The 71,863-nt window shown below is 35.2% G+C and overlaps 7 protein-coding genes and 1 long non-coding RNA gene across 15 annotated transcripts in view; 4 read left to right on the top strand and 4 right to left on the bottom strand.

Moving 5' to 3' along the window:
• Window positions 1–891, top strand: part of LOC145008269 (phosphorelay protein) — a 2,229-nt gene extending 1,338 nt beyond the window's left edge. For both annotated transcript variants that reach the window (XM_078966895.1, XM_078966896.1), the window contains 3 exons: window positions 1–57; window positions 189–293; window positions 393–891. The exon at window positions 1–57 is cut by the window's left edge and continues 53 nt beyond it. In XM_078966895.1, coding sequence (XP_078823021.1) covers window positions 1–57; window positions 189–293; window positions 393–755 — 525 coding nt within the window. In that variant the 3' untranslated portion in view covers window positions 756–891. The remainder of the gene's footprint in view (window positions 58–188; window positions 294–392) is intronic.
• Window positions 892–5,242: 4,351 nt separating this feature from the next.
• Window positions 5,243–7,646, top strand: LOC145012862 (protein GAMETE CELL DEFECTIVE 1, mitochondrial-like). 4 transcript variants are annotated; one of them, XM_078971659.1, is made up of 5 exons: window positions 5,243–5,382; window positions 5,680–5,813; window positions 6,143–6,816; window positions 6,889–7,078; window positions 7,167–7,646. In XM_078971659.1, the coding sequence occupies exons 3-5, from the start codon at window positions 6,167–6,169 to the stop codon at window positions 7,389–7,391; spliced, it is 1,065 nt and encodes a 354-aa protein (XP_078827785.1). In that variant the 5' UTR covers window positions 5,243–5,382; window positions 5,680–5,813; window positions 6,143–6,166; the 3' UTR covers window positions 7,392–7,646. The 4 variants fall into 4 exon arrangements, with proteins under 4 accessions (XP_078827785.1, XP_078827786.1, XP_078827788.1 ...); XM_078971660.1 differs by having other exon boundaries at window positions 5,254–5,382; window positions 5,647–5,813; XM_078971662.1 differs by having other exon boundaries at window positions 5,273–5,382; window positions 5,706–5,813.
• Window positions 7,647–21,367: 13,721 nt separating this feature from the next.
• LOC145013032 (pumilio homolog 5-like) lies at window positions 21,368–25,513 on the top strand. 2 transcript variants are annotated; one of them, XM_078971835.1, is made up of 10 exons: window positions 21,368–21,520; window positions 21,950–22,466; window positions 22,560–23,485; window positions 23,588–23,729; window positions 23,827–23,934; window positions 24,022–24,234; window positions 24,356–24,466; window positions 24,647–24,841; window positions 24,953–25,124; window positions 25,190–25,513. In XM_078971835.1, the coding sequence occupies exons 2-10, from the start codon at window positions 22,020–22,022 to the stop codon at window positions 25,210–25,212; spliced, it is 2,337 nt and encodes a 778-aa protein (XP_078827961.1). In that variant the 5' UTR covers window positions 21,368–21,520; window positions 21,950–22,019; the 3' UTR covers window positions 25,213–25,513. The 2 variants fall into 2 exon arrangements, with proteins under 2 accessions (XP_078827961.1, XP_078827960.1); XM_078971834.1 differs by having other exon boundaries at window positions 21,393–21,520; window positions 21,928–22,466.
• Window positions 25,514–25,594: 81 nt separating this feature from the next.
• RID2 (S-adenosyl-L-methionine-dependent methyltransferases superfamily protein) lies at window positions 25,595–27,976 on the bottom strand. The gene is made up of 9 exons (XM_078971836.1): window positions 27,828–27,976; window positions 27,404–27,568; window positions 27,182–27,257; window positions 26,868–26,951; window positions 26,656–26,768; window positions 26,470–26,519; window positions 26,219–26,371; window positions 25,979–26,114; window positions 25,595–25,885 (listed from the first exon to the last, which is right to left on the bottom strand). The coding sequence occupies exons 2-9, from the start codon at window positions 27,500–27,502 to the stop codon at window positions 25,721–25,723; spliced, it is 876 nt and encodes a 291-aa protein (XP_078827962.1). The 5' UTR covers window positions 27,503–27,568; window positions 27,828–27,976; the 3' UTR covers window positions 25,595–25,720.
• A 2,325-nt stretch (window positions 27,977–30,301) lies between these two features.
• LOC145008439 (uncharacterized) lies at window positions 30,302–31,427 on the bottom strand. The gene is made up of 2 exons (XM_078967057.1): window positions 31,103–31,427; window positions 30,302–30,967 (listed from the first exon to the last, which is right to left on the bottom strand). The coding sequence occupies exons 1-2, from the start codon at window positions 31,406–31,408 to the stop codon at window positions 30,302–30,304; spliced, it is 972 nt and encodes a 323-aa protein (XP_078823183.1). The 5' UTR covers window positions 31,409–31,427.
• Window positions 31,428–35,473: 4,046 nt separating this feature from the next.
• Window positions 35,474–37,315, top strand: LOC145012001 (uncharacterized). Of its 2 annotated transcripts, XR_013664348.1 has the most exons (4): window positions 35,474–36,171; window positions 36,268–36,316; window positions 36,412–36,852; window positions 37,105–37,315. It is a non-coding gene; the product is annotated as an uncharacterized LOC145012001 (long non-coding RNA). The 2 variants fall into 2 exon arrangements; XR_013664347.1 differs by lacking the exons at window positions 35,474–36,171; window positions 36,268–36,316 and having other exon boundaries at window positions 36,323–36,852.
• Window positions 37,316–40,475: 3,160 nt separating this feature from the next.
• LOC145008716 (S-adenosyl-L-methionine-dependent methyltransferases superfamily protein) lies at window positions 40,476–43,078 on the bottom strand. Of its 2 annotated transcripts, none has more exons than XM_078967314.1 (9): window positions 42,912–43,078; window positions 42,147–42,253; window positions 41,919–42,045; window positions 41,767–41,828; window positions 41,406–41,564; window positions 41,186–41,330; window positions 41,042–41,113; window positions 40,843–40,951; window positions 40,476–40,749 (listed from the first exon to the last, which is right to left on the bottom strand). In XM_078967314.1, the coding sequence occupies exons 2-9, from the start codon at window positions 42,241–42,243 to the stop codon at window positions 40,648–40,650; spliced, it is 873 nt and encodes a 290-aa protein (XP_078823440.1). In that variant the 5' UTR covers window positions 42,244–42,253; window positions 42,912–43,078; the 3' UTR covers window positions 40,476–40,647. The 2 variants fall into 2 exon arrangements, with proteins under 2 accessions (XP_078823440.1, XP_078823441.1); XM_078967315.1 differs by having other exon boundaries at window positions 42,147–42,302; window positions 42,912–43,029.
• A 607-nt stretch (window positions 43,079–43,685) lies between these two features.
• On the bottom strand, window positions 43,686–46,299 carry LOC145008715 (uncharacterized). Its single transcript, XM_078967313.1, has one exon. It carries the CDS (start codon window positions 46,231–46,233, stop codon window positions 43,918–43,920), a length of 2,316 nt encoding a protein of 771 aa, XP_078823439.1. The 5' UTR covers window positions 46,234–46,299; the 3' UTR covers window positions 43,686–43,917.
• Window positions 46,300–71,863: the final 25,564 nt, after the last annotated feature.

Genomic DNA, 71,863 nt, shown 5'->3' with positions numbered 1-71,863 from the left:
TCAACAATTCAAAATGATAGTTTCTTTGTGGATGATAAGACACCTGCAAACTACGAGGTACTTAATATACTTGATGTTATTATATTCATGGTATTATTTTATTTATACATAAATTTTAATCACCATAAAGACATTGATTCATTAAACCACAATATAATTCAACTGATAATCTCCCCTTATATGTGTAGGCTTCATTTCTATCACTCAATTTGCATGCTCTTTCGAAACAGCTTGCAAAAATAGATTTACCAAAAAGGCTTTTTATGGAACCCGATTTATTCCCTCAAGATATGGTAAGTAGCATTCTTCTTTCATTGGACTTGAATTGTATAAATGGGACAAAATTTGCAATTAGTTTAATAATTTGTTATTTTTATAATTTTTTTTTTAAGTATTCTGAAAGAGAACAGGAACTGGAACCGGAACCGGAACCATCCAAACCCACCACGAGCCACAATGGTGTGAACCCAATGGTGGACCCCACACCAAACCCAAGTGAGATTCAATCAAAATTTGAACCGAAAACAGCTGAACTTGAACTCGATATGTTGTTGGATTCTTTTGTGCATGCTAATTTGAAGGAAAAGAAAGAAAAATCAAGGAAAGAAGAAAGTGTAGCATTTGATATTGATGACCTACTTAAGGAAACGTCTACTCCGGTTGAAATTGGAATTTTATCGGAGACTTCCGGAATTGTGTCCAATCCCAAATCTGAACTGCTTGATGATTTTGATTCATGGTTGGATACAATTTGATTGTTTTTATTTTTATAGAAAAAAATATGTAGAATATGAAGAAATAACCATGGGTGTTGCATTTGGATGAGTTATCTGTCATTATGTGATTTTGGTTTGTTTTTAAATCGGGAAAAACGGACCTTGGATTTGAATCTGCATGGAACTTCGTATTGTGTTTGTTACATGAGACATAAAGGTCATTAATAATGAGGATGACTGGATGAGAAGGAAAGTGTAATTTAGTGGTATTAAACTGTTTTAGTCTCTAATGAATGTCAAATGCACCTTATTTGTCTTATGCTTAACAAAAATGTGCAGAGAAGGGTTGTGTGTTTTTTTTTTTTTTTTTTTTTTTTTTTGTCTTGATCAACATTTATATACAGATTGACTGATTTCATTATATCATTTTTTTTTTTGGCAAAAATGACTATTTTGTCTTAAATGAGGTTATTTTGGACTTTGATGGGTCATTCCGACTAGTTAAAAAAATATAATGTGTATTTTTCTATCGTTTGCTCAAAAAAACTTTTCAAAAAGTTATTTTTACTCGGTGTCTGAAATATACATTCCGATGTGTATAATATTATGGGTTTTCAACAATATGTCACGTTTTCCAATGTGCTTAATATCATGGTTTTTCAATAAAATGTCACATTTTAAGTGTGTATCATATAAAATGTCATATTTTAAGTATATACTTTCAATTTGTTATGTTTAACTTTTTGTTTAGGTTTAATAAAAAATGAAGTATTTTTTTCCCCATAATTCTAGAATTATTTATTGGATTTTAGCTTTGTTTTTGAAATTTGGAATATTTTTTTGGTCTGAAATCAGAATGTTAGTCCAGGATATATTTTTTTCATTAGGGAAAAGGACTTTCGATTTAACATAAAATAGTCTGAAATGCACCATTTTGTAAAAGTTGACAATTTTATTAAAAAAAATGAGTTATTTTCTTAAATATCACATTCAAAGTGGTTATTTACTTTTATAAATAACCCAAAAAACATTGTATGGAAGTATATTAGATACTCAATTAACCGTTCGGATTGAAGTTTGAAAAGGAGTTCAACTCTCTCCCTTTCATTTTCATTTTAACTATTTCTAGAAGAGAACAAGTAACCCTATTAATGCGTTGGTTTTGCTTATATGGCAATCAACAAAGATGTTAAATCAATGCCAAACTTTTAATCAAATAAAACCTGTCTTTTTTATTCTCTTTCTTTCTCTCTCTCTCTCTCTCTCTCTCTCTCTATATATATATATATATATATATATATATATATATATATATATATATATATATATATATATATATATATATATATATATATCAATTTTTATGAAAACTTATTTCACTTAAAATTCATTCTACATTTTCATAAGCATGCCACTTTAGATTCTACCATTAGTGGGGATGAAGTCCATGGTTAAGGGAGTTATATACATTATGTGACGTCTCATTTTCGCAACAATTTATTTACGTATTTATTATTATTAGAGGAAAATTCCAAATTATAGATTCATTATTAAGAAAACCGTTTATTCCAAAATACATTTATTGAAAATCAAAGTAATATAAGAAACACGAAATCCTTAATGTTGTTGATGAGTGTGTATAGTCCCGCCTTCGTTTTCCCATGATCACCGATAAAATTTGAAAAACATAAACAACTGGGTAAACACAAAGCTTAATGAGTTTCCCCAAAATACCAGCACACAAACATATAACAACATGCATATTGGGTCCACAACTAACAGAGTGTATTACCCCTGAGTCCTCAACATGAGTCTGGCTTGCCTACCGGCCCACAGCTCATGTCTAACTTACTCCTGAGCCCACAATATAAGTATGGTTTGCCCCTTAGGCCCACAAATTATGTATGACTTGCTCCCGATCCCACAACATAAGTCTGGCTTACCTTTCGGGCTCACAACTTATGTATGCCTTGCTCCCAGGTTTGTTGGCTTTCGCACAAAGCAGGACCGCCTCAACCCACTACCACCATATGTTAACATATAAACAATCAAGGATCAAGTATGAACATAATACAGACAAAAATCAATCATACAACTTACTACCGCCTATTAGTCCTCTCAGAACACATTATCCCGCCATCAACTAACATCCATGACATACGTAACCATAAGTAACCAAATGTGAGATAGCCAACCGAACAGATGATCCAGCTCTAGAGCCTCAACCAAACAAGGAATATGCAAGAAAGCCTAGATCAAGAGTTCTCAAGCTATCCTACATGACTACATACAATCTCTAGGGCACTCCACTAGATGATAACAAGTATACCACTACGCATATAAGGATGCATACACAGATCTAGCAGATCACTATAACACATCAACATCCTATATACCAGGATACAAATCTAACAAATCACCACAACATAACAACATCCTATATACCAGGATACATAACCTAGTGGGCCAGCATTGGTGCCTTCGACCCACATGTACAGTGAGGGAACACTCACCTAAATTGAAGAACTCTGAAACACTGCGATATAATCCCTTTTCATCACTTCTTGCACCCACAAATCCACTTACACCATAACCAAACAGAATCTTAATCAATAGCCCAACATCCTCAAGTTTGACCCAAAGTCAAACTTGGTCAAAAAGTCAACGGTCAACGAAAGTCAAAGTGCAAGGCTCCTGAGTACGCCCAACGTACTTAATTTGCGTCCAACGTACTCAACGTACGCCCAATGTACGCAACCTATTCTTACTCCTCCATTAAACACTTTATCCATTAAAGCCTTTTATCCAGAGCTCAGATCTAGACTCAAAACATCGACTTAAGTAATAAAGTTTCCACCTTTATGAATTTCCATGTCTAGAAAAGGTCCAAAAGCTAAAACCCTAACTTATTAATCCATTAAAACAACATAACTCTTTTGTGGAAGGGATAGAAGGACCAATATCATATTTTATGGTTCCTAATAGCTCCATGATGGATAAAGTTTCCAACTTTATCCATTAGGATGGTCCAAACAACCAAGATCTAGTCTTTAAGTATCAAAGGGACCAAAAGTGCATCTTTCTCAACTTAATCCATTAAGTCCAAGTCTCCAACAAATCAAAATGATGTTTAGATTGATAAAGTTTCCAACTTTATCCATAACAAGGTCACAAACTTTCAAGATCTAAACTTTATGCTAAAGTGACCAAAAGCTTATAATACTCAAAACTAGCTAGATCTAAAAAAATGCATCATCAATATTCAAGCTTTATACCTCCAAAAGAAAGATCAAGGTGAACAAGGTCTGGATCCACAAGCTTCAATGCAACCAACACTTCTCCGATGAGCTCCTTCTTTTCCAAGATGTACCAAAAACACTCCAAAGCACTCAAAAACACATTCTTTTGATCATAAGGCTCAAATTAGGGTTAAGGTTTCAAGGAAGGACGTTGGGGAGGTGGGGGATGAGAATGGGAAGGGTTTGGGGAAGTTAAGGAGCTTAAATAAGGCTCAAAACCCTGAAATTAGGGTTTGGGTTTTGATCACGTAAGCCCAACGTACTCATGGTATGCCCAGCATACCAAATTGAATCTCTTCGATCATCCATGCCTAGTACGCCCAACGTACTCCATGTATGCCCAACGTACTAGGCTAAACCCAAACCTTCCTAACTTTTAACGGTCATAAATTCTTTGTTCAAACTCCGTTTTCGACGATCTTTATATCCACGAAAAGGTATTAAAGAGCCCCACAATAATATCTAGATATCTTATACTAAAAACTTCTCGAACAAAATCCTTATTTCATGCAAGAACCAGGCCTATGACTTTTCCCTTTCTGCCCTTCGTCCCAATACACACTTCAAAGGTTCAATCTCTTAACCATCATTACCTCCTTCCATAAGGACTAAACTTTACCTCCTTAAGGCCCAAAACATTTACACATTCGACTTCCGGCCCATGAACCTGAAATAAGAAACGACAGGAAGCAAGATGTTACACATTAAACAACAAATTATAAATTAAATGAAACACTATTATAAAATAATAACATTCTCAAGGTAGAGACTATGGCTGCGACAAACAACAAAGATGGAGTCATCTTCTTCGGAGGGCAGAGTGATGGAGAGAAAAGACACATGATGCTCAACAAAGAGATTATGGTTGCAACAAACATAGATGTGAAGACAATTTGCGGTGAGTACACTTCAAGTCGAAACATGCATGGTGGCTAGTAACGGGGCTGATGAGGTGGAAGCTTTGGAGCACCTCGACCTCCGATCAACATGTTTGTTTTAATTTTGGTACAATTTTCATAAATGGTCTGTGGATTTTAAAGGTGTTATTAATTTTGGTCCTATGATAAAAAAAGTATTTTATTTATTTATTATTATTTTTTTTTTTATCTTTGACTTAACATAAAATAATAATGGTGATAAGTAAAGGACCAAAAAAGCTTAATTTTGAAACCATCAGGATATTTGTATTAATTTCTCAAAATTTGGACTACACCTTGCAAAGTAAGGTAAACCAAAGGGACCGTTTCCGTATGATATCTTGCATAACTCTTATTACACTTCTCGCCGCTGCTGTTCGGATCTGTCATCGTCGCCGGTTCTTCTCCTCTCGTGTAATCGTCGCTGCATTTCGCATCTCACAAACACAGGTATTGTTGCTGCTTTTCGTACTTTCTTTGACAAACCCTAGTTGGGATTTCTTTTTATATGGATCAAACGATGATTGTGCCAGTTGGCAAAACCCCCATAAAATTTGGTCATGGTATTAAAAAGTTTCAAACCAGATGATTTGGTTTGCATTTTCGACTTTTAATACTGAGTGACATGCCTTCATTTTATTATCGATTAATGTTAGCCATCAGACGTAATACAAATTATTCTTGAATGATTGATATACAACGTATACATACCAGGTGAAACCTAATTCCATGCTTTTTCCCCTTCAGTAGCTCAAGCCTCTATCACATGACAGGATTTTAATCGATTCATACTTCCATCAGCTGGGTTCAAACATTTCAATTGGTTCAACGATTCATTCAGCCCTCACGACTGAAGCGGTTTCATCGGCTGCAGCCTTATGGTATGATTTTCTACTTCGATTTCTGATATATAATTTGATTGAAATCCGCCATTTATGATAACCTTCGGAGCTTTGAGTTTCGTGTAGATGGGGTTAGTGTTATAGTATAGTATATGTTCATTAGTTGCTGGATCATTGTATATAGGCTCTCAATGTTAATTTTTGGTTTTTGATTTTTCCACTTGTTTGAAGTCAGGTTCATAAGTATGTGGATTTTGTGCTCTTAACCAGTTTAGATATAAGCACTCAATGTTGTTTCTTAAACTGTTTTACACCATTTTAAACCAATCTAATCATATGGATAACTTTGTGTTTGGGCTTTTTATCAGGTATTAAAGATATAATTCAGAAAGATGCGATTGCTTGCTCATGCATTATCCCAACTCTCCACAAATTCAAGAGCCACACAGTTAAAAAGCATCACAAATTCATTAGCTTATAATTTCAGTTTAAGCAATCGTTTTCTTTCAACCAACAAAGGAAACGAAGGTGATATTGATTGGGGCTCTGCATCAACTTGGTCAAGTGGGCTCACTAAAGAGCATTTTGATGGGGAGGTTGTGGGCCACAAAGTAGGCGGCAATGATGGTGGTGGAGGAGGAGGGGCATTAGGGTCATCTCAAATTGTACCTACAAGTTGGAATGATGATGATGATGAAATGGAAAAGCTAAGGAAAATGGCAGCTGAAGCTTCTAGAAAAGATGGCGAATTTGCAAGTAAATGGAAGGAAAGGATGCGTGAAACTAGTTTGTTAATGAAACAGGTGATTGAGCCAGGGGCAAGAGGGTCATATTTGAAAGATTCAGAAAAGGCAGAAATGTATCGGCTTCATAAGGAGAATCCAGAAGTTTACACTGTTGAGAAATTAGCAAAAGATTACAGAATCATGAGACAAAGGGTTCATGCTATTTTATGGTTGAAGGAAGATGAAGAGAAAATGGAGAAAAAACTCGGGCACCCTCTTGATGATTCTGTTGAACAGTTGCTTGATAATTTCCCTGAGTGAGTCATTCATATTAATTATTTGTTCAAAAGACCATAATACCCTTATGAATGAATGTTATTTTTTTGCAGATTCTTTGATTGGCATGATAGGGAATTCCATGTTGCGACTTTACCATATAAGCCAGATTTCAAAGTGATGCCAGAAGGTTGGGATGGAAGCATTAAGGATCCAGATGAGGTGTTGTATGAGATTTCAATGAAAGAAGATGAAATTTTATATCAAGAATTTCTTGAGAAATTCAACTTTAACAAGATGAAGGTATAAATATAAGAAAAGAAGTTATATAATATAAAAAGTTAATATAATAGAGAAGAAATAAATGAAAGTATGTTGGTATTATTGACAGATTGAGGGGAAGGTGAAAGTGCATAAGTACAGCAGGAGGCGTCCAACAGAGGGATGGGAGATTACAGTTGAGAAGATGGGCCCACGTGGGAAGCGGGGAGATGGCGGTGGTTGGAAGTTCAAGAGTTTGGCTGACGGCTCCACCAGACCACTTAATGATTATGAGAAAATGTTTGTGAAACGAGAGAAACCTCGCAGGAGACGCAAGATTCTACACCCAAAATAAGTTATTTGATATTTTAGGATTTTAGGATTTTAAGATTTGATTCCACCTTTTGTTTTTGTTTGTGTCAAATGTAGTGGCACTATCTTTTTTTTTTTTTTTTTTTTGTTTGTTGGTTGGGTCCTACTCTACTATATAAATGCTATGCCAAAGCTTTGAGCACAAGGGTGTTTATGTGTTTGGTATGCAAAAAATTTGAAATGAAAGAGAGTTTGTTTCTGTTTCATGTCTTTGGAATAAAACTTGGGAATTAAGATATTGATATTAATAACCACATTGTTGCTTGAAAACCGTTGACAATCTTTTTTGACTTTTCTGCAATCGATCACGATGTACAAAAATCCAGAATTTTCGAAATCATCGAACTACTTTGAGAAAAAGTTTGAAATTGTAGTGAATTTCAAAAATTTAGTATTTTTAATTAGTTTTTTTTTTAAATGTTTATAAATTAGTTTGAAAATTCAGTATTTTACAATTTTCAGAAGTATTAATCTACCTATCTTAATAAAAGATTCCTCTCTGCCATGTGTCTCATTCTACATCCATTTTTCGTTCAATGTGATTTACCCATATTGCTCTTCTTTGTTTCAACATCCACTCATCCCTGTAATCCGGAGCTTCCATCTATTCCTATTAATCTATCTATTATTGATGATTTAATTGATGATACCTAAAATCAAGGAGTGAGGTTTGAAATTCAAGGGGTGAGGTTTTGAAATTCACAATTTGTATCTTTAGGATTTATAAAATTATAGACATCAGATTATATCATTTGGTTCCTCCTCTGTAAATCAACCACCACCCCACTTTCTCCTCCATCAATCACTGATTTAGCCCTTCCACCGCTCCCAATTTGATGCATCTCACCGCCTCCGCCATGTATTCTCTTTGCAACAACATGTGTACCACTTTGCCACTGTCGGTGATTAGGTTGTTCCTACAGTAACTGACCTTCGCCCTACCAAGAAGACGCACAAGCCAAGATTCCCAAGTTAAGCCCTATGCTTTCACGAAACCACCAATAATCATGCTTATATGTACTCCGACTGTGAACCCTAATTCTCTCCGGTAAGCATCAGATTTGAATTTTTCAAATTTTACTTAGATACACAACATCAATAAGGGGAAAATGCTTATGCCATACATGTTTGGTGGATATGTTGTTTTTTTAATAAAAGAGTTTCAATTTCACTTTGTGTTTTAATTTCACTTATTTTTGCTTCTATTAATAGTGAGCCGTATAATTTCCAGTTACTATTCATTCAGGTTTAGAGAATTCATCTCTTGCAGGAAATGTTAATTTCTGCTTTCCGCCATCTAGGCATCATGCACCTATTTACTTATTGTTCAACAATCTTGAGCATGATTTCTTTTGCTAATGTGATTTCTTATAAGCAATGTAACTTGTAGATACTTCTAAAGTTGGTATGCACAATAATATGTTATAATTGATGGAAATAGCCTCTCAAATCTATCTATACATGTAATCAAACTTGGATTCAGTACAAAAGTGATGGGTTTTGAGCATAACAAACAATTCTATGTGTGCATGCAATCCTAAATAATTTAATCTACGTTTTCTCTAATTAAACATAAAAATTGAACAACAAAGCATAAACCCTAGCATGTTTCTATAAAATTTTGAAATCAACAAATAGGGTTATAGAATCATACCTTGATTAGTATGTAGTAATAGCAATCTTAATCCAAGCTTGAAAACCTTTGGTAGCAAGCGCCACAAGTGTCGTGCCTCTAATGGCTTACACCCAAACCCTAGCAACCAAGGAAACTATATATATATATATATATATATATATATATATATATATATATATATATATATATATATATATATATATATATATATATATAGAGAGAGAGAGAGAGAGAGAGAGGAGAGAAGAAGAGAATTTCGGCCCTAAGCCTCTTGGAATTGTAAGTCACAAAATTCTAAACACTAATGTGTTTATATAGGAGTCTAGGAATGTGTTGGATAAGACAGGTATCACCAAGATAACCCTAATCTTTTAGCATCCTCCCTAAGGCATCTAAGGCACCCTTAAAGCCCATGGAAACCCTAGAAAGCATCTAGAATTCATCCACCACTTATGGGAGGTTCTAGAACTCCTCAATGCTCAATTATTGAATATTGTCACCTTTAGTCCTCCTACTTTTAATTAATCTAATTAATCCCAAAATTAATCTAATTAATTTCTGATTAATTATTAATTAAATAATATTATTTATGATTAATATATTATTTTCATAATACACTAATAAATCATTCATTTTGATTTCTAATTAATTTACTAACCAAATAATAAATTAATAAATCAATCTTCTTTCTCTAAAAGTCATCCTATTCAATTGACAAGTTTGTGGGCAACCCAAAAGGACTGTGCTACTATCAATTCAAGTTTATACCAATTATAGTTAATAGCTTAGACACCTAATCCAATAGTCTCCCACTTGGATAAGTCTAATAACTATAATTGCCCGTATAATTATCGAATTTACTAGCAAATTGTAGCTACCAAAATTCGCTGTCGAATTTTGACCGAGTCAATTGCGTGTCCTAAGATAAGTGGTCAAATATTCCTTCGTTCTACAAGATATTGTATAGACATGTGACATGGATTATAATCAATCTCATTGTCCAAGTTTTGTTTCCCGATTTCTGATTTACGACGACTGAAATCAGACTACTAATTGAACACATCAATTCAATCCAGGCTTGGACAAACACTTTAGATGTCATCATCAAATCATGACAGTGTTAATTCACTACTTACTTCCAAAAGTACGAGCGACTGTGGATGTTTGAATAATCCAATAATTCAGGAAGTGAAACATGTGAAGTGAAGCACAATAATAACCTAATTAATTATGGTCTCAAAACTATTGAATATAAATAAAACCCTTATTATTTAATCACCATATTAATTAGACTTTATTCATTCTATAATGTTTCAAGTAATCAACTAAACAATTGAATTAAACATCAGTCATGCCATGTTATAAACATACATATTATGTCTCTTTATGGTACTTCCTTTGTGAACAAATCGATTAGATACTAATCCAATGATGCTCATTTCATAATTTCAAATTCTTGTAACTACTAAATGTGTTAGAGTTCAACCTTACATGCAATATCCCTTGTGTGATGTAGAGGCTTCAAAGTCACATATACTTTGCTAATGATATTACAAAATGTTCCATTAAAACTTTGTTACTTAAAACAATTCCATGGAAATGAAGTCTCAAATTCAAGGTACACACCTTGAACACCTTCCTTGCATTAAAGTTTCCAACTCACATGCAAATTTTAACAAACAACTTCTACTATGGAAATATTTTCATATCCCTATATGACCATATATTCTGGATAAGAATCACCTCTACCCAGAATTATGTCAATATGGTCTGTCCATTATAATACTATACTTCCAACTGTCCACAAGCAACCAATCTTTAGTAAACCTCAGACTGTTCTTCACAGTTGTTTAACAACTTTAGTCACACAAAGTTCTAGTCCTTTTTCCCTCTTAATGTTCATGACATATGAAAAATCAGAACAAGTGAATATTATAGCATATTTAATCAATCCTATATCCGAAGCATATGAGATTCGATTCATTATGTCTTACATAAAGACTATAATATTTCTATATATTGAATTTCCTATGTTGTTATATATATATATATATATATATATATATATATATATATATATATATATATATATATATATATATAAGACTAAGTTCCATTAAAAACTTCAATCTAAACTTTTAGAATTGAAACGAAGTATGAATTCCCTCTCCCCAAAATCTTTCTGTAGCGAAACAATTCCCAAACTTTACAATTTGCAAATTTGAAATCTTTGTTTCCTACAATTAGTATTGCCAACCTGCAATACATAGCATAACAATTATGTTCCTATTAGCATAACAATTATGCTCCCACTAGTTTTGACATGTATCCAGAAATCAATTGGACTTCTAGAAATCAACATTATTGACTTTCTTACTAAAGTACATATTTACTTCCAGAAATCAACTGGACTTCTAGAAATCAACATTATTGACTTTCTTGACATTTGTTTAACAATTATAGTCCTTCTTAATGTGTTTAGCTTAAACCCTTGTTCTCTAGGATAGATCTTTTTCCAGAATCCTTATTACTCCACCCAAAGCATGAAAACCTAGATCTAGGTCTGAAACACCCAATGAACACGTAAAGTCTCGGACTTTACTTCCATGCATGACCCTTTTGGGCTTAAAGCACGGATAGTATGCAACCAAACGGAAAACATACATCGGATCTAGAAGGACTCTATCCTATAGAATACCTAAATAACTTATCATTTACAGGGATACCACCTCATACACTTGAGTTGAAAATAAACACGCCCATAATGCTACTGAGAAACATCAATCAACGAGAAGGTTTATGTAATGGCACCCGTCTTATTATATCACAGCTCTTACCGACTGTTATTGAAGCAACCATAATAACGGGAACATGCATTGGACGGAGGGTTTACATTCCTCGCATAAAATTCATCCACAGGCCATCAGATCTACCCATTACATTTTCAAGAAAACAGTTTCCAATTAAATTATGCTATGCTATGACCATTAATAAAAGTCAAGGACAATCACTAAAAAAAATTGAATTTATCTATCACAGCCAGTTTTTTCACACGGACAATTATATGTAGCATTGTCCAGGGCTACTTCTCCTACTTCGTTAAAGATTATCATAGAAACAAATGAAAATGACAGACACGATCAAACAAAGAATGTCGTATATAAAGATCTATTACGCAAGGTCACTCCAAAAGAGGTCCATCGTATCATTACCATATACCCATTTCGTACACATACTCATACTATCTATATTACCATACTTGAAACCGTTAATGAATATTTATACATATTACATATATGTTTTTTTTATATTACTGGATTTCATACTTTTTATCCCGCTATAACATTTACCTACAGTCAACAATTACTTACATGCTTTTAGTCTTATCAGAATCGAAGTACAGACCATGGTTACCATATCTGACCTAAAATGCGATGGTGTTGGAGCCCCTATACAGGTTAGAATCCTTCACAAATGGAAACATGATGTTTGTCGGTATGAAACCTGGTACCTAGCTGTTGACAGATTTGTAAGCTTATTATAGACAACATTCATTTCTGATGTACATATAACACATACCATTTTGAAAGATTCATATATATATATATATATATATATATATATATATATATATATATATATATATATATATATATATATATATATATATATATATATACATATACATATATGCTACAGGGTGATGCTATACAGATCCTTGGACAACGAACCAATCAAGCTTACATAGAATCCATACTGAATGTTTCTAATTGTTACACTATATCTGAGTACAGTTGTCCTGAATTGGATAGACATCAAAAAGTGCTAGAAAATACTTTCTATATCGATGTTGGTCTCAGCTCCATTATCAGTCCACTTCCAGATATAGTGACCATACCAACTACTTGGTTTCACTTTGTTTCCAAACCACAATTGATAGATCTTGGAGAAACTCCACCGTATTTTCCAGGTAACAACATAATCTGATTGTAATTTTTTGTGGTTACATCAATCAAGTATTTATAAAATTACGATTTTAGACTTCATTAGGGTGCTATCAAAGATCAGAGATTGTACAAAACAAGATGGCCAGTCCTTATCCTTCTTATTCTTATGGATGACAGGTATTACTTACAATATTCAACAATCATTTAGAACATGTTTTTTTTTTATACTAACAACATTATGTTAAAAAAAATTACAGCGGTAACGAAATCGCAATCAACCTATGGAAAGAATGCATTACCGTTCCAACAAAATTCGATCGCAGCCTACTTATTCCACTCCCCGCTATCACAGTGGTAGTTGTCACAAATCTTAAACCCTCCGTTTCGGCCGGTATGATACATTTACTAAACAAAAAAATATACATAATATCATATTCATTAACCCCTATATTTAAACCTATCCTTACAGGAATGCTACGTCATGGATCATCACATGCGACTCATATATATGTGAATCCACAAATCCAAGAAACTACATCCCTTATAAACCTGTAAACTCTACATGCTATATATATCTCTTAAAAACCCATTACCCAAAATTAATACTTATAATTATTTCAATGTCACATCAGTTTTAGTGGTCCTATGCGTCCACAGTCAGCACCTTCGGGAATACCAACAACCTTGAAAGACATCAAATTGAAAATGCGGTCGGAACTACTGGTAAACGATCTCCTACATAACTCACATTTGTTAGATACATATTATAATATATCGACTTATAATTGCATATCAATAGGACAAAACATTTATGGTGAAAAGCATCCATCACAGAGTTTGTATTCCAAGACAATTGGTGTCAGATAACATGTCCGACATGCAGAGATCCAATATTTAAAAGAGGTCCACATTGGTTTTGCAGTGCACACGCAACCATTGAAAAATCATCACTAACGTAAGTACCTTTCTCCATTAATACAAAACATACATATCTTAGCAAACATGCTAACAGTCAACTTCCATATGCAATCATAGATTTAGTGTGATGATAACAGACACAACTGACACTTTACAAGCCATCGTATCTGACACCTCATCTCGGAAACTGCTAAATGCCAATCTCGAAACCTCTCTCTCCGAAAACACTTCCATTAATAGAAAAGTATTACCAACAACTATCACCAAACAGAAAGGAGAAATTAAAATATGTCCATCCAGATGCTCAGAACATCCACTTCAGAAAATTTACGTTTCATAATAATCGATCTTGAACCATCAAAAACCGTCCCGCAGACAACGATTCCAGCAACCCCTTCCGGGATTCCACCGACAAGGTCCACATCACTACATACCCCACCGGACACACCGATATCAACAACACATGCTGCACGGAATCTGTCATTTACTACAAATGGTATGTTTCATATGTTAATATACACATCTGTAAAGCCAGATCCATTTTTACAACATCGCTTCTTTAATCTATCATAGATGACGCACCCCCATCCGGAGATGCAAAACGCAACCGAAAGAGATGAAGCACCAAATTCAGGCTCTTTCACTCATGTTTGCTTCCTTTTGTTGTTTTTCTTAGCTATCATCATGTACAACTTTTTTTACTTTTGAACCATCTATGAACACAAGTATGTACAGTTTTAAATACAATAAAAACGGACAATGCACTTGTGAAAAACAATTATGTTTACCAATTCAACATATATAAATCGAAAAAATTATGCTCCCATATCTAATTCAAAACACTAATGCTATATAACAGTTTTCACATTTGAAGTATCTATGACTGCAACAATCTATAGTTTTTATACAAATAAAAAAATACCGAATAACACGGTTGTATTTAAAAAATTTATCTTCACATTTGAAGTATCTATGACTGCAACAATCTATAGTTTTTATACAAATAAAAAAATATCGAATAACATGGTTGTATTTAAAATTTTTATCATAAACAAAAAATTATAAACGGCCAAATTGTGTACGAGAATTTTACACTAAACCAAAAGAACCACTTTCTGATAAAAACCATATCCTAAAACTATAAAGATTCAAATCTGAATATTTTAAACACACATATAAATAAATAACCAAAAAAAATTTACTTCTCCAATACAATATTTAGATAGAATAATTTTTTTTTTCCAATTATCTATATCGCAAATATTTGTTCCATCGGCCTGCCCACAAAGGCCTCCAAATTACGGCCTATATGATATAAATCGCATTATACATAGTAGTGAATTCAAGAGTTGGGCTTATATAAATCAACCTCCAACAACAATCAAATTTTATAAAAGCCCATCACATGAATGTAACTAAAATCTAACAACGTGGAGCTCTTTGTTAGCCACACAATGCTCTTTGTTAGCCACACAATGATCTATACTCTAACACAATATCTTTAAAATCAAATGTTGACCATTGTTGCAAACATTTATTCCACCCATCGAACATAAAGCAACAAAAAAGAAAAAAAATTAAAGACAACACACTATTCCTATCTACCACTTCACTGTCATCAATACACATACACAGTTTCAATAACTCTAGCCGCCTTTACATCACTTCCGAAATCATGAATCATTTAAGTTGAAGAACTAAATCGTCATCACCATTAATACACAATCTATAAATCTACTAACCCCATCACCATTCCATGTCCCATCTACTCATACTATCAGTGCAAAGAAAACCAGTGAGCTTGAAAATATGAAACCTGCAGAAATGAAAAAGATCATCCAACTCCTCATCCTTCATGCGGAAGAAGAAAAAACAACATTGGCAAACGTGGAGAATGACTACTTCTTACACGAATAGCTCAGGAAAGAAATAATGGAGAAAGTGAGCTGTCGTCCCAAGTATGCAAACTATCTTCAGATGAAAGCCGTTCTCGCCACCAGCATACACGACGGAGCAAAAGCAATCCAAACCATCTACAGCTTGAAGAGAGAGACTGAGTCGATCATTGAGAAGATGAAAATAGAGATGAAAAAGATTCCAGAAGACGATCAGCCATACATGGACTAACGGACCACGCCAAAACAACCACCTCTTTTGCTCTTTTGCACAACGTCAGGTCTTTTGATTATCATCATCCTTTTATTTCCAAAAATGTAAACATGTTTAACAAATATATGGCGTGGTTGACCGTTCTGTTGACTATATATTATTCTAATTGTTAACACAAATATCCACACACATCCATATATTACCGACATATCGAATAAACAAAATATATAACACTTCTTTTAAGGCTATGCACCAAAAAAAACAGAAAGATAAACTAAACACGCCACGATCTACCCAAATAGATAGGCCATCATATACCAATCTAAGATTCCATAAATCTATAAAAAAAAAAATTTAAATTATCTCATACCCATACATTTCCTATATAAAGCATCACTTTCTTTAACTTACCAGCAAACAAAAGATGGAAAACATTATCACACAATTAATAGAGCAGGCAAACACCATGAAGAACAACATCGCTATGGTACAAACAACCTACGCCACCATCTCTACCATAAGACAAAACCTTCTGAAAGAATCACCACCGTTTCTACAATACGCTTACTACGTCATCACCACCGAACTCATTAAAGATATCGATAAAGAAATGGCTATGATGATGGAATCTTTCGAAGCGATGCATGAAACATTCAACATCGTCATAGAAGCGTATTCCAAGATCCTGAAAGATCTTCCCCACATATAAAATCTACAAAACAGCGAATGTCCATTTCTCACCGATATCAACAATGTAATCTTCTATATGCTTCCATTAACGCTGCTAATATCCGTATTTTGGTAATATCGACTATGTAATGTTGAATTTTCATATGTTACTAAACATATGTTCAACGGTAAATTAGTGTTATGCGATGTTTAATGTTTCATACGTTGAACATATAAATATCCGTATTTTCGTAATATCAACTATGTGATGTAAATTAGTGTTTAATGTAATGTTTAATGTTTCATACGTTGAACATATGTACAACAATAAATTAATATTTAATATTTCATATGTTTCAGTTACGTAGTGTTTCATATGTTTCTACTAACATTACGCGCTTCAAATATCAAAACAAACATATCTGACCCCGCGAAGCGGGGTGACTCAACTAGTTTTTCTTAAATATATATTGTAAATGAAATTGAAAATTTAGGTAGGTCCTAGGACCTACCTTTAGACATACTAGATACGCACTTGATTAAAATCGTAAAGGTAATATCTATAACAACCTTCTCGTCTTCAATATCACCAAAAATATTTTCAGTTGTATTATTTTTATTCATCACTTCATCTTGTACAACCTACATTTTCAAATATAAAATATGAACACAAATATTTATATATGTTAATAAAATTAAAAAAAATAATGTAGCGTGTAACTAACATGTTCATCATATTTTCCTTGGAATACTACAGGCTCTTTAAAACTTATTATGTCCTTCCAAAAATCTTCATTATTCACTTCTTCAACAAAAATCTCTGTAGGTTGTCGGTTCATAAACACATGCTGCTCCAGTGCATGTAGCCATTTCAACACCTCGTCTAGGTTGTGTTTCCCACTGCCCCTACCTCTACCATGAGAGCGACCACTGGACAACATACTAGACGAAGATTCGTCTTGTCTCCTAAAATGGTCCTGTACTGGGGATGGAACTGATTTCCGTTCACCATATACATACTCTTGAAATGACATATAATAACAAGATGTCATCTCACCATCACTCGGTAACATGTTTTATCTTGGTGGTTGTCCCTCCTAAAAAATTAAACATATTAAAAATGCATATAAAAGTATAATAATGAAGTTTATTTATAATAAAAAAATATTTATAAACCTGTATCTTTGAAAAAATCTTGTTCACGTCAACCCATTTAAATTTTTTTGTCCCACTCCATCGTTTCATCCGAGGCATGTCTCTATTTTTTCTCAATACAAATCCACATGCACGGAGAGCCGGAAGTATCTCATATATCCATATCTACAATTTTTTACAATTACAGTAATAAAAGTTAAAATAAAAATAAAAAACATAACAATAAAACAATTAAAATATAAGAAAATTTTTATACCCTTATTAGACCCGTAAATCCTGAGACGGAGTATTTTAAAGTTTGACGACGCTCAGGAAGTGATAAATATTTATTTATGTATCCTTAAGGTCATCATAAGTAAAATCCCAAAGATAGCTACCCCAAGCGAAACTAACAAAACAAAACAAAAATAGTTATAATATAAATTATAACTTTTATAAAATAAAACTTTTAACGTAAACAAAATATACCTGTTCCAGACATCCAAATTCTCAGCAAAAAAAAAAAAAAAAAAGAAAACCAATCTTGTGGCACCCGATCATTTATTTCTTTTCCCAAAAAACCTTCACACAAAATGTATATCAAACATACTCTGACTGCATCGGCGTCGTCAACTTCTAAGAATGTTTGATTTAAAATTAAACTTTTCAGGTCGCCGATTTTCACCGAACTATTTGTATGGTTCGGAAATAGCCGCTCACACAATAAACATCTTTTTTTTACTAGTTACTATTTTTTCCGACACTTTTTTCCCAATGTTTTTTGGATACTCCCCAAAATTGAAGCCGGTTATCAAACAAAACTCTTCCGACCCATATACCATTTTCGTATTGTCTACTCTAAAATATAAGCGTTTTATTCCATCTGGAGATAAAACAGGGTCCGGTCGGATCTGATGAAGGAACATTTTATGAAACAACAATCCGTCCCCTTGTAAACGAGGGACTTCCAACAAATAACCAAATACGGTATCTTTAAAAATGTCACGCCTGACACCATCTAAAACTTCAAATATTTCTTATATATTACAGCCCGAGCCTTTTAAGTTTATAATTGCTTTCACATTTAAATAACTAAAATCATGCTGCAAAAAACACAAAAACATATTAGAGAACTAAACAAATATTTTGTTTTTAAAATATATGATTATTAAGTGCAATAAAAAACAATAATATACACATAGTATAACAATTTTTCAACTTAAACAACAAATATATAAACAATTTTTCAAGTTATACGACAAATATATTTACGATAAAAAACAATAACATACACAAATAACCAAATAACATTTTGTTAAACGATTTTTCAACTTAAATGACAAACATATAAACAATTTTAAACTTTCTAATTATATAAAATAACATTTTCTAACAATTTTGCAAACAATTTTTGCAAGTTATACAACAAATATATACAATTTTGCAAATAAAATGACAACCAAATTAACAATTTTGCAAGTTATACGACAAATATATACAAATTTTCAAATTAGACGACAAATACAAACAATTTCTAACAATACTATAAAAAAAATTATACTTTAAAAACAAATATATATAAATTTTCTACTTATACAACAAATATATATATATATATATATATATATATATATATATATATATATATATATATATATATATATATATATATAAACGACTATTATGCACATAATGTAATTTAATTATTTTTCAATTTATAGAAACAATTACACGATAAGAATATATAAATTTTCAACTTATACAACAACTAAACAAACGACAAATAACATATTGTAAACATTATTCTAACAATTTATTTAACTAATAACTTAAAAAAATTAGCATAATTTAACCATTTTACTAAATCTACAATCACCCGATGCACACTTTACGCAATCTTTACTTGTACATTCAAACAACCACTAATAAAATAGCATTTAAACTTCAAGTATACTAATAACAATTATTAAAACTATCAAATACAACTAAATTACCCTTTCACAAACATTATAATTTTTATTTTTTTACACTGACTAATACAATAAATAATAAAATAAAAAAGAGTTAAAACATTTAAAGAGTTAAAATCTAACCATATTTGCGGGATTGTTGAAATAATCCTGTTCTTCAAAAAACCGCCAAAATTGCGAAAATCGCCCCGAGAGAGAGAGAGAGAGAGAGAGAGAGTTTCTGTAATGAAGAGTGAAAAATGAAGAAAAAAAACTTATATAGGAATTTCGGGATGAAATCGCAGGTGGAATAGCCCAAATCGCAGATGAACTTTTCCATCTGCGAATGTACAAGCAGCTAAGCACAATTGTGCTTTAGCTGCTTGTACATTCGAAAGCCCAAATCGCAGATGGGGCTATTCCATCTGCGAAATTGGGGGCTATTTTTGCAATTTCGATTTTTTTTGGTTATTTTTGTAATGTAATTAGTATAAATGGTTATTTTTGTCAGTTTCTCTTATAAAAATTTACAACCTTTCCTTTTGCCGTTGATCGCTTTAAATTCCGACGCTTTGTATTGGTTCCTTGGTTCCTTAAAGAATAATGGTTCTCTACTAAACTTTTATATATATATATATATATATATATATATATATATATATATATATATATATATATATATATATATATATATATATATATATATATATATATTGTAAAACTTGTTATTGCGTTAAAAATAATATGTTTTATAAAAAAAAAAAAAAAGTAAATATTGAAGATGCGCTTAGATTGTAGAGCAATTTAGAATAGAGTAACAGGGATAGGTGTTAGCAAGTTAGGTATTGGCCAAATGTCATAATGATTAAAATTATCTAGGGATGCCACATTTTGTCAATATGATAATGTATTTACCTGTAAATTAATTCAAACTTTCCTTTTCATATCAAAACTAGTATATTCGTATTTTTTTATTCTAATCAATTATCCTTTTCAATTTTAAATAGTATATTTGTATTAAAAAATAATAATTTATTTATTACGCATAGCATCAATTTGTCTCTATTATATCATTTTCATAAATTCACAAGTTCTAAAAATAAATGAAAATCCAAGTTTAAGCTTTTATCTAGACTGAAAATGATCCTTCTACTGCTTTGATTAAGTAAATCTTAATACATATAACATATACCAAAATAATATACTATGGTATAAACTTTCATATTATAATTTACATTAATAATTTTATACAAGTTTAGAACACACAAAGAGAGTAAAGTAATGTTGACACTTGTCCATTGACATTATTATCATAGAAAAACATAGGAAAAATAGTTTCTTTCCCTTTTCCTCTTGCTATTTTAAGACTTATAATAATAATTTTTTGATATAGAAAAAAAAAAAAAAAAAAAAAAGAAGGTTGAGTGTATATCTGCTCCTTGGTTTGCTGACTACAGCATCTAATGAATAATCTGATTCCCATTTTTCTAACCAAAAACCTCTATGGCAGGTTACTCTCTTGTCGTTTTCTTCCTTCTTCTGGCATTATTTGCATTACCTTTGGATGCAAAATACAAAACTAGAGATTGGAATTAGCACTTTTTTCACCTTTTATGACCTCTAAATGTCCCCAAAGCCCCACCCCATTTCATTTTCAACACCCCTTTTTTCTTCTCTGATCACCAGCAGCTATTCTACAGAATCTAGGGTTTTCAAGACTGAATATGCACCTGTTTTAGACAAAACCCAGGTGACAATCTTCTTTGTTTCACTGTTTTCTCAATTCTTTAACTGATTTTGGTTTTAGGGTTCCATGAATTTGAGTTTACTTCTTGCCGATTGCTGTTACTTGATAAAGATTGTATCTGCTTCTTTCGTTTGCATGGTTTCATGTGGGTTTTTCCCTAAATTAAAGAATCTTGTGTTTATACCGATCAAAAAGAGTTCTTAGTTCGTCATGTTTGTATCTTTTCGTTTTCTGGTATATGGGTTTTCCAGTTTTCTTGATTTGAACTTAATGGAAGTCATAGTTTTTGTTGATTTTGTTTGCTTTCTGAGAATTTGAAGCGTATGAAACTAAAATATAAATAGATTATTGAGGTTTGTGCTAATTGAGTGTCTTCTCCTTCAAAATGTTACCTTTATTTTCGATCACAGTCGTGGTTCTGCAACTTTTCAGACAAAAAAATGGGATGATTTCGACGGTTTGAATCACAAAAAGTGGGAAAATTTCAATCCTTCCTGTTGAAATGACCACCGAAAGCCCAATCAGAATCATGGATGCATTCGGGAAACAATCTACGAACATGAACATCGAGGACCTGGGATTACTCTTGAAAGCTCAAAATTTTCAAGAAAAACAGAAAACTTCACCTCCCAATCGAAGCGGAAGTGCTCCTCCAAGCATGGAAGGTTCATTTGCCGCCATTGAAAACTTCATGTCGAGACATAAAATTTCTCAAAATATGTCTGAATCTGAAGAACAGCTTCGCGCGGATCCTTCTTACATTGCGTATTACTCGAACCACGTCAATTTAAACCCTAGACTCCCTCCACCTCTAATCTCAGATGAAAATAGACATATGTTTGTAGGAAATAATCAAAGACTGACATCTTTTGATGATTCTTTCCGCCCAAATCAGAGTAATCTTTCCACCCATAAAGAAGAATCAGACGATGATCGATCACCAAAACAGGTATCTTCAGATTTTTCATAGAAACATAACTGATTCCTGTTTCTCTCCGAGTTTAATCATAATTCATAATACTAATCGTCTAATTCCATACAGGAAGAAACAGAGGAAACAGATGATCATGATACGGGGCGACTTTTGTATTCAAACCCCCCTCCATCTTCCATTAACACAACTTCAATTAATCATTCACAAGACAATCTTCCGAATGCAGAAAGTCAAAGTCAAAGAGACCGAAGAACAATGTTTCAAGTATACGGGCCGGGCCCACAACCTCAAACCTACGTTAACATGAACCAATATCTTCAAAGTCCCTCAAATTCAGTGACATCACAGTCTCCATATGCATCGGGTTCATATATGATGACGGGTAATCCTGTTTACCCGAATATGATTCAATCTGGATACTTCCCTCCTCAACAATACGTAACCGGATATGCTTTCAATCATCAACCTTCGCTTTCACCTTATGTAACTGGATACCTCCCTACAAATCCTGTTCATGTCCCTATGCCTTTCGATATCACTGCATCTCAAAGCTTCATTGGTCAAAATCAAAGTCAAACCTCTGGTGTTAATTTGCAACATTTCAACAAGTTCTATGGTCACCCAGGATTACAAATTCAACCTCCATTTCTTGAAAGCTTGCAGATTTCTTCTACACATGGGGATGATTATCAGATAATACCAAAACAACAATCTTTAGGACTCATGGGCCATAATTTGAATTCAAGAAGAATAGATACTCATACTATGAATCCTTACTATTTTGGGAACCCAACAAATTCTGGTATTTTACAGTTTCCACCCTCGGGTTTTGCTAGTCCACCTGTCCCAGGATCTCCAATTGGTGGGGTCGGTTTCCATGTTGGGAGGAATGGAGTGAGGTCACCTTCAGGTTCTTATGGTGGACATCAGGTTTTTAAAGATCCTAAAACCTATTCATTTCTTGAAGAATTGAAATCTGGGAAAGGTCGTAGGCTTGATCTTTCTGATATTTTTGGGCACATTGTTGAATTCTGGTGAGTAAGAATTGTGACTTTGGGTTAATTTTAAGTTGATAAAGAGCTTTTCCTTATGGTTTTAAGATGAAATAATGTCATCTTTGTAATTTTTAATTTCAGTGGTGATCAACATGGAAGTCGATTCATTCAACAGAAGTTGGAAATCTGTAGTGTTGAAGAGAAGGAATCTGTATTTAAAGAAGTTCTTCCTAATGCTTCTAGTTTAATCACCGATGTTTTTGGTAACTATGTTATTCAAAAGGTATGCATGGGGTGATTCCGTAATTTTATACTCTAATCACTTGTCCAAAGGTGTAATTTATATTTTTTTTTTTAATAATTAGTTTGTTGTATTCCAGTTTTTTGAGTATGGAAGTACTGAGCAAAGAAGGGAGCTTGCAAACCAGCTGGAAGGTCAGATATTGCCTTTAAGTCTGCAAATGTATGGTTGCCGAGTGATCCAAAAGGTAAATATATTTCCTATGTGAAATGTCTAAAATACCCTCGCGAAGGGATTTTTGCAATATCTAATGATTTTGGTGAATTTGTGTTAGGCCCTTGATGTGATTGAGCTAGAACAAAAAATCAAGCTTGTTTGTGAGCTAGATGGACATGTTTTAAGATGTGTTCGTGATCAAAATGGAAATCATGTGATACAAAAATGTATAGAAAGTATTTCAATGGAGAAAATAAAATTTGTAATCTCATCTTTTCGTGGTCAAGTTGCATCCCTTTCAACACATCCGTATGGGTGTCGTGTCATTCAGGTTCGTTTTTTTTTTTTTTTTTTTTTTTTTTTTTTTTTCTGAATTTCCAATAACAATATTTAAAATAATGTTCTTGATTTAAATCTCTAAATCTTTAAATCTTTTTTTGTTGTTGATATAGAGGGTACTAGAACACTCCACAGATGAATTACAAAGCCAGTTTATTGTTGATGAGATATTAGAGTCTGTTTACACTCTGGCACAAGATCAATATGGCAATTATGTAACTCAGGTTTGTTTTTTAATTTCCATTTGGTAAATTTAAAGTACTCGAAGCCCAAATTTGGTGGGCTACAAGCCCACAACTTAAGGCTTATAAGGGGCCCACCTAAATTCTCACTTTCTATAATATATGATTCAGCATGTGAGATGAGTTGAGTTGAGTTGAGTTGAGTTGTTATGAAATTTGTAGCATGTGTTAAAGAGGGGAAAACCGGAGGAAAGAAACCAAATTGTACACAAGTTGAAAGGACATGTTGTACAACTAAGTCAACATAAATTTGCATCAAATGTTATTGAGAAGTGTTTGGAATATGGTGATTCTGCTACAAGAGGAGTCTTGATTGAAGAGATCATTGGTCTTGGTGACAATAACGATAATTTATTGGTGAGTACCTTTTTATGAATGAGTGTATAAACGTTTCTTACATGGTATCAGAGCAAACAACAAACAACAGACAGATGATAGATGTTTTTTTTTTTTTTGATGATGTTGCAGGCGATGGTGAAGGACCAATTTGCAAATTATGTTATCCAGAAGGTTCTTCAAACATGTACACCGGATCAACATCAAGTGTTACTTGGTCGAATAAAGATTCATCTCAATTCATTGAAGAAATATACTTATGGAAAACATATTGTTGCTCGCTTTGAACAATTATATGGTGAAGGTGAGTGAGTTATCTCATATTTTCTATCTAAAGACATGGATTAAGTTATTTATTTATTTTTGTAGAGTTTCAAGTGTCTGGATCATAAAGTGCTGCTGAGTATATTACTGGTGAAGTAGAGAAATTGGACGATGGAGAAAAAAAGTGTGTATTTGAAGCATGGGTTTTTGGAAAGTGGGTAAAATATAGAAGTATCAATCGACATGTTGTATAGATACAGTCGTTATGCATAGTGATGCTGCTGTAAATTCGTGAATTATTTGTCTTAAGTTTGTGGTTGTAATGTCTGGATATTGAGTTTTTAGCTAGGAAGGTCTGAAGATGAATGTTTCTCTTTCTCCTGTCACATGAATATCATTAAAATAAGGGTTAATTCTATTTTCGGGTAATGAATTGTTATATTTGTTGTCACTAAAGGTTTGATGTTGATATCATCTTTTTACAAAATCACTACAATAATACGAATATAGTTTATGGAAAAACAAATAACATTCTTATAGAATCATTAATCCTTGAAACGAAAGATTCACACACACACACACACACTAAAAAATTTCACATCTTTAATACAAAATCGATGTAAAAGAAGCTAAAAATCAAAAGCGGGCCTTTCGTTTTCGAGCAGTGTACTTAGAATCAGGAGGCACAACATTTCCTTTGCTCCTCATCTTCTCTTTCTTCTGTAACACCCATGATTTTGTCTTACCTTTTTTTGTTATTTTTTGCTTTTTTCTTGGCCTATGCCTATCTGAAATACACACCTAAAAAAAAACCCCAACATTTTAAAAAGTATTTAGTATCAGAAAAAACGTGAAGAAAAAAAAAGATTTACATTTGGATCTCAAAAGACTTACAGTTTGGTTCTCTTCATCTTCACTACCATCATCATCTGAACAAATGTTTTCATCTTCACCTTTGGCAGTTGGTGTGGTGGTGCTCATAGATGGTGGCCCACAAGTCAGCACAAGGTACTCTTTTCTTTTCTTTGAGCTTTTATAAAATCAAAGTAGCTTTTATAACATCATCAACATAAAACCACCAATCTTGTGTTTGTTTTTTAATAAAAAAAAAAAAAAAAAAACAGATGGAAATACCTGTGAGGGTAATCAATAACTACACCACCAGCAAATCCAGCACGCATAGCATAACTTAAAATTAGCTCTCTTTGAGCATTATTTTCAGGATACAGTTGAAAAACAGCTCTAGCTCCCCTACCCAAGCATCTATAAAGTGATCCAAAGAATGCCCTGAACAAACACACACAAGGGTCCAAATTTGACTGATTTTTATATACCAAAAGAAGTTGTCAAAAAATTATGTACAAAAAGAATGGAATTGTACATACTTCAATCTCAACCGTGGCTCATGACAAGATTTATCAGCATTACACAACCACTGCATAATCAAATCAAACTGTTGGAATAATCACTTTTTAACAAGATGCGTAATCTAGATGCATCAATTGTTGAGAAATTGAGCAATGTAATTAATACTAATAAAAAAGGATCAAACTTTGAAAGATGATATAAACCTGTACAGCTGAGATACTGATAGCACCATCAATCACTCCAGGACGAATTCCAAGGCCCTGACCCATGTCACCAAGTATAAGATCACCATCAGCTTCCCTCTCCAAAGCAACATCTGGATTAGGTAATCATATTACATATAAATGTTATATATAAGATAGATGATAAATCCACATCTCAAGCATTTGAACATGAAACCTAAATGATTGCATACCAAGCATTGATTTTGATATATCTAGACCAATCCATTCATGTCCATGCTCAGATATTGTTTCACCACTAAGTCCAGAACCACAACCTGCAAATTATGAGAGCAAGAACAGCTCAAGTATGTGATTGTTTCAGAAAGATAACTAAAAACAGCATCAGTTCATTACTAATAAAAATATCCATGTAATGTAAGAATCATAAATGGGATGTTTTGCAGAGGATTAGGCCAAAAGGATCAGCTTAAAAGATTTTCATGTACTTGGACCTGAGAAAACTTATCAACATTCATGCTAAATGTAGAAAAGAAGATGAATTTACCAATGTCAAGAAGTAATCTAGGGACGTCATCATCAGGCAACGCAAGAAGCTCTAGTGCTCTTTCAGAAAGCTCTGCCTTCAAATTGTAATAGAAATTTCAGAACATTGTCGTAGAAACGAGAGAAAATAAAAACCAAATAGAAGTGTCATCATAGCCGGATAATTAGATACACTGATACAGAAACAGGATACATACGGATATGTATTCATATAAAGATATACCTGAATTCCGACTATACGCGAGGATGAAGTGTATTTTCGAGCTTCAACATCGTCGTAGAATATCTCCGGTGGTGCTTGTAGCTCCGGCCTCGACGACATCTTGACTGAATGCGGCGGTGGCGACTTTACTGATCGACAAGAGGGTGTTGTTGAGGTTTTACTCAGCTGTGTAATGCAATAATGTAAAGGGTTTTTATTCAAAATTAGGTTTCCTGAACTACTAATTTAACATAAACATATGCACAAAATCAAAAGGATGACGCGAGAACAGAGAGCATGTTAACAGAGAGATACTAACATGAAATATTCACATAAAATTTTGAGAACAGAGACAGAGAATGATATTCACTAAACCAGCGACAACTAACGGCGAAGATGCAGGTAAAAGGGTGAAAATCAGATTAGACAGAGAACCAAGAAGTACCAGCGATTAGACAGAACAGAGAAGATGCAGCAATTTTGATTGTCCTTGATGAAGAAGATGCGTTCGGGGGAGAACTTGAGCGGCTGGGAAGAAGGGTTTAGGTATCGAAGTGTGACTGTGTGAGAGGCAGTGAGGGAGGTTTTTGATATGTAGGGAGGTTTTATTTATTGGTTTACATTTTTTTTGAATAAAATTACAAAAATATAATCAAAATTAAGGTGAAAGATTTTGAATATATATTGGATATTAATAATAATAATAACCATATCTTTGTGTTAATAAAAAATGCAAACTATTTTGGTTGTCTTAAGTTGTTCAAAATATAATGAATAATTTTGAATCGTTTTATATCTCAAGGACTTTATTGTGATTTTTTAAATCTTTTTGTTACTTAGATTCTTTGTTAGGCATTTCAACAATTTGTATGTAGCTTAATCAACGTTAGGCAACCCACAAAAACATGTTAAATATTGAAACTATATTCTAGAATGTGAAAAAGAATATGAAATATGATACTTTGAGGTGCTGCTTGTTTTTCTGAAGCCAAAATGTCTGCAGTCTGCGGACCACATCTGCAAGCCTCTGCAGCAGAAGAGGTGGACCAAACGTCTGCAGCCTGCAATAAGAAGACTGTTTGTTTTTTAACGTCTACAGGCTGCTGAAATAAACTGAATTTTAAATAAAATTATTTTACAAACTTAAAATGATTTTTCAACACCAAAATTTTAATAATAATAGTCTTATAACATTGAAAATAAAATTCATGCAACTAAATTAGTCATACAATAAAAAAAATGTTTTACAATAACAATTTCATTTAAAACAATTCAATGTATATTGTGCATCAACTGATCAGCAATTTCATCACGTAACTGAGTCATATATTCACGGTCTGCTGCAGTACCATGTATTGGAATCTCGTCTTCATCATCATCAATGGCCACATTGTTATTTCGAAACGGGACATTGGGTTCATCGTATCGTGCGAAATACTCATCACTCAATCCTTCTTTCCTTATATAATTATGAAGCGCGAAGCATGCCATGGCAATGTTTCTTTGTGTCACAAACGGGAATGGTGCCATCCTCTTCAATATAGGGAAGCGTGCTTTCAAAACACCAAAAGCACGTTCAATGACATTTCGAAGTTTTGCATGTCCATGGTTAAATTTTTCTTTATTGGTCAATGCACGTCTTTGACGAAAATCTCCAAGCCAATACCTCACATTACGATAAGGGGCCATAAATCCTCGAGTGTGTGCATACGCGGCATCACAAAGATAATATTTGTCTGAAAAAAATGCAAAACACTAATCAATTTTCAAATTAAAATGAAAATATTAAAAAAAAAACAAAAAATTACCTGGTGGTGGAAACGGGAATGATGCTTGTGGATCGGCTACTGCTTCTGATAATATTCTAGAGTCATGCGCTACCCCTTCCCACCCGGTCACAACAAATGTAAAAATCATATTGAAGTCACATATTGCCAATACGTTTTGGTAGCAATCTCCCTTTCCCCTACTTCTATATAAGTCTTGTTTCTTAGCAGGGACAACAACATGTATCAAAGTGCCATCAAGTGCACCAACTGCTCCTTTGAAAACCCTTCGTAGCCTCCTATTATGTCCTGGAATGTTTGGATTCGGATTAAAAGATGTTGGTACTATAAAATCTTGTGCGAAAAACATCATTTTTTCCAACACTTCATAAAAAAATTTATGAATTGTTTGCTTCGAGTGTTGAAATCTCCGCTTGATAATCACGTAACGTTGATTATGTCCGATCATCATAAAAAACATAGCCATCTTTTCCTCAACTGATATATGTTTGTTGTCCTTTAATGAGTAATTTGCTCTAAAATGAGCACATAGTCGTACAAAAGATTCACGGGACATGCGTAATACTTCAACACATTGTAAACGATTACGGTGTAATAACTCCAATGTGTATTTGTGTCCCGTCATTTCCGAATCATTATCCCGCAATCGTTTCACACCCCTCTTCCAAAAATAACGGATGTATAGGTACATTAGAATTACGAGAAGTAACTTTTGATCGTGATCCATATGAACCTAAAATCAACAAAGTAGAACTTTAAAAAACATTACATAAACCATATTTCAAGTATCAAATAAACATTCCATTTATCATATTTCAAGCCAAAATAACATTACATAAACCATATTTCAAGTATCAAATAAACATTCCATTTATCATATTTCAAGCCAAAATAACATTACATAAACCATATTTCAAGTATCAAATAAACATTCCATTAATCATATTTCAAGTACCAACAAGGGCAAAAAGACCTAACAAAATAGTTCCAACAAAGGCAAAAACATTTAACAAAGTAGTTCCAACAAGGGCAAAAAGACCTAACAAAATAGTTCCAACAAAGGCAAAAACATTTAACAAAGTAGTTCCAACAAGGGCAAAAAGACTTAACAAATACTTTCAACACTAGAAAATCATCGAACAATCTTCCCATCCTTCAAAACTCCTAAACTGGTACCCGTCATCTCAAGCCACCCTCGTAATATCTCGGGAACATCGGGAAAATGCATCCACATCTCTCTCATGTTCATGGTTCCTCCAAAAATATGATATGCGACAAAGCGTAAAGGATCTGTAGGGCCTAACTGAAGGACCTCTAACTTCTCTAAACACTGAGGAATTGTATACCCTTTAGTCAAACTTTGTAGAGCTTTCTTCATTTCAAATGCTAAATCGTCAGCAGTAACAGAAGTTCCATCAGGTGAAGAAGCAGACGGTGAGGCACTAGGAGCTACAGGAGTTGAGGGTTTAGCCCTTTTGTTGGGGTTACCGGATGGTGTAGCAGTATATGGTGAACCAGTATATGGTGAACCAGCAGAAGGTGAAGCTGCAGAAGGTGAAGCAGCAGAAGGTGGTGGCTCATGATGAGAAGTGTCAACACCATCATCATCCATTGCATCAAAAGGGGTGGCGGTGATCTGAAGTGGTGGAACACGACAGGAGGATGCGCCAGCTACCGATGATGATTGGGTTGAGTAACTCCTAAAATTACCAGTAGCACTATTTCCATCAAAAAGACGTGCACAAAGATCTGGAAAAGGCAATGGAATTGTTCTCAAAGAAGCAGCTTTCGGATGCCCCTAAACCCAAATGTAACAAGAAATAGTATAAGAATATTTGGCAACTTCAAACGTAAATGTTATATATATATATATATATATATATATATATATATATATATATATATATATTATTGTATATTAATGTATATGTACCTTCTTAAAATCATCCCACTCCTCGGCTGTTAAATTAAAAGTGTTTGTTTGAGAATTGTATATATTACCGGTTTTGTTTTTTAAATATACCCATCCAGTGTATTTGGCTTTCAGATTGTCATATGCGTTTTTCATTTGTTTTTGAGTCAACTCAACCCCAAATTTCTCCTTAAGAACTCTTCCAAGCCTTATCCATGAATCTTTCTGTAAACTCAATCCTTTTCTACCAACACTCTCTACTTCTTCAATACAAGTATCCAATAAGCATTTTAAGTGCTCATTGGTCCATTGTTGTTTTTCTCCCATCTCTAATAACCAACTAACAATAAACAGTGAACAAGTAACATCATTATTTCAAGAAAAATTTTTTATTTTCACGACAAATTTGTAATTTTGTTTGATTTTCAATCACAATAATGTGAAACTTTTTATTCAATTATAAATAACCTCAATTAGAGTGTTTTAATTCAAAGTTTTCTAAAAAAACTTTATAAATCAAATAAACTTCACCTTAACGACAAAAAACTTTACTTCTATAAAATAAACAAAATTTATGTCTCTTTTTGATGCTTTCTATCATATACATACAAAATCAACAATCATATACATATACACTATCATATAAATATACACAATCAATAATCATATATATATATATATATATATATATATATATATATATACAACTTTGAATTACTGCATATTTAAGCACAAACACATCACAACAATCTAGTTGAGGCTTTTTATTGCTAATTGAAGCACAAACACATAATCAAATCTAGGTTCAATTGCTAATTGAAGCACAAACACATCACAACAATCTAGTTGAGGCTTTTTATTGCTAATTGAAGCACAAACACATCACAACAATCTAGGTTCAATTGCTAATTGAAGCACAAACACATAATCAAATCCAATTTCACATTCAAAGATAAATTACTTTCATTACAAATGTTTTTATTTTACACAATTTAGTTGACAACAATCTTTTGAGGCTTTTTATTCTACCTGTTCAATTACTACAACAGATTGTTGTGGAATCTTGATCAATACATCATTTTAAATCTGAATAAGATGAGGCTCAAATAAGTAGTTGATTTATATCATTTTTGGTCTATGTGGTGTTTACACTCATGTTTATGCATCAATTAACATAAATTCCACTCATGTTTATGCATCAATTAACATAAATTCTGAACTATAGCTTCAATGCAACACAAAGAAGGGAATAACAGAAAGTATATATGTAGAAGGGAATAACAGAAACGTGTAGCTCACAGCAGGAAAAAAAAAAACGAACCTGTGAGGTCGAAGTCTCCGGTGTAGCTGTGGGGGCGACGGTCTCCGGCCGGTGGCGAGCAGGGTGGTTAACGGCGGCGAGCAGACGATCGAGCAGGGTGGAGTACGATCGATCGAGGGTTGTTGTTCGCCGGCTGCTGCAATCGATTATGATGGTCGGAAAATCGGAGGACGCCGGATCGGAGAGGAAGGCGGCGATTGATGGCTTTGATCGGAGAGGAGGGTTGCGACGGTGGTGGTCGCTGCAAGGTGGAGAACGATCGAACGATGGAGGGTTTTTTCTGGGAGGGTTGGACGAGGACGGGAGGCGGAAGCAAAAGAAAAAAGACGCGTTTTTTTTTTTAGGTTAAAGGGCTTGCAGACTTTAGAAGATGCTATCCCATATCTGTATGGTGAAGACCTCGCGCAAACGTTTTTATGTCTGCGCACTTCAGAAAAACAAACAGACTGCAAACCATTATGTCTGCGCGTGGTCTGCGCCTCGCAGACAGAAGAGGTCACGCAGACCTGCAGAGAAAAAACAAACACCCTCTGAGTGTTTATCGTGTATAGTACTGTTTTATCACTTGTCATTTTTGGAGTCATTAAGTGCTCCATTATTTTTACGTATGTATGAGCGATTTTGTCGAATTGATACCAAATTCAAAGCAATATTTTGAATCAGTTTATATGTGCACCCGATCAACTTGTGCGAATGTTACTTAAAAGAAGTAGGTTTTACAAATGAGGAGATAATGACGAACCTAATAGAACTTTTAGAATTAAAACAATAGATTATACAGATGACGAATAATGATGAGAAATCAAACAGGGTGTTAAAATCGAAGATGGAAGCATATAAAACTCTCAGAGATGAGTGTGAGTCAAGCCGTGATAAAGCTATTATTTTAAACTATTCTATGATGTTTTTAGTTGTTGATAACTTCATGAACTAATAAATGTTTTATAAAATTAAGTATTTTTGAACTATATCATTTGTTTAAAAAAAAAAGATTTACTTCTATTTTTTATCACGATCTTCAACATATACTAATGTGTTATAGATGCCAATAGAATCAGAAGAAATGCACGTTAAAGTTAGACAATAATATCGTATTGACAACGCTGCATTATAATTCATTGTGATTTTCAACATGTCAAGAACGGTTGTTGGATTTATGGATCTCATTACGGCCTTTAGAAAACCGAGGAACATAAAAGTTAGTGCGTTATAATATGCAAATGCTCATGATTACAATGTCTAAAGATATACAGTTACAAGAATTCTTTAACCCAATGGAAAGAACCAAAGAAGCATGTGGGGGCGACTGCAACACTTCAAAAGTGAGTTGCCTAGAGTGAATGTCATGGAAGGCTACATAAAATTCTTTGAAGTCATACTCTTTGGTTGGAACTTATGCAACTCTCAAGTATACTTATTATTTTATATAAGACAATACATAATGTGATTTTGAACACTAATACGTAACGTGTTATGATTTTCGTAAATGCTAGTACTTTTCATTTTCATTACTCATAACAAAATGATTTAAAAAAACTTACAAACCTATTACATTGTCATTAAAGAGATTACAAACTTAATTTTACGCCCACATTTCAATAAATTATAACATATATATTTTTCCATGATCAATAAAACATTATCTAAATTGAATAACATCTTAAAGATCGTCTCGTTCTATCATAAGCCCACAAATCTTCGTCTTCACACCACCAATCCATTTTTTCTGTCACTTAAAAAATCTTAGTATCCATTATTTATAGTAGTTTTTTTTAGGTCTACAATCTTTACACACTCATTAAGTATCCATTATATATATATATATATATATATATATATATATATATATATATATATATATATATATATATATATATAAGGCTTTGATTATTCTATTCAAACTAATTATTATACATCTATCGTATGCTATGAAAATTACTAAGAGAATAAATTGTTTAGCAATACGAATACGTTCAACCTTACAAGAATATCGTCATTTTCATGCATTCTCGTTAATTTTTTTTTTGTTCTCACACATCGTTTTTCACTCATTTTCATTCTAATAGAATACGACCCAATAAAACATTCTGACAGAAATGATAATAATAATAATAATAATATAATAACCTTATAGACGATTTACTTAATGAGAATGTGTGTTAATGATAATAGTTATGTAAGATTGAACGTATTTATATTATCAAACAACATATTTTCTTTATCATTCTCATAGCATATGATAAATGTACAATAATTAGTTAGAATACTTGAACCTAGCTCTCTCTCTCTCTCTCTCTCTCTCTCTCTCTATATATATATATATATATATATATATATATATATATATATATATATATATATATATATATATATATATATATATAGGGTTAGGTTCATTTGAGACCACCTATATTTTATGAGACCGTGAGACGCATTTTTTTATTTTTTTTTTTAGTTAATTCATGTTTCGAAAATAATATTTAAAAAAAGAATTTTTTGATTTTTCTATTTATTTTGCATTTTAAAATTATTTTTAGAATATGTACAGCGTAATATTCTATTTAGAATATTTCATGTATTTTTCAAAAAAAATAGAATTTTTTTTATTTATTTTTTATTTTTTTAGTTAATTCAAGTTCCGAAAATAATATTTAAAAAAAGAATTTTTGGATTTTTCCATTTATTTTGCATTTTAAAATTATTTTTAGATTTGGTCTCACGGTCTCACAAAATTAGAATGGTTTCAAATGAACCTGAACCTATATATATATATATATATATATATATATATATATATATATATATATATATATCTATACTACCTTATAATAGAAATCCAACTATTTCCATAAATAGATTCAATATAATAATAATATTTTATAAGACGTCCAAACCATTAAGCTGTTAGTACAAGTAATCATTAATAAAATAATATTAAATTTTAAGAGGTATAACCCTTATTACGCTATTTACAATGAGTTTATGCATAGAAAAATACCAAATCTTACGCGGTTAACATGAATTACGTACATATTGAATAGGCTTTGGCTTTCTTCTTCAAATTGAACTGGTCAAAGAAGAACCCGTCTTCCTCAGATTTTGCCAATTGAATCGGTCTATAGATAAACTTTATATATCATCTCTTATCTTAGTATCTATAGCCCTTCCTTGTAGAATAACCCTAGATGAGTCGCCATCTCTTCTCTCCTTGAACTCTCTCCCTCTCTATTAAATACTCTAAAATTCCTCCCATATTCGACGCAGTTACCCACCACACCTTGACCACTGAGACCATTACAGTCGCTGCTAAACACCTCTGCCTTTCTCTTCTCTTGCATATCTCCTTTAGAAACCCGAATATCGAACATCACAACACCATCAGTAAACTTTGTTGTCACATAACCTTCACTACCATCAAACAGGCCACCTTCATCATCATCGCACTTCATCTTACCACCGTTCACAACCCCCATCTCTCGACATCTAGCATATGCTACTGTTCTATTCTCTAATTATTTGATTTTGATCGATTGCACCGGTCAAGTCTAGAACGAATCTTTTTCTTCATATCTCTGCCCCATCCCCTTATATGACCAATTGACTGCAAAAAATTTCTTATCTGTGAGGTCGTAAGTGTTACGCATTTTACACACATACCTGGAGACCTAACCATCTACTACTCACAGCTGGTCGCACTCGACTCTCTAGAAACCTCAGACAACCATTTTCACAAGTGTCACAGTGGACCAGGATCCAACACGATTTCAAGGTTAGTGCTCTTTAAGCCATATGCACACACATATTCTCTTTTTGTGGTCATAGGTCTCCAACCATCTCTCTCTCTCTCTCTCTCTCTCTATTGCAGAACCAGGAGGCAAACACTATTAATTTACAAACGTTCTCTAACAATACAGGTTTTTGTTAGCAATTTTAAAGTGTTCTTTTCAGTCATTTATCACATAATCGTCAATGTTTACTCTCAATTTCCGGTGTTTCCTCTCCATTTCAGGTTCTGATGTTTGTCTACATTTTGGGTAATCATTTGTATATTAAATATTCTTGTATAAGTGTATCTAGAGTAAAGCTTTCTTGTTTAAGTGGTACTAAGGGTATTTGTGTCCTTTTGACATTTCTCAACTATCTGTATCAATTCAGGTATATCTTCAACTATCTGTACTGATATGGACTCCAGTTAATGAAGGAAATATCTTATTACTCTATCATTTTACTGTAGTTGTTGAATCCTTATCCATTTAATTAATGTTTGTTTTCAAGAAAAATAACAATTTTTGTTATGAATTGGGTGAAAATCACAGAAATCGAACTGTTATCATGACCTCACCACCATCGTCTACCATCTTTGTCTTCTCCCCTATCTTTGTATTCACACTCTAATTAAACCCCAACGTTGAAGCCTTCACTAACCATCTCCATCTTCACCACTATCCAGGTAAATAGTTCTATCAAATTCTCTGTTCCATGTTTTTTTTTAGTTTTACTTAATTGTCATATAATGATTTTACTCTGTGTTTCATGGATATATCGATTCTTACACTCACCTATGTTGTTTAAGATTATTTAGAGCTATTCATAAATGCCAGATTATTTGATGAGATCAGCACACACTATTTCCAACCAGTTTTAGGGTTAGTTGTTTATTTTATTCACAATTTATGAGCTTGTTTTACATTATTTTTTGCAGGAGTATATTGCCTAACACCCAATGTGCAGAATATTGGTTCAAGTTAATTCAATATATTTCAAAACTTGACTATGATTATTGTGTTTAATTCATCTTGGTTTTGTTTTTGGATTGTAAGAATTTTATTATTTTTTTAAGTTGTTTTAGTTTATCTGATTTATAGGTTTTGGATAATTTTTTCATTTGATGTCCACTCTCTCATTTTTTCGAAGCAGGACCTGTTACTTCATCTCTTCAACAGTTCAACTGATTGTGATTCTCACGATTAAAAGAAAGAGTGATTTTATTCTAGAGAATTATCTCCCCTTACAAGCTCAAGTTAAGTTTTTTTTAACCCAAATTGCACATTTGGTATTATAAATATTCTTAATATTTGAATGCAATTGCAGATTAGCTAATACCGTACTTCCATTTTATCTTATTCTTTGCATTGAAAACAACTAAATACAAGGAATAGCATCGTACTTTCATTTATATGCGAAACTCTAAGCTTTCTTCCCCAATTCGCATTTATACATTAAAAACTTCGCATTTTCATTCAAATTCTTCGCATCTTGCATCCATCCGTCTTTGAGTTCATTCGCATTTCATCGCATTAACTGAGAAATTAATCAGTTGTCTCATATTCGCATTTCAGTTGTTTGAGAAACCCAGATACGAACCCAAATGCGAAACCCACTGATTTCAAATGCGAACCAACCAAAAATCATCAACCACGTACTTGTGTCACCAAATGCGAACTGAATATCACCATTAAATTCTCCTCGCATTCTATAGATGCGAACACAATCCAGATCTCCGACTCCAAGCTTGCGAAATCAAAATCAATTAACCTCAAACAAATCGTGAACTTCTTATGCGAACTGTTTTGACCCACAAAACCAAATGCGAACTCAATTGATGTCATATGCGAACTGATTTCATAGATGCGAACACAATTGATTTCATATGCGAATCCACATCCATCGATATGAAACCAATACCAGTTACAAGTAATTAGTAGCAACCATCGATCCTCTAATTTTCAATTACTCAGCCTTCGCTTTTCATACAACCCGTCGACCCTGAAAAATCGATAAACACCAAATGTCTCATTTTTAGATCGATTTTCTGATTAAATGTCATATTTGAAGAATGATCGATTTTCTGATTAAATGACCCCATTTTGCGAAGTTGGACCACTTATATTATTTCTTGAAAAGATCAGGTGCCAAATGCGAAACTCTAAGCTTTCTTCCCCAATTCGCATTTATACATTAAAAACTTCGCATTTTCATTCAAATTCTTCGCATCTTGCATCCATCCGTCTTTGAGTTCATTCGCATTTCATCGCATTAACTGAGAAATTAATCAGTTGTCTCATATTCGCATTTCAGTTGTTTGAGAAACCCAGATACGAACCCAAATGCGAAACCCACTGATTTCAAATGCGAACCAACCAAAAATCATCAACCACGTACTTGTGTCACCAAATGCGAACTGAATATCACCATTAAATTCTCCTCGCATTCTATAGATGCGAACACAATCCAGATCTCCGACTCCAAGCTTGCGAAATCAAAATCAATTAACCTCAAACAAATCGTGAACTTCTTATGCGAACTGTTTTGACCCACAAAACCAAATGCGAACTCAATTGATGTCATATGCGAACTGATTTCATAGATGCGAACACAATTGATTTCATATGCGAATCCACATCCATCGATATGAAACCAATACCAGTTACAAGCAATTAGTAGCAACCATCGATCCTCTAATGAGGAAACAGTTTCCTATTCGATTGTGCTTTGCAATGACAATCAATAAAGCTCAGGGACAAACAATTCCATATGTAGGTATCTATCTTCCAGAACCAGTATTCTCGCATGGACAACTTTATGTTGCATTGTCCAGAGGGGTTTCACGTTGCAATACAAAAGTATTAGTAAACCCTAACGAAAATTCAAAAGGTGATGGGGTTTATACAGCAAATGTGGTGTATAAAGAAGTATTGCACGATTAATATTTTGTGTCGTCTTGATTGGTTGCTTTTTATTGGTTATTTGATGCATGATGTAACAAATAACACCATAGTTTGATTATATTGTCTTCAACATGTACTTTTTTTTAACATAACAATTTTGTAATGGAAACATATCACCGAAAGAACTCACGTGCCCCGCCGCTTTGCGCGGGTAGACGGCTAGTATATATATATATATATATATATATATATATATATATATATATATATATATATATATATATATATATATATATATATATATATATATATATATATATAGTTGATAGTAGTTCATCCCGATAAAATCCTAGATGATTTGGATTGACATCATGAAATGGATTAAGATCAAAACAAACATAACAATCATTCTCTTCACAATACCAAAAACCACCATCTTCAGATGAACTCAATCCTATAAAAATCAGGGAATATTAGAGTGAATAAAAGATTTACGAACACTTTATATAGTATTTGAATTGGACGATAGATATAAAGTAAATATTTTTAGAAGAATTCATAAAGTTAGGGTCAAAATCTAGACCACTTTATGTCCTAAAGTAATTTACATATAGTCACTCTACTCAGGGATGTACTATATTATACAATAAATAAATATGTTAGATTCTAGAAACAAATTTTGTCGACGTTTCAAGGCATATGTCATATTCCGGACCAGCTTATGCATGCTAAAAATGATTGGTGTGATGTTTGAAATACAATAACATAAACATAAATTCTGATAACAAAAACATTAATCTCGATTGCATAAAAATAACAATTATTCATAACAATGCCAAATCCAAATTAAAATATTTGATTACAGAATACCGGAAGGGGTAACACGAGCATCACTTTATTGGGCATTTCTCATTCGGATGGAACCAATAGATAGATGCACCTTCAATGAATTAGATAATCAAATAGTTGTGTGGTTAAATTTAATGGTTAATGTAATACCTGGATGTCTGTTTTTATAATGTTATAGTATGAATTGAGCTATTACGTCATTAATATCTATTTTTATAATACTATAGTTATGTGTACAACTTTTTAATGGTATGACTATGGATTAAATGATTAATTAATTTTTACTATCGAGTGAATGTTGAATGTATCATACTCGAGGGCCATCAAAACGATAAAATATAATCCAAAACACTGCTTAAACAGAATTCTCCATCCTCATTGGAATCTATTATTTAATTATAATCCCAAAAATCAGATTTCTTAAAAAAACCATATCCTGAAAGAGTCTTGTATCAACATTTTACATGACTTAAAATCATAGACATACATATCATAATTCATATTAACTTTATTACTTAATTATTAGTTCAGTGTTCTAATTACGCAACCACAAAGATTCTTGTAACATTGACCATAAATATTAATCTTACTGTGTCAATGCAATCCTCCTGTATCTACGCATTCCTCATACAACTTTCTTCTACATATTCAAAATGTTGAACAAACAAATTGAAGCTAAATCTTTAGCAACTCCATCTTATTAACTTGAAATAAATTTGAATTAGAATCTAAAATTTCACCCCAGAATGGATTGCCACCACTCCTCCCACAAGATTCTCATACTCCACCTTTTGAAATCCAGCCTCCGCAATCATTGAAGCAAACACCTCCTGCAAATCAATTACACCAAACCTTAACAACATTTTTTTTTTGTTTTCATTAAGGTTGCTAGGGTCAACACTAAGTCAAACCATGAAACATACCTGAGGAGGAAAACGCCTAACACTTTCAACCAAATACTGATAAGAATCACGATCTCCTGCAACTAATTCTCCTACAACTGGAATAACTGAGAATGAATAGTAATCATACCTGAATCCAAAAAAGAAAACAAACACAATTAATAAAATAAACAAATAATGATATAATAAACACTCGAGTACAAGTTCAAAGAATACTAACAGTTGCTTGAAAACTGGAGCTTCAACATGGCTGAGTTCAAGACAAAGGAATCTCCCTCCTTTCTTGAGTACCCTGATTCAAAAATAAATATTTATAAAACTTTTTTTTTCCCAAGTGTGTTTATAAAAGAAATTTAAAAAGTACCTATATGCTTCAGCAAGAACTTTTTCTATGTGTGTAACATTCCTAATACCAAAAGCAATAGTGTAACCATCCATGGAATCATTTTCAAAGTTGAGTTTTTCTGCATCTCCTTCAACCCATATGAGGGACCCCTGTTCTCCAAGCCCTACATCAATTAGGTAATAAAAAATTAAACCTGTGATAAAATTACAGTTTTACCACTTAAACAAGAGTTAGATACCTCTTTGTTGGGCTCGTTTTTTACCAACATCCAACATATTTGGATTGATATCACAAACATAAATCTGAGTTTCTCTCTGCAAATCATCTTCAAGTGTGTCTTCTATGGCTCTGCGATTAACACTGTTGATTGTTTCTAGAATCCTAAAAGCAACATCACCTGTTTGTAAAAAGAAATATTATATTTCTTGTAATCTTTTGTCTTTTTGTTTCCATTAAGTGATGTATGGAATAGAGCAAATGGATAAATGATCTCTGTATGTGTTGTATCATGTATGAACCTTCTGACTATGAGCAAATGACTGTTTTACCCTTCTGTCATGAAGTGATGCCAAATAGCAAATGCAAAGAGACAAACTAACCTGTCCCACCAGCTACATCAAGATGCTTCATCCCAGGAAATGGACTCAATTTTGAAACCAGTCTGAAAAATGTGCAAACATAAAAAAACAAACCCTAATAGACAAATGAAGGAATATTTTTTAGAAAAGTTAAAAAAAACGTTACTGTTTACCTATCTTTCCACAGCCTATGCAATCCACCACTCATCAAATCATTCATGATGTCATAATTTGATGCAACCTTGGTGAAGACATTCCCAACCAGTTGGCTTTTTTCTTCTTCGTTTACTTCTTTAAATCCTGCAGTGTATTACGAAACCATTACAGGGGCTTATGATTGTAAAAATAATAGATTAATCAGAAATTATAAATAAAGAAACAGGAAAGCAAGGTTGACTAACCAAAGCTAGTGGCATGAGAATGCAATGTAGAAGCAGGAGTGAACATGGGTAACAGCTTGCTCCTCAATAATCTCCTAGCAACCACTCTGAAGGCCATTCTTTCAACTCTATCAAAGTCAACAAACAGAGTTTGACTTTGTATGTTAGATGGGATACCTTTAAAATAAAATTACTTACTTCAATGTTCTTGAAAAGAAATATAGATCAGATTAAGCATTATAACAATTACTATGAACAGAAAATGTATGTGACAAATTGGATAGCTTTTGCATTTGAAAACCATGAAAGCGATGAAAAGAAGACATGTATTCCTCATATCATTTATGTTATCAAATTAAAAAAAATAATAGAGTAATGAGCAGAGGGCGATTCCCAAACAATACACTATCCTACTATTCAATTAAAGGAACAAGAAATCACCCCACCTTTGTTTCCTGTTCTACGCCCTACTTGGACTGTTAAATTGAAAAAAGTGGAACCGAAAGTTTATAAAACATCCATTCTATCGTCTAACCGGACCAAAGTTGACTGAAACTTAACATACAAGTTTAAAAAGTTCCATAGAAGTGAATTAATTTTTCAGACATTTCATCAAACACCTTGCCTGCATACTAAACAATGATCATAAATGCAATTTCAATCCAGCCGGTTATGTATATGGCATAGAAAATACTACAGACTACACCAACTATAGCAAGAAAAGAAACTCGTATTATGTGAGAAAAGGGCGATATTTAATTTCTATCGGTGAAAATTGAAATATACCACAATGTAATAGGCGTTTCCGGAGCCCTAGGCAGAAGGATGTGCAGTCGCCGCCGGGCTAGTGGAGACGAGAGGCGATAGAGAAGCAGAACTGCAGAAGTGAATCAGTGATGCCGTTGTCGCGTCCGAGAAGTGAATGAAATAAACACAGAAAGCTTGATGGGGTGGATCGGACCATTTCTTTGGTTAATATTGCCTTTTTCACTAACTTCCTTCAAAAACATAACCGACTTATAAATTCACATATGCCACGTGTAACATTTTTTTTTCTACAAAATACAAATAACAATAACATATTTTACATTTGTATACAAATAAACTTTTACTCTATATTAATAAAAATTTACATTTTGATATTAATCTATAGATAAAATTACATAAATGTTCCTTGGTTGGCAAATCGTCTGCCACTTACTTGTCCCTTGCAGCTTATTTGATTGTAACCTTTATTTCCGTTAATTCTTGCTGTATGTAACTACTATATATGAACATAAGACTTTTAAATTTGTAAATCTCGTTTCTATGGTATGACTTTGAAGTAAACATGTAATTTAGGGTAGCTAAGTTGACTAAGTCATCTCATTTCAAGCTGGAACACGTTGTTCCTAGAATTAATGGATACACATAAACTTAGTTGGATATGCTATGAACTCAATATATAGAAATGGAGATTTTTATTACAGAATAATAGATCTTTGTTCACATATAAATATAAAAATGAATGAAAGTATGCTACATTTCCTAATTTCCAAAGTCGAAGTATACATGAAAATATGACAAAAAGTATAATAATTGAACACAACAAATTAAGTGATTAATTTCACAAACAAATTAAACGAAAGCCCCTAAAAAAGATCACGCCCAACAGAACCTTCAATCTCAGCTCCTCGTATTCCCAAAAAGTTTCAGACTATGCACGATATCTTTGATTTGAAGGAAGATTAATGGTGAATGTTAAGTGTGTATGTATGTAATGTGTATAGGTTTTGATTTGGATTCGGTTGGATCAATAGTAGGGGATTACAGGTGGTGGTGGAGAGGCGTAGGAAACTCCGAACACTGGTGGAAGAGGCAGGTTATCGAAAGGTGGTGGTGGTGGGAGTGTTGGTGGTGGAGGAGATGCTGATTGTTGGGGTGGTGGCTGATGCCATTGTTGTGGTGGTGTATATGAATGATGGTATGTAGGTGATGGTGGTGATCGAGTTTGTGGTGGTTGGTGGTGCCATTCTTGTGGTGGAGGTGGTGGTGGGGATGAAGAGGGGGTTTCACATGGTTGGGGAGGAGGTGGCGGTGGGGGAGTGCAGTCTGATGAGGATGGTGGTGGTGGGGATGAGTAATGTGGTGGTGGTGGTGGTGATGAATAATGAGGTGGAGGTGGTGGTGGTGAATAGGGAGGTGGAGGTGGGGATGAGTACTGTGGAGGTGGTGGTGGTGATGAGTAATAAGGTGGAGGTGGTGGCGGTGAATGAGGAGGTGGAGGTGGTGGAGATGAGTAGTGTGGTGGAGGTGGGGGTGAGTATTGTGGAGGTGGTGGTGGTGATGAGTAATGAGGTGGTGGTGGTGGTGGTGATGAGTAGTGTGGTGGAGGTGGTGGTGAACAAGGAGGAGGTGGTGATGGTGATGGCGGTGGAGGCGGTGACGGAGATGGAGGTGGTGGTGATGGTGGAGGTGGTGACGGAGTCGGAGGTGGTGGTGATGGTGGAGGTGGTGACGGAGACGGAGGTGGTGGTGATGGTGGTGGAGGTGGTGGTGATTGTGGGGGTGGAGGTGGTGGTGAATGGGGAGGAGGTGGTGGCGATTGTGGTGGTGGAGGTGGTGGCGATTGCGGTGGTGGTGGTGGTGGAGGTGAATGAGGAGGTGGTGGTGGCGGTGATTGTGGTGGGGCAACACGTGTTACAGGTGAAGATTCAAAAGTTGGAGGTGGTGGTGCATGTCGATTGTTTGGTGAGACTTGCCAAGTCGGAGGTGGTGGTCGAAGGTTGGGTTTTGAAGAGCTTCTATCCGTAGGCGGCGGTGGAGGACGTGACCTCATATTTGGTGAAGTCTCAAAAACAGGAGGCGGTGGAGCAGCCTTGACTTTTTGCCTTGGTGGCTGAGACAGTTTTGGAGCTGGTGGAGCAGGCGGAGTTCTTCTCCTAGACTGAGATTCCGACTTAGAGCGCGGTGGAGATGGAACTGGAACCGGCGATGGAGAAACACCACACTGCAACTTACTACAATCAACAGGACGTGCATCACCAGAAGAACACTCCCTTCCGGAACGTTGATTCGCTTTCCCAACAATACAATTCTTACCATCATCAAACACCTTGCCACCGCCACCTCCGGTGGCAACACATGACGGCGCTTCTCCAGTAAAGTAATTGTTAGAGAAAGTAAAGTTTTGCAACCTGGGTAACTTACAAATACTGTCCGGCACCACCCCTGTCAACTTGTTATGTGCCACATTCAGCTGCTCGACACTCCTCATTCCGGCTATCGCCGCCGGCAGCGGCCCTTGAAGACTGTTGAAGCTCACGTCGAAAACCGTCACCTTTTTCAAAGCTCCAATTTGCACCGGCAAACAGCTCGTCAAATTGTCGTTCATGAGAATAATCTCATTCAACGTCGACCCCATTTGTCCAATACTCGCCGGAAGACACCCACCGAGATCATTGTTGGCCAAAACAAGCACTGACACCGGCGAATTACCCAAATTCGGAGGAATACCGAACTTAAACCGGTTATCGTTCAAGAAAACTGCATCAAGATCCTTATCGAAAAGCTTAAATGGAACAGATCCTTCAAATTCATTGAACCGGAGGTCCAAGAATTTCAACACCGGCAACGATAAAACCACCGTGGGAAAAGCCCCGACGAAACGGTTGTTGCTTAAATCAAGCTCGAAAAGGAGCTTAAGCTTCTTGAAAGTTTTTGGAACAGTACCGCAGAACCGATTGGAGTTAATGTGGAAGACAGCGAGGTCTGTTAGAAGGCCGAGCTCCGGTGGGAGGTAACCAGCGATATCAGCATGGTTGAGGTCAATTCCGGCAACCACTCTATTCGAGCTGTTTAACAAGGAAGGAGCACAGAACACGCCGCCGTAGGAACAAACGGCTGGGCCAGTCCAGTTGGCGGTGAAGTTGGACGGGTCGGAAAAGATGGCGGTTTTCCATGCTTGAAGAGCAATGTATGCTCTCCGGAGACTTGGATTCTCGAAAACAAGATTGTTTACATCATCTGCGTCATTGTCATTGTCATCGGCGGCGGAGGTGACGTGGAGGAAGGCGGCGGAGACGAGGAGGGTGAGAAGGAGGAGGAAGTGTAAGCGCGGCGGATGCATATTTTCTGAGGGAGAGAGAAAGAGAAGTGTGTATGAGAAAATGGCCCAACTGGCCAATGCGTGTTTTCTGTTAATTCCCTCAATGTCCTGTATATAAAGGGGATTTATTAATAGTATTTTTTTTTTATTAAATTCAATTGATTTTGTATGCATATTTTAATTATTTTCTGAACTAATATTAGAGAAATTGATTCACCTGCCACCCAACCCATGTTAAAGTTCCTTTGCTTCCCTGGCTTTTTTCTGTTACTTCCATTCCAAAACTAAAAAATGTTTAAATAAATAATAATAAAATGAAATGAGCAACATTTTTACTTACATTCACGAGTAACATGTGTATAGCCTAGGTTACACCAACAAATAATAAAAAATTGTAATTTATAAGCTGTTGTAAACTATAGTAAATAGTTATTAAGTATTTATTTTAAAAATAAATATAAATCCAAAACTACAATTGATTATTTATAATATGTGATTACCGATTAATATCATTTTAAGAAACAAATAGTAGAACATATTAATATGATAATTTGTAGGGCATATAACATGTTAACACGGTTTGGATGGATATTGTTGGTGCACCAATTTTCTTTTTAAAGCCATGTATATTAAAGTTCAATTTAATAAATACCAAATCAAATCAAAAGTAACATCATCGTAATCATGTAATGATTTACAACATGCAAAAAGGAAATTAGACTGGAAAATAATATACCAAAAAGTAGAAAGTGATCCCTTTAGAAACAAAAGACTAAGAATTTTAAATATTAAATAATACTAAATATTTATGGTTTTGTAGAAGGCACCGGCAAGAATAAAAGTCAGATAATCATCAAAGGGACAATATGACAACCCAGCACGTTGCCAGAATTTAGAGGGAAAATAGATTTAAATATTCAATAACAAAAGCACACAATAAATAAATAAGTATTTAATGTTAGTAATTCAGATTGAATTTTTGTCATACATCTTTATACTAAAAAAATAAGAAAAGAGTTATAAAATTTTGTCAATATTTTTTTTACGAAATTAAATTAGTATTATTTAGTTTGACATTTATAAAATACATCTTTTTCTTAATAAAATTACGCATACCAAACATTCCGTGAGCTTTAGTTACAATAGTCAGAAGTAGTGGAGGGTTTGTACTTTGTAATTTTATGAATTGATTAATTAATACTTAAAAGAACAGCTTTCAATACTCTTGAAATATTGTAAAAAAGAGTTTCAATGCTGTTTTAATAAAAACTAAAACACATCAATTAAATACGCTAACATTTTATTAATAGGAGTAGTAGGAATCCACTTAGTAGGAAGGAGCGGGACCCACGAAAACGGCGATTGTTTTACGCGTTTAGGTGGCGCCGTGACTGACGGCGTCATGAGAATATTTCATGTTGGCATCATCCTCTTTGTATTCTAAAAGTATAAACTTTTTTTTTTTTTTTCCTTTTCATCTTTTACATATTCTAAAGAATTTACATGGTCCAAAAATCAATAAATATATAATTAATATTAACAGAAATCATTTTAACTCTTAAGATTTTGTATATGAACAATTCTAGTGGTTTCGGTTTGTTGCGATTTTATTAGTAACATTGTTAAAAATAAGACAAAATTGCAAAAATGGTTTTATGATATGTTAAAAATAGCAACTTTTGTCCAAAAGGAGTTTGGCTCGTAGGGATGGTCCAATAGTTTCGTTTTGTTGCGAGCTTAGTCCAATTTCCTATAAGCTTTTCTATAATGACGAATTTGCCCCTTATTATTTTATTTCTCATTTTTCTTTTACTACAACAATTAAAAAACAAACAAAAATAAAATCTATCACTATGTCCCTCTCTTTCTTTCTCTCTCTCTCTCACACACACACATACAATAGTCGAACCCATCTCCATCACCTTCACCTGCAAATAGAAAGTGCTTGCTTCTTGATTCAAACCTACAAATCGAGAGTTTTCTTCTTGCTTCAGACTTGCAGATATAAAATCAAACAAAAGCCCATCACCACATGTTTATCGTTTTTCTCTATCCCCTATTCTGTCCATGATGTTTTCCAAAAACATCCAATATCGAACTCTTTCTACACAATCCATACATCTTAATCTTGTAAGACTTAACATTTGGAACAATATCTCTCTTTGGAATTTGATTGAACAAGTCTTGATTCAACATTTTTTAGAACAAAAGGCAAGAAGAAGAACAACCAAGAAGACCATCGGAGCAGCCCCTCGCTGTAACAGTCACCCGATAGTGAAGATGAAGAGTAAACCCACAGAGGGTTGTCGATCTCGATGGACCCCCTTGCACCTCATCACGATTTCCCAGCTTCATCGGAGCTCCCGTCGATCTGCCTTTCATTGAATCGCATACAACCACCCCCAAATCAATACAAGAAACATATAGCAGGTAGTTACAATTCAAATTGTTTCAAGAAAAAAAACTGAGACTAGCTAGTCATATAACACCCAAATTGAAAATCATAAATCTAGGAGGTGAAGTAAGAAATCCATTTTAGTTTAAGAAACTTTGGGGAAGTGGAATTGCACATGCTTCTTTTAATAATCTGACTATTTTTGATGACGTTGGCCCCTAACAATGGAATCATCCACCACCACCACCACCAGTTTTCCTTACAAAATCGCTCTTACTGGTGAAAGCTTCAATTTCACCCTAAAATCACGAATCCTTTAAGAGGGTTCACTGAATGTCCGACTATCGCCGCCACCATGTTGAAATCTGGGACTGCAATCACGACGTCACAGTCAACCGGCGACTTTGTGGCCATGATTTCCCTAAATTGATGGCAGGATTCATAGATGGAATTTTCGAACACGGCGGAGTTGGGTAGGGAGAAATAGATGTGTTCGAAGATACATGATTTGGGTTCTGAGTGTGGCATTAAACAGAGGGATCGGATGCCGTCTTTATTGATGATTAAAACTTCACTTGAGTTCACTTCTCTTTCGTATTTAGCTTCGATGGTTCTTCCAAGAATTTACAGGAAGACGGGATGGAATTACTTGGTGTATTTGAGAGAGAGAGAGAGAGAGATTTTTTCTTTTTCTTTTTTGATTTCTATAATAAAAAATTGAAAAAGGGAAAATACCAAGGGAAAATCCGTCATTATAAAAAGTTTTATAATTTTTGGACTAAACTCGCAACAAAACGAAACTATTGGACCATGCTTACAAGCCAAACCAATTTTGGATCAAAGTTACTAGTTTTAACATACCACAGGAACCATTATTGCAATTTTGTCTAAAAATAAACGTTAAGTCATTATGAAATAATTGTTTTGTGCACATTACAATCCACATATACTTTAAATTTCATATTTTCGTATTTATTATTTGTTATTTTTATTATTATTTAATTATTTTTAATATATGTATTTTTGAAGATTATCCATAAAAATAAAATAAAAAATTTAACCGAAATTATAATATTTACTATAATAAGAAGACAATTTCTTTAATTTACTCAAAATATGCTAACATAGATATGTATTGGGTTGGGCCAAGGCAATGTTATTTGTGGGACATGACTCATGAGAATATTGTAAATCACGAATCAAGTTAGAGAGATAAGACATGAGAGACATGGGCCAATAAGAGGAAGTGGGTCAAGGTGTTTATTTAGGCTGCTAGGATTTGATCAAGATTCAACAGTAATTTCCGATATTTTTTGGAAGTATGTTTCTAAAGCGAGGACAATGCTTAGAAAATTTGAAATCAAATTAACTAATTACAAATGAGTAGAAATTATGGTCATATAAATGTTATTATTAGTTTTTGAAACCATAGGAGTGTTTAGTAGGTGTTAATCGAAAATAAAATATGATTCTTTTTTAGAACTATAAATATAGGTTACAATTATAAATTAACTTTATTTATGTATATACTTCAATGAATACAAATTGATGTAATTTATAATTACGATTTATTTTTGTTTAATTTAAAATTGTTTTTATAAAGAATATTTATTTTTATTATTTATTAATTTTATTTTATTTAGTTTACTGTTTGTTAATAACAAACAATATTTTTGAACAGCTATTTCATAATTTCAGACTAACCAAACATAATAGTGAAACATATTCATTCATTCTATTATTTTGCTCACTTTATTACATTGTTTATTCATTTTTTCAATATCCTATTACATTATATATTTTTACCTTAGTAAATAAGAAATCACAATCACAGTCACTTTTTACTAAATAAATAATTATTATTATAGTTTAAAATTACAGGAATTATTCAAAGTTCAAACATTACCTAACCTTTTTTAAGGTAAAAAATACTACAATAACATATATGGCCGCCATTGGACTTCAAAATAGATATTGCTTTCTTGATGATGCCAAGATTTAGAAGAATATAATTATTTTTCCTCACTTTATTTTCCTTAAAATTGAATTTTTATAAAGATCTTTTTCTTTCAAAGCACAAGAAGAGTACGGAAAAATATTTATGTCGCAGGTCCAATCATCTATGATGACTCTATCTTCTATATCCAACCCCCCCCACTATAACCATTGGAGCTAAATTTGGTGAGAACTTGATGATGAAAACGGTTAATTAAAAAAAAAATGGTGAAGTATGACTTTTGCTTTGAAAAATATGATGCATCTCATTCTAATCATTCTAAAAAATTATGAACACACACACACACATATATATATATATATATATATATATATATATATATATATATATATATATACTTGTGTGCAGGTTTCTAAATTGCATGACATGTAAGGTGTTAGGGGGTGTTTGGCTAAGCTTTTGAAAGGGCAAAAATCCTTTTTGGAAAAGTTATGAAAAGTCAGGTTTCTATGACTTTTCCAAAAAGTTCATTTTCCTTGTATAAAAAAGTAGTTTTTATAAGATTACCAAACATCTTTTGCCTTTTTATCTTTTCCTAAAAGCTAAAAGATGTTTTAAAAGATTAAACAAACACTCCCTTAATATGAGGAATATAATAATATAGGATTTTGAAAAAACCTTAAAGCGTGACCCACCCAACATTTGAATATGCGCGACACACATTTAAATGAAAAGCTCGACGCGACGCCGCAAGTGCACAAAACCCTTGGGTTTCATGTTTTGGGCTCTATTTAAGTACTCTATCAGCTAAGGTTTCCTTGATCACCAACCTCCATCATTCCGGAGCAAACCCTTGCCCCTCTTTGATTATTTTTGTGAGATCTTGCGCTTTTGAGTGGATTTTGGTGAAAAAAAAAGAGCTTTAGTGTTATTGGTGTTCTGAGGAATTCATTTAAGTGAAGATTCAACCTCCCACATTTCTTCTGGACCTCTATAAGTGATCCTTGTAATTTATAAAACTTAAACTTTTATGGAATTGGTCCCACGTGTAATGCCCAGTCCCGAATCTTTGCCCATTTGGGGTGTGGGTGACGTAACGTAGATGATTCGGGTGTTCGGATTGGGTTTTGGAGCCAAAGGGTATTTTGGTAAAATGGCAGCACGGGCTTTTATGGAAATTGGATTTTTGTTCGGGAAATTTTATGGAAAGTATGAGTTAATAAAAGTGTAGAGCTTCTCGTTACCTTTTCATGGATATAAGGATCGTCGAAATCAAATTTATAACGAAGAAGTTATGGTCATCAAAGTATTTTAGTGCTTAAGAGGAAACCCTAGTACGCATTGTGTACATAAGGAGTATGCAGGGCGTACTAGTGCAGAGGGCAGTACACTGGGCGTACATTGGTGTACGCTTAGCGTACCCAAAAGGAAGGATCGCCAAGCCTCGGCCTCGTACGCTGGGCGTACAAGATGTGTTAAAACCCTAATTTTTGAGTATGTGTACCCTATTTAAGCACCTTAAGTCTTTAGGGTTGGCCTCTTTACCAGCCCCCAAACCTCCTAAAACCCTAAATCGACCATTTAGCCTCTTTGTGGTGTTCTTGAGCTATTAAGAAGACTTTGGTGCCTATTTTTGCCTTTGTGGAGGAAGTAGAGATGTAACATCCCAAAATCGGGACCCAAAATTTTTTTGTTTGAAAATATATTAGTTATAAAAATATTCATCGGAAAATAGCATTACAATTCCTTTTACCACAAAATCATAAGTCATAAGTTTCAAAAACATTCCAACAAATAGTATAATATCAGAGTACAAGTCCCAGGCTTCTAAAATGCGGAAATCATGTACAAATGTGTGATGTGTTGCTACACCGAAACTGAAAATCGTAAGCAAAAAGCTTAGTGAGTTCCCCCCCATCATACCCATACCAAATAATGCATAATCCTCGGTATCTTTCAACCGGTAACTGTCAGGTATAGCCGGGAGCTGGACTCCCCCCGATATCTTTCAACCGGTAACTGGGAACTAACCTCCCCTTCGGTATATTTCAATCGGTAACTAGGAGCTAACCTCCCGTTCGGTATCTTTCAATCGGTAACTGGGAGCTAATCTCCCATTCGGTATCTTTCAACCGGTAACCGGGGACTATTTCACCCCTACTCCTGCTAACACATATTAAGCATAGTAATCATATCAAACACATTAATCATATCAAGCACAGTAAGCATATCACATATCAACCCTAGATAATTATCACAAAGACAATCATCTATCCAACACTCTCACTTGTGAGTCGGCATTGTGGCTGTAGACCCACCCCTACTAGAAGGAAACTCACCTTGAAGTCGTGTAGTGTGTGCATTGATCTCGGTATGAAACCAAATCCACTTGATTCCTCAATCCCTACACAACAACCTTTCTAACTTAGCAATTCATACTTGTGACCCTTACAAGGGTCAACTCAAATTCGGGTCAAAGTCAACTTTGGTCAAAGTCAATCTCTAGTTGACTTGACTCGCCGAGTTGGTCCACCAACTCGTCGAGTCCCTATTCTTTCAAAATGATACAACCCTCGACTCTACTCGTCGAGTCTAGCAAGAACTCGACGAGTTCTCCTTCAACCACAATATCGTGACCATCTTCAACCGACTCGCCGAGTTCCTCCTTGAACTCGTCGAGTTCATCTTCATCATATGAACGTGTATAGTCTATGGATCATCGAGTTATACGAACAACTCGTCAAGTCCATCTTCATGGTTTGTGAGATTGCCTTGGACTCGCCAAGTTTGCTCATACACTCGCCGAGTCCCATGATTCCCAAGTCCATAATCACGTCCATCTTTGTTGAGTCCCGTTCTAGAATCAACTAGATTCCTCAAAACAGAAAAGGTCGGGGAACCAATACCCGATTCACCGAGTCCCAAGAACGACTCGCCGAGTCCCTCTATGTCCAAAACTATACAGTCAATTACAATGGGTCTTAACACGTCAAAACCATAAATCTGGCCTCCTAGGGTCCATTTTATACGTAAAGCTTCAAACTTGATGTATATGCATGGGGCCTTTGGCTTAAAAAGCCATAAAAGGAGGTCTACAAGATGCATGGGTCTCCTATAGCCATAAAGTTGGCACCTGTGACATCCCCAAAATCACGGCCAGAAAAGACCGATATTGTTTATGCTTTATAAAAATCAGAGTACTTCATTTTATAAAAAGGTTGCGGAATTTGTTCCCAGAAAAACACGATAAATACGTTATTAAAACATTTTCGAAGAAACGTATTTTTATTCATCTTGAAACGTTTGGGATGTCATCGTTAATACATAAACATAAGCATAAACAGAACTTACAATTATTTACACTAGTGATCTACATCTCTTTAAATCTCTCAGTGTAATGTCACTTCATATCGCCACCTGTGATGTAAATAAACTGAGTGGGTCAGGTTGGGAAACCTGGTGAGTACATAGGGTTTTCAACCCACAAGAATATAGTTATTATATTTAAACAATCAAACAATCAACCCAATTACCCATCCCCATTATCTTCTTTTAGTCTTCCCTAAAGATATTATCTCAAGGGTCATCTCCTATATCATATTTACTTCTCATCTCCTTACATCGTATTTCCTTACATGATTGTTCCTACGAACTTTACCTAAGGATCATCGCCTACATTGCATAGACAATACTAATCCGGGGATTACCCCCTCAATACGTGTCTAGCAAGAGTTAGGGTATCATCGCATGATTACGCAGCCACAACATCGCCTGGACTTGTAAATTATGATAAGGGTTAGTCTATCATCACATGAATACGTAGCCACAACATCTCCTGGACTCGTAATTCATAATAGGGGTTAGACTATCATCGCATGAATACGTAGTTACAACATCGCCTGAACTCGTAATTCATCACCTACAGGTTACTAGCCTGCTGGTGTTTCCACGGGGTTGTTTATAATAGTCCGCGGTACCCATCTATACTCTGGTAGATGACTACATCTCCAAATTGTCGGACAAGGTTGTAGTATCCTACATCACCGATTCATAATCACCTATCTATCATCACCTTCATATCATCAGCTATCTCTCATTATTTTATTTCATCACTCACCAACTATTTCATCTACCCATGTTTTATCCCAACATATTTGTAGCTATAAAATAAATATACAGTTTAAATCATTTAAAACATGTATAAATCATTCATCCAGCATAGACAACAAGTATTCTGACAATATGTACACATAGCACGTAATTTATATTAAAATACTTCATATCTATGTGTAAGATGAAAGGGACCATGCACTCACCTGAAAGATGGTGACTCAGCACTCGGACAGCGCTTCGATACTCTCAAAACGATATTCCTTCGATAAAACCTAGTACCAGTACCACTAGGGTTTAGTCTAACGATAACCGTGACTAATTAATAGTCTGACTATTATTATTATTATTATTATATAAGCGTTAAATAACACTCAATATAACTCATAATAATAGCCCAAATACTCATTATAAGTTCCTAATAATGTTACTATATTAAAACATAAGCTATACTAAAGATAGCGGAGGCATAGCTTACTTACAGCGGGTTTTTCGCAAAGTCGGGCTTCGCTGGAGCAGCGTTCCCAATCCGAAAGACCCTTTTTCTCGGGACTCCGGGAGCCTCAGGGCTTCCTTCGGGTGCTAGGGGGTTTACCTAGGCTTTTAGGGGCTTAAGGGAGCTTAGAGAGAGAGTTTAGAGAGAGAAAGAACAGGGGTGAGGGGTGAGGAAATGAGGGAACCCGGCACCTCTATTTATAGGGGTGGAATCTGATGGACTCGCTAAGTAGGGGGGACCTACTCGCCGAGTTGGTCCATGTGGTGGCCTTCTGGTGGTGCCACGTCACCCCTATCGTGTATCAGCCCTCAAACTTAGAAAAATCATAACTTTCGCATACAAGCTCCGTTTTCGACGTTCTTTATATCCACGCGTAGGTAAAATCAAGATCTACAACTTTCGTTTAGACTCCGTCGGCTAATTCTCGACCGATCTCAAATTTAACAGTAGGATGCGTTTAGACTGTTATATGACCGCGAAGAGTTCATAACTCCTTCATACGGACTCCGTTTTCGTCTGTCTTTTTACCGTTGAGTTCCTATGAATGAGATCTTCAACTCTCATTTAGGTCGCGTAATCCAAAAACCGCTCGAACTAAAATTCGAGTTTCGAACTGTACACTGCTAAGCTGAATCTTAGAAAAATCATAACTTCCTCATACGAAGTCAGATTTGGGCGTTCTTTTTATCGACGCTCTTAGTTTAACATATTCTACGAATTTCATTTAGATCACTAAGGTTAAAAAGTCTTCCATCGTAAATTCACTATTTACGCTTCCCGGTGCCGTGCCGGTTCCGTCGCGAAACTTCGACGGGCCATAACTTCTTCGTTATAACTCGGATTTCGGCGTTCTTTATATGTACGGAAACCCCGTGACATATTCTACAACTTGGTTAAGATTATTTATTCTAAATAATCTTTTGTCGAAAAGTCATTTTTGACCCCTATTGCCTCTAAATTGACTAGCCCGGATCTGCGGGCGTTACAATTATCTCCCCCTTAGGATGATTACGTCCCGGAATCATCAACGAAACAGGGCTCACATGATGACTCCATTTGTTATCTATTCATCCTAAGTCATAACTTCGATGTTTCTTCGAACGTGTATCTAACTCTTAGACTCCTTGACTACAGGCGGTGCTCGATCTTGCATACGCTCTCTATCTCACGTTAGACTCCAAATTATGACCTTCATGTCACAATCTCGATCCTCACTGGATACGAACTTAAGATAAGTTCTTTTATTAATACAATGGACCGATGTGTCATATTCTAATGACCTCTCATCGTATGTTGTAATGCTCAGACTCAGGTCTCTTAGAGTCAAATTCCAGAACAGTCTATACCTTCCTTCATGTTCTAGTCGCATCTAAAAAGGTAGCATCTCTAGCAACCATCTTCTTTTAACAACGAGCGCGATACTTCTATTGATCGCTTTGATTTCAATCGTTTGGTTTAAGTCGGACGCTACATCAAACTTGGTTCTCTGAACCGCGTAACATTCTCATCGTAGTCGGACTCAATTCGATATGACCACTAGGGTCGGAATATCAACAATCGTCTTAGTCATTACCGAAACAATGGTAACAACACACTTGAATAAATCGAAATCAATTACTAGTTTCTTGGTAACCTTGTGACTTTCCTTGATCCAAGCGTGAGTCCTGTGCTTCCGGTAGTATATGCATCTACTACCTTTCACACCTACTCATACTCTTCCCAAGTATTGTCTCGCAGTTCTCCCAAGTTATTATCACCAAACAATTTTTAACACATAAAAATGTGTCCAAACAATCACAAAATTTTCCCTAGACTCTACTAGGACTTCTTGTATGCGTATCTTCAATCATCAATTTTGCTTTAGCTCGGTGGAAATACCATACGATGGGTCAACTTCATGAATTACGCCAATTATTCCATCATCTTGCCAATCGAAGGTGTACTTCGGATGTACTGTACTCCTCTAAACGTACAACATGACATATTCTAAAGGCAAGATACCACTCTTATGATATCTTCCGATAGGTGTCATTCACTATCGCAAGCCTTTTCATTTCCTCCACTTACTCAACTCTCTATGAGTCCTTATCATGACATTCTATTCTCTAAAGCAAGCGTTTGGTGTATCGAGACGAGAATATAGATAGAGGAAGAATTAGACGCGTATTCCTCCTTATTACTCCAAAAAGTTACATGCCAGTTCTAATATCGTAATTAAACGTTTAGAAACCTGAGCACATAAAATTTCCAGATCCGGTTGGCAACAGACCATAGATCCGATCATATAATGCATATCATAAATCATTTAGCACATAAAAGCATGTTAGGAATTTTCCCTAAATAAGCTAGTGCTTGTGTCTATTCAGGTGTATTACCTAAATCTATTTGACACACTCCTCACAATCATTACTTAGCATTCTAAGTTTAAGTCTAGAAATAAATCCATATTCCTAGTTCGCTTAAACTAATGCTCTGATACCAACTGTGACATCCCCAAAATCACGGCCAGAAAAGACCGATTTTGTTTATGCTTTATAAAAATCAGAGTACTTCATTTTATAAAAAGGTTGCGGAATTTGTTCCCAGAAAAACACGATAAATACGTTATTAAAACATTTTCGAAGAAACGTATTTTTATTCATCTTGAAACGTTTGGGATGTCATCGTTAATACATAAACATAAGCACAAACAGAACTTACAATTATTTACACTAGTGATCTACATCTCTTTAAATCTCTCAGTGTAATGTCACTTCATATCACCACCTGTGATGTAAATAAACTGAGTGGGTCAGGTTGGGAAACCTGGTGAGTACATAGGGTTTTCAACCCACAATAATATAGTTATTATGTTTAAACAATCAAACAATCAACCCAATTACCCATCCCCATTATCTTCTTTTAGTCTTCCCTAAAGATATTATCTTAAGGGTCATCTCCTATATCATATTTACTTCTCATCTCCTTACATCGTATTTCCTTACATGATTGTTCCTACGCACTTTACCTAAGGATCATCGCCTACATTGCATAGACAATACTAATCCGGGGATTACTCCCTCAATACGTGTCTAGCAAGAGTTAGGGTATCATCGCATGATTACGTAGCCACAACATCGCCTGGACTTGTAAATCATGATAAGGGTTAGTCTATCATCACATGAATAAGTAGCCACAACATCGTCTGGACTCGTAATTCATAATATGGGTTAGACTATCATCGCATGAATACGTAGTTACAACATCGTCTGAACTCGTAATTCATCACCTACAGGTTACTAATCTGCTGGTGTTTCCACGGGGTTGTCTATAATAGTCCGCGGTCGCCATCTATACTCTGGTAGATGACTACATCTCCAAATTGTCGGACAAGGTTGTAGTATCCTACATCACCGATTCATAAACACCTATCTATCATCACCTTCATATCATCAGCTATCTCTCATTATTTTATTTCATCACTCACCAACTATTTCATCTACCCATGTTTTATCCCAACATATTTGTAGCTATAAAATAAATATACAGTTTAAATCATTTAAAACATGTATAAATCATTCATCCAGCATAGACAACAAGTATTCTGACAATATGTACACATAGCACGTAATTTATATTAAAATACTTCATATCTATGTGTAAGATGAAAGGGACCATGCACTCACCTGAAAGATGGTGACTCAGCACTCGGACAGCGCTTCGATACTCTCAAAACGATATTCCTTCGATAAAACCTAGTACCAGTACCACTAAGGTTTAGTCTAACGATAACCGTGACTAATTAATAGTCTGACTATTATTATTATTATATAAGCGTTAAATAACACTCAATATAACTCATAATAATAGCCCAAATACTCATTATAAGTTCCTAATAATGTTACTATATTAAAACATAAGCTATACTAAAGATAGCGTAGGCATAGCTTACTTACAGTGGGTTTTTCGCAAAGTCGGGCTTCGCTGGAGCAGCGTTCCCAAGCCGAAAGACCCTTTTTCTCGGGACTCCGGGAGCCTCAGGGCTTCCTTCGGGTGCTAGGGGGTTTACCTAGGCTTTTAGGGGCTTAAGGGAGCTTAGAGAGAGAGTTTAGAGAGAGAAAGAAGAGGGGTGAGGGGTGAGGAAATGAGGGAACCTGGCACCTCTATTTATAGGGGTGGAATCTGATGGACTCGCCGAGTAGGGGGGACCTACTCGTCGAGTTGGTCCATGTGGTGGCCTTCTGGTGGTGCCACGTCACCCCCTATCGTGTATCAGCCCTCAAACTTAGAAAAATCATAACTTTCGCATACGAGCTCCGTTTTCGACGTTCTTTATATCCACGCGTAGGTAAAATCAAGATCTACAACTTTCATTTAGACTCCGTCGGCTAATTCTCGACCGATCTCAAATTTAACAGTAGGAGGCGTTTAGACTGTTAAATGATCGCGAAGAGTTCATAACTCCTTCATACGGACTCCGTTTTCGTCTGTCTTTTTACCGTTGAGTTCCTATGAATGAGATCTTCAACTCTCATTTAGGTCGTGTAATCCAAAAACCGCTCGAACTAAAATTCGAGTTTCGAACTGTACACTGCTAAGCTGAATCATAGAAAAATCATAACTTCCTCATACGAAGTCAGATTTGGGCGTTCTTTTTATCGACGCTCTTAGTTTAACATATTCTACGAATTTCATTTAGATCACTAAGGTTAAAAAGTCCTCCATCGTAAATTCACTATTTACGCTTCCCGGTGCCGTGCCGGTTCCGTCGCGAATCTTCGACGGGCCATAACTTCTTCGTTATAACTCGGATTTCGGCGTTCTTTATATGTACGGAAACCCCGTGACATATTCTACAACTTGGTTAAGATTATTTATTCTAAATAATCTTTTGTCGAAAAGTCATTTTTGACCCCTATTGCCTCTAAATTGACTAGTCCGGATCTGCGGGCGTTACAATTATCTCCCCCCTTAGGATGATTACGTCCCGGAATCATCAATGAAACAGGGCTCACATGATGACTCCATTTGTTATCTATTCATCCTAAGTCATAACTTCGATGTTTCTTCGAACGTGTATCTAACTCTTAGACTCCTTGACTACAGGCGGTGCTCGATCTTGCATACGCTCTCTATCTCACGTTAGACTCCAAATTATGACCTTCATGTCACAATCTCGATCCTCACTGGATACGAACTTAAGATAAGTTCTTTTATTAATACAATGGACCGATGTGTCATATTCTAATGACCTCTCATCGTATGTTGTAATGCTCAGACTCAGGTCTCTTAGAGTCAAATTCCAGAACAGTCTATACCTTCCTTCATGTTCTAGTCGCATCTAAAAAGGTAGCATCTCTAGCAACCATCTTCTTTTAACAACGAGCGCGATACTTCTATTGATCGCTTTGATTTCAATCGTTTGGTTTAAGTCGGACGCTACATCAAACTTGGTTCTCTGAACCGCGTAACATTCTCATCGTAGTCGGACTCAATTCGATATGACCACTAGGGTCGGAATATCAACAATCGTCTTAGTCATTACCGAAACAATGGTAACAACACACTTGAATAAATCGAAATCAATTACTAGTTTCTTGGTAACCTTGTGACTTTCCTTGATCCAAGCGTGAGTCCTGTGCTTCCGGTAGTATATGCATCTACTACCTTTCACACCTACTCATACTCTTCCCAAGTATTGTCTCGCAGTTCTCCCAAGTTATTATCACCAAACAATTTTTAACACATAAAAATGTGTCCAAACAATCACAAAATTTTCCCTAGACTCTACTAGGACTTCTTGTATGCGTATCTTCAATCATCAATTTTGCTTTAGCTCGGTGGAAATACCATACGATGGGTCAACTTCATGAATTACGCCAATTATTCCATCATCTTGCCAATCGAAGGTGTACTTCGGATGTACTGTACTCCTCTAAACGTACAACATGACATATTCTAAAGGCAAGATACCACTCTTATGATATCTTCCGATAGGTGTCATTCACTATCGCAAGCCTTTTCATTTCCTCCACTTACTCAACTCTCTATGAGTCCTTATCATGACATTCTATTCTCTAAAGCAAACGTTTGGTGTATCGAGACGAGAATATAGATAGAGGAAGAATTAGACGCGTATTCCTCCTTATTACTCCAAAAAGTTACATGCCAGTTCTAATATCGTAATTAAACGTTTAGAAACCTGAGCACATAAAATTTCCAGATCCGGTTGGCAACAGACCATAGATCCGATCATATAATGCATATCATAAATCATTTAGCACATAAAAGCATGTTAGGAATTTTCCCTAAATAAGCTAGTGCTTGTGTCTATTCAGGTGTATTACCTAAATCTATTTGACACACTCCTCACAATCATTACTTAGCATTCTAAGTTTAAGTCTAGAAATAAATCCATATTCCTAGTTCGCTTAAACTAATGCTCTGATACCAACTGTGACATCCCCAAAATCACGGCCAGAAAAGACCGATTTTGTTTATGCTTTATAAAAATCAGAGTACTTCATTTTATAAAAAGGTTGTGGAATTTGTTCCCAGAAAAACACGATAAATACGTTATTAAAACATTTTCGAAGAAACGTATTTTTATTCATCTTGAAACGTTTGGGATGTCATCGTTAATACATAAACATAAGCATACACAGAACTTACAATTATTTACACTAGTGATCTACATCTCTTTAAATCTCTCAGTGTAATGTCACTTCATATCACCACCTGTGATGTAAATAAACTGAGTGGGTCAGGTTGGGAAACCTGGTGAGTACATAGGGTTTTCAACCCACAATAATATAGTTATTATGTTTAAACAATCAAACAATCAACCCAATTACCCATCCCCATTATCTTCTTTTAGTCTTCCCTAAAGATATTATCTCAAGGGTCATCTCCTATATCATATTTACTTCTCATCTCCTTACATCGTATTTCCTTACATGATTGTTCCTACGCACTTTACCTAAGGATCATCGCCTACATTGCATAGACAATACTAATCCGGGGATTACTCCCTCAATACGTGTCTAGCAAGAGTTAGGGTATCATCGCATGATTACGCAGCCACAACATCGCCTGGACTTGTAAATCATGATAAGGGTTAGTCTATCATCACATGAATACGTAGCCACAACATCACCTGGACTCGTAATTCATAATATGGGTTAGACTATCATCGCATGAATACGTAGTTACAACATCGCCTGAACTCGTAATTCATCACCTACAGGTTACTAGCCTGCTGGTGTTTCCACGGGGTTGTCTATAATAGTCCGCGGTCGCCATCTATACTCTGGTAGATGACTACATCTCCAAATTGTCGGACAAGGTTGTAGTATCCTACATCACCGATTCATAATCACCTATCTATCATCACCTTCATATCATCAGCTATCTCTCATTATTTTATTTCATCACTCACCAACTATTTCATCTACCCATGTTTTATCCCAACATATTTGTAGCTATAAAATAAATATACAGTTTAAATCATTTAAAACATGTATAAATCATTCATCCAGCATAGACAACAAGTATTCTGACAATATGTACACATAGCACGTAATTTATATTAAAATACTTCATATCTATGTGTAAGATGAAAGGGACCATGCACTCACCTGAAAGATGGTGACTCAGCACTCGGACAGCGCTTCGATACTCTCAAAACGATATTCCTTCGATAAAACCTAGTACCAGTACCACTAGGGTTTAGTCTAACGATAACCGTGACTAATTAATAGTCTGACTATTATTATTATTATTATTATATAAGCGTTAAATAACACTCAATATAACTCATAATAATAGCCCAAATACTCATTATAAGTTCCTAATAATGTTACTATATTAAAACATAAGCTATACTAAAGATAGCGGAGGCATAGCTTACTTACAGCGGGTTTTTCGCAAAGTCGGGCTTCGCTGGAGCAGCGTTCCCAATCCGAAAGACCCTTTTTCTCGGGACTCCGGGAGCCTCAGGGCTTCCTTCGGGTGCTAGGGGGTTTACCTAGGCTTTTAGGGGCTTAAGGGAGCTTAGAGAGAGAGTTTAGAGAGAGAAAGAACAGGGGTGAGGGGTGAGGAAATGAGGGAACCCGACACCTCTATTTATAGGGGTGGAATCTGATGGACTTGCCGAGTAGGGGGGACCTACTCGCCGAGTTGGTCCATGTGGTGGCCTTCTGGTGGTGCCACGTGTCCAATTCTGGTGGTGCCACGTCACCCCCTATCGCGTATCAGCCCTCAAACTTAGAAAAATCATAACTTTCGCATACGAGCTCCGTTTTCGACATTATTTATATCCACACGTAGGTAAAATCAAGATCTACAACTTTCGTTTAGACTCCGTCGGCTAATTCTCGACCGATCTCAAATTTAACAGTAGGAGGCGTTTAGACTGTTAAATGACCGCGAAGAGTTCATAACTCCTTCATACGGACTCCGTTTTCGTCTGTCTTTTTACCGTTGAGTTCCTATGAATGAGATCTTCAACTCTCATTTAGGTCGCGTAATCCAAAAACCGCTCGAACTAAAATTCGAGTTTCAGACTGTACACTGCTAAGCTGAATCTTAGAAAAATCATAACTTCCTCATACGAAGTCAGATTTGGGCGTTCTTTTTATCGACGCTCTTAGTTTAACATATTCTACGAATTTCATTTAGATCACTAAGGCTAAAAAGTCCTCCATCGTAAATTCACTATTTACGCTTCCCGGTGCCGTGCCGGTTCCGTCGCGAAACTTCGACGGGCCATAACTTCTTCGTTATAACTCGGATTTCGGCGTTCTTTATATGTACGGAAACCTCATGAAATATTCTACAACTTGGTTAAGATTATTTATTCTAAATAATCTTTTGTCGAAAAGTCATTTTTGACCCCTATTGCCTCTAAATTGACTAGCCCGGATCTGCGGGCGTTACAACACCTTTATGCCATGGGAACCCTCAATGGTTCCAGATCTGAAGCACAAACCCACTTCTACACCCAATCCCGAAAATAACTTCACTAACACTTAGAAAAATGTAGAAAATAGCCCCAAATCAAGATCCAAGCAATGAGTAGCCAAGGTTTCAACTTTATACCTCAAATAAGCTGGAAATATGCCCAAAACTCTAGATCTTCTTGCTTCCTCTTGATCTCACAAGCTTCTTTCTCCTTCTCAAACTTCAATCACACAAACAATGGCACTACAAAGCTCAAGAACACTCAATAATGGCTAGGGTTTCGAGCTAGGGTTTTCTCTGGGTTGGGAGGGACGATGGGGGCTGGGATAGGGCATTATAAGGTGTTTAAATAGGATGAAAACCCAAATATTAGGGTTTCATCCAGACAGTCCTACTCGCCGAGTCAGTCTTCCGACTCGTCGAGTAGGTCACTTAAACCCCCGATCAAAAGTCGAGTCTACTCGACTAGTTGGACCTCCAACTTGCCGAGTCCCAGAGTAAATTGCAACATTTCTTGAATTTAAATACATACCAGGAATCGGGTGTTACAAGAGAAGCTTGAAGTTGTCTTGCTTGGTGAGAAGGTTTTGGATCCAAAATCATCATCTTTTAGCCAAGCTTTTTAAGGTATCAAGTTTAAACCTTGGATTGTAGATGTTTAGATATCCTTATAGTTTTTTTTATGCTTTTGGTCCTTTTTGGGTTGATGGAAAAGTTAAGACGTTTTGAGGGCTTGTCCTTTTAGATCTGAGTTTATATTGGACTCGTTAAGCATAAAGGTGCAAGCGTTATGGGATTTTTGGTCACATGCATGCATTAAGTCACTTATTAAGTCCTTTTTAAGCTTAAGAGCTTCATTTAGCCATGCATGAATGTAAAGTTAACAACTTTACGTGATAATCCAATTCAATGAAGTCAGATCTATGTTTTGGAGCTTTGTTTTAAAGTATTAAGTGTTGAATCAAGTTTTGGGCGAAAGTGGGTGAGTATGCTGGGCATACAAGTAGGTACACATAGCGTACAAGCCTCCAAGCGAGTACGTTGCACATACATGCTGAGTACACACCATGTACTCGATCTGTTAGGCCTCACATGTTTGGGCTTCGGGTTTGGGCTATCTTATGGGCTTAATTGCTTAGGGGCATTGTTGGGCCATCTAAATGCAGGTGTTTAGACTAGGAAAAACTGGTGGGCCTTAAGATAAGGCCCATGTAAGGATTTAGGCCCAATTTGGAAAATTAGGTCATATGTGGGCCTTGGATGGTTAATTGGTTTTTGGACTTTTAGATTGAAAAATTAGGCCTTAGCCTTGGGCCAAATTAGGTAAGGGTAAAATGGTATTTTTACCCTAAGTATGGATTGAATGATATATATTCGACTCCAATTGTTAATTGGGTGTTATTTGATATTGATAGCTCGGGGAATTATCAGACCAGCAACTAGGGATTATCATTGTGATTCAGTAGTGTGAGGCGAGTCTCTTCACTATACTATGGGTCGAAGGCACCAATATCGGATCTATTGGTTTATGTATTATAGGAAGACTAGGGGGCTGCCCTTGGCATTTGTATGAAAGACCAGGAGGTGGCTCCTGGCAAGTCTGTATGCAAGATCAGAGTTTGGACTCTAGCAGTTAAGTAGATAAGTAGTGGTAGATTGTATGCTAGTTGTCTTTGTGATGCTTACATGGAATACTAGGAGGTGGTTCTTGGCACTTGTCTATAAGACCTCGGGTTTTGGTCCTTGGCCTGTCAAGGAAGACCATGATACGGCTCGTGGCATAATGACAAGACTATGGTTGGCACATAGCACCTCCTATTGAATGTTGGATATGTATGATATGTGTGACTCGTGTGTTATGTATGATATGTGGTATTTGGGGAACTCACTAAGCTTTGTTCTTACAGTTGTTTTTTATGGTTTCAGTTACTTTCGGTTCGAAAGGGAAGGGCCCGACTTGATCGTAGCGCATATACACATATTTTTCCGCAACCTTGAGATTTTGAGATTGCACTATGATAACTATTTTTATTATAAAATACCTTTAAGTGTTTTAGTAAATGATAAATAGGTGTTTTGGTTACTTTAAAAAAATGAAAATTTACCTTCACAAGTTGGAGTGTTACACTACGCGGGGCTCACCTACGCGTGACGAAGGTCTAGAAGGCATTGTGAGGGTTTTATGCCTTATGCAGGGTGCAACTCCAAGTATGCAGGGCGTAGGAGCACAATTGTGACATCTCGGAATTTAGGTCAAAGACGGTGAACTGTTAACTCACTATAAATCTTTTTGTAATTTAACTCATTGACTTTTAATGCATCTAATGTAAAAAGAAATAGGTTCATTTCAAATATTATAAGATTCCAGATGATATATTACTTCCAAATGTGTAATCTGTCAAACGAATCAAACAACTCAAACTACAACCCTAGTTAATGCGTCTAAGAAACTAAAAATTTGTATTAAGCAGTTATGAGCGAAACAAACATTGAAATCTCATATTACATGTTCCCCTGTTTCCGAAAATATAAGGAACATCCAAAATGCAGTTCGTATGCAAAAGATACGACAATTTATAAGAAATCAAACAGTAAAACGATTTTCTTTAAACCGCTAAACCCAAATCGATCTGTTGAGACACTTGCTCACCTTTGCTAGATATTCCGAGAGCGTTTTTGGACTCAGGCTATGGTCTAATCTTTAATTTTATACTTAAAATATTTTCAGCGGAAATGAATGCAAAAGTCGAAAAGTCGAGCGTTACTGGTCATGTAGACGTGAAACTTTAAACATGATTTCCCGGAGTTCGGTAACTTGAAAAATTAATCCGTTCGAGTTTTTGGAATCCTTGAAGCTGACTCTATCTAACGACACTTTTGAAAAAATTTCTCAATGTCAAGATCTTGATACATCAAAATATGATGGTTTTGGGCAATTAAAGAGGGTGTGACACCTTTTTGGGACCCACCAAGTCTCATTGGACTCCAAAAACCTGATTTATTCTTTGCCTATCTTCCTCCGACGTTTTTCTTCCCCCTTCCCCCATCTTTTGATTGTGTACACTTTTAACCAAAGAGTACAATGTATGGGTTAGGGTATGGTCATAAGGGCTTGTGTGTGCCCCTTCCCACTATAAATGGAGACATAGAGAAGCTTATTTATTCACTTACAACTCCCAATAATCATCTCCCTCTAAATCATCCTCTCCCTCTCTCTCTCTCTCGGTTATGACTCCACCACCATATACCACCATAACCCACCTTCTTCATCCACCAAGGCCACCCCTCTTTACCAGAAATCACCCATAACTCCACCTCAACCTTCTACTCTCTCTCTCCCCTCCATTCTTCTTCATTAGAAAGAAGCAAAAACTGCAACAGGAGGCTGTCGGACTCCACCTGCCACCACCACCCCCACTGCCACCATCGAACAACATCACCTCTAGTCGGAGTTGCTGTTGTGTTGCTGTATTGGAAGGCTTCCCCATCATCCTTTTACTCCCCCTCGACGATCTATCACCGGTGTAAGGCATAAAACAAGTAGAAAGAGTCACCGGACTCCTCCCGCCACTACCAAAAACCCCCATTGCCACTCTTTACCACCGTAACCTGCCACCATCTTCGACCACCATGAACACCATAGTAAGTCCCCTCAACCTTCCTATTGTTTTTTCTTCGAAGTTATTAGCCAAAACGAGGCCTGGATCTTTTTTTTTTTTTTTTTTGGTTTTGCATGGCCTCGCCGAACAATAGGAGGTGTTAACCTTCTGTTGCAAATGATGGAACCTGAAAGTGAACCTTTAGCAATCACTATCCTTTTATGTTCCGTGGTAAGCCTGTTCCGATGTCAAATGGTGTTTCCGAAGTCAGAAGCAATTCCAGAGTCGTTCAGTGTTCCATAGTGAAGATGGTGTCCGGAACAAAGTCTATGTTCCGGAGTCGATGTTTTGAATGATGTTGTCCGAATGTACTTTTGTCCGTCTGAATTAATTGTATTTGTCATTTAGCTTGATTTAACACATCATAGGACTTAGTCTCTTTTTTCAAACCTAGATAATCAGATTTTTAGAAACATCTTTGTTATCCGGTCCTATGTTTGTATTCAGTTTATACGATGTAATATGTTCTCCTATTTAAAGGAGCTTTCCATGATAAACCAAGTGACAGATTGTTCAAACAAATATAGCAATATTCTAGTTTACTTCACTTTCTAAGTTATTCTCTCAAACATTCTCATTTTTATTTATTTATTGTGTTTACCTTGATCATTATCGTCACTCTTCATTAATATCTTGAATACTTTGTTGATTGCATTAACTCAGACTTGACTGGTCTTGCCATACTTGACTGGAACACTCCTTAGCAAGAATACATTGATCTTAAGCATTAAATCAAGGTTTGAGTTTTCAAACTTTGTACCTACGCATCATATCTTTTGTTCTCACAGTTGGTATCAGAGCTTGAGTGGTTGTTCTTTGAATCCATAAGATCAGATTATAATTGATTTGAGATTACCTTGGTATTTCGATCATTTCTGTGTTCAGGATAAAAGTTCTTTTATATACCACTTTTTTTCAAAGATATCTTAACTTCAATGGTTGCTTCTAATCCTCAACAAATGTATTCAATACAAATAGCAAATAGCGTGGGCTGCCATACTCGTTCCCCACTGCTAGTTGTTGAAGAATATGATCATTCGAAAGTCAGAATGGAAAGATTTTTACTGGCTAAAGAGAAAGGTGAAGCTATCTGGAGATCCGTCAAAGAAGGTCCTCATGTTCCAGTTAGAAAAATAGTTAGAGATGTTGCTGCTCAACTCATCGGTCAAGATGAATAACTCCCAACTCCTCTCACTACTGTCGAAATTGAGAAGCTGCATGCTGATCAAGTGGTATTCTCTTAAATGGTGTTTGGAAGTCCACCATCTCTCTTTGAACACATTAAGCTGTGTAAATCTGCTAAAGAGATTTGGGACACTCTTCAAGATTTGATCGTAGGTTCAGAAAATATGAAAGACAAGCGTCTGACATCTGTTGTAAACGAGTTTGACACCTTTACAAAAACTCCTGGCGAATCAGTTGCCTCACCCTCCAACCGATACCGAATCGTAGTCAACAATCTGAGTGCTCATGGGATTGTCAGAACTCCTTTGGAGTACAATATTTAGTTCATAAACAGCCTTGGTAAAGGATGGGGAAATGTGAAATCTTGTCTTCAGAGCAATGGATCTTCGAAGAAGTTGAAGCTTTATCAACTATTTGATGAATTGCAAGGTCATGAATCAAAGTTGCTCAAACCTTAAGAGAACTCTCTGGAGGTCCTCTTGCTCTAGTTAGTTCATTTGAACCCTCTATTCCAAATCCATCCATTTCTAATCCTCTCAAAACCATTGTTCCACCTGCTCAACCTTCCTTACCTATCCTATCTACTAAGAACTATCCTATTAATGGTACTCTTGATTCCGAAGCCATGGACTCTGAACTCCATTTTTAGCAGGAGTTCGCACTGCTTTCCATGAAATACAAATGTCTATTTAATCCATCTCATAAACCTTAACACAATCGTCTTCATGCTCCTCATCAAAACAATCATCAACCTTACTCTGATCCACAACAACAAACCACTCCGAAAAACCCACCAGCCTACAAACCAAACATCTCTAAACCCAACTCCACCTCGGAACCTCAGCAAATTCTGAAATCATACAAACCAAAAATTGTGTGTCATAAGTGTGGACACGCAAACCATTTTGCAAAATATTGTTTGGCTGATATTCCACAAAATCCAAAAATCAAGGATTCTGCTTACTATGACCGAAAACACAAGAGATGGATGAAAGTGAAAAGGCATTTTTCACAACTGTGTCTAGAGATGTGGAACGATATTGGTCATCCGGAGATGATGATGATATGACTACTGGAAGAAACATGTGTTTGATGGCGAGATAAACCATTGAGTGTGATGAAGGCTATTGATCTTCTGGGTCAGAAGATGAAGATAAAGATGATGTTGTTGAACCAAATTACTGCTATATGGCTACCAACGATCCACTAGGTCAAAGCATCGTTCAAAAGGTAACATCTATGATTACTGATAATAATTTTGATATGACTCTTTGTGAATCTTATCCGACCCAGATCCAAACAGATATGAACACCATCTTTAGAGCCTATGAGTTAGCCATAGAAGCCAGTGAGGAGAAGGATAGTGATTTGAGTCGTCTCAGGTTACATTTTTTAAGGATAAGAAATTAAAAATAGAGTCTTTAGAGTGAGAACTTGTAATGTCACAAGATGAATGTATCATTCTTACAGACAAATGTGAAATCACTTATTCTGAAAGAAATGTTTTGATTTCGAATAAAAAATGTCTCAATGCCAAAATTGATGCTTTGCATAACTCCATTGACTTGCTTGAAGCAAATAAAAGAATGACACATAACTTTCTTCATCCTTGGTCAAAAGCTCCTGGTCTCGGAAGCGAGTTTCTGAAACCAATAGCTAGTCCCTTGAAAGAGTTACAAAACCTGACCTTTATGGGATATGTTCCGAAGCATAAACATTTGGATACACATGTTTCTACCTTGTCACCCCTTCATGAGACTTCCGACCATTTTGCATCTTTGATTCCTGAGTTTAAACCTATAGTTGTTAAGTTTCTTAATTCCACGCCGCTTCCACCTCTGACAAACCTGGACCTGAATCAGACCACAAAATTCCACCATAGTGTTTCAAATCGCATTGCTTATATTCTGAAACACAATCCTCCTAACAACTGTATTGTTGAGGAAATTCCTCCAGTGACAACTGAACCGGTTACTTCTAAGTTTTCATGGACATCCTTAGATGATAACGTTGAAACTACAAGCAATGTCTCCTTTAATTCTTGTGAATCAAATTCCTTGGTAACCTTTAAAACAACCTTGGTGCCCATTAAGCCCAAGTTTGGCAATCCTTCAAATGGTCAGTGTAGCCTACGTAGCTGATCTGAAGCACAACCTGATAAGTGTAGCTCAATTCACTGACTCAAATCGGTGTGTTGAATTTTGCAAGAAACATAGCTACGTAATGCCCGAAGACAGAAAAGAATGCTTGATCAAGTCAAATCACAACAAGAACATGTACTCGCTTGACATCAACATGATCATTGGCAAACCTCAACTGTGCCTTGTTTCCAAAGCTATTCCTAACGTCAGTTGGTTATGGCACCGAAGGCTTGCTCATTTGAATTTTCGATACATGAATAATCTTGTGTCCGATGAAATGGTAAGGGGACTACCTCTCCTTAAGTTCGAAAATGATCACTTGTGTGCTTCATGTGAGTGTGGTAAGCAGTCAAAGAAGGGTCATCCTATTATCATTGAAAAATCAATCTCAGAACCATTAGAACTTCTTCACATTGACTTATATCAACCCTCAACTATAGAAAGTCTTCATCACAGTAAATACATCCTTGTGATTGTTGATGATTTTACACGGTTCACTTGGGTCTTCTTCCTTAGGCTAAAGTCCGAAACAACCTCTGAACTCATCAATTTCATCAAAGGAATAGAAGTTCTTATCAAACTTCAAGTTAGAAGAATTAGAGGTGATAATGGTTCGTAATTCATCAATGGAACCATTGAGAAATTCCTCACAAAGAAAGGAATTGATCAGAACTTCTCTGCTCCTTACAATCCACAACAAAACGGTGTTGTCAAAAGATGCAATAGAACACTTGTTGAAGCTGCTCGATCTATGCTTAACTTTGCAAA

Source organism: Lactuca saligna, chromosome 8 (genome assembly GCF_052625555.1).
Source record: "Lactuca saligna cultivar CGN05327 chromosome 8, ASM5262555v1, whole genome shotgun sequence".
Classification (NCBI taxonomy): Eukaryota; Viridiplantae; Streptophyta; class Magnoliopsida; order Asterales; family Asteraceae; genus Lactuca; species Lactuca saligna.
This window is presented reverse-complemented; position numbering and strand designations above follow the sequence as displayed.

What these genes read in the sequence shown, in the direction of transcription:
- LOC145012862 (XM_078971659.1), top strand. Translation starts at nt 6,167, where the DNA reads ATGCGATTGCTTGCTCATGCATTATCCCAACTCTCCACAAATTCAAGA. An exon ending in TTGCTTGATAATTTCCCTGA is followed by an intron (nt 6,817 to 6,888) that starts GTGAGTCATTCA and finishes ATTTTTTTGCAG; the next exon opens with ATTCTTTGATTGGCATGATA. An exon ending in TCAACTTTAACAAGATGAAG is followed by an intron (nt 7,079 to 7,166) that starts GTATAAATATAA and finishes TATTATTGACAG; the next exon opens with ATTGAGGGGAAGGTGAAAGT.
- LOC145013032 (XM_078971835.1), top strand. Translation starts at nt 22,020, where the DNA reads ATGACCACCGAAAGCCCAATCAGAATCATGGATGCATTCGGGAAACAA. An exon ending in ATGATCGATCACCAAAACAG is followed by an intron (nt 22,467 to 22,559) that starts GTATCTTCAGAT and finishes AATTCCATACAG; the next exon opens with GAAGAAACAGAGGAAACAGA. An exon ending in GTTGCCGAGTGATCCAAAAG is followed by an intron (nt 23,935 to 24,021) that starts GTAAATATATTT and finishes AATTTGTGTTAG; the next exon opens with GCCCTTGATGTGATTGAGCT.
- RID2 (XM_078971836.1), bottom strand. Translation starts at nt 27,502, where the DNA reads ATGTCGTCGAGGCCGGAGCTACAAGCACCACCGGAGATATTCTACGAC. An exon ending in TATATCAAAATCAATGCTTG is followed by an intron (nt 26,769 to 26,867) that starts GTATGCAATCAT and finishes TACCTAATCCAG; the next exon opens with ATGTTGCTTTGGAGAGGGAA. An exon ending in TCAGTATCTCAGCTGTACAG is followed by an intron (nt 26,520 to 26,655) that starts GTTTATATCATC and finishes TTGATTATGCAG; the next exon opens with TGGTTGTGTAATGCTGATAA.
- LOC145008439 (XM_078967057.1), bottom strand. Translation starts at nt 31,408, where the DNA reads ATGGGAGAAAAACAACAATGGACCAATGAGCACTTAAAATGCTTATTG. An exon ending in AGTGGGATGATTTTAAGAAG is followed by an intron (nt 30,968 to 31,102) that starts GTACATATACAT and finishes ATTTGGGTTTAG; the next exon opens with GGGCATCCGAAAGCTGCTTC.
- LOC145008716 (XM_078967314.1), bottom strand. Translation starts at nt 42,243, where the DNA reads ATGGCCTTCAGAGTGGTTGCTAGGAGATTATTGAGGAGCAAGCTGTTA. An exon ending in AAAACGAGCCCAACAAAGAG is followed by an intron (nt 41,331 to 41,405) that starts GTATCTAACTCT and finishes TAATTGATGTAG; the next exon opens with GGCTTGGAGAACAGGGGTCC. An exon ending in GTTCTTGCTGAAGCATATAG is followed by an intron (nt 41,114 to 41,185) that starts GTACTTTTTAAA and finishes TTTTTGAATCAG; the next exon opens with GGTACTCAAGAAAGGAGGGA.
- LOC145008715 (XM_078967313.1), bottom strand. Translation starts at nt 46,233, where the DNA reads ATGCATCCGCCGCGCTTACACTTCCTCCTCCTTCTCACCCTCCTCGTC.